The sequence below is a fragment of the Hemitrygon akajei genome, chromosome 1 (genome assembly GCF_048418815.1).
Source record: "Hemitrygon akajei chromosome 1, sHemAka1.3, whole genome shotgun sequence".
NCBI lineage: Eukaryota > Metazoa > Chordata > Chondrichthyes > Myliobatiformes > Dasyatidae > Hemitrygon > Hemitrygon akajei.
In genome coordinates, this window is record NC_133124.1 from 172,147,280 (window position 1) to 172,219,368 (window position 72,089).

Sequence of the window (72,089 nt, forward strand, 5' to 3'; positions counted from 1 at the left end):
CATTCCCCTAAGTATTTATTTATGACCAAATATATCCAACGACCCAGCCTTCCCACCAGCTGGGCCAAAGAATCTGTCTCAGAGATGGTACAGTTAAACATAAAACTCCAAAACTTTCCACGTCTCCACTTAAGATGAGCCTCACTTTACTTTGGAGCAATCACTTCCTGTCTGTAGTTCTCTCACTGATGAAGAGAGATACCATATCAGGATACCCAACAGCTGAACTATCAAACTTCCTTATGATTGTATGTGAATGTACTTTAAATTCAGGGGCTAACTGTCTCACCCCTGGTGGGAGATCATCCCAGAAATTTCCCTGGTGAACCTCCTCAGGACTGCTTCCAGTGTCATTCTTAACGCCTCTTTTAGCTCACAGACCAAACCCACGCACAAAATTCCAGATGTGGCCTCACCAACACCCTGTACAATGGTAACTACACCACCATTGCTAAACTCCCCTCCCTGTAGAGTAAAGGTCAAAGTTCCATCTGCCTTTTGAGCACCTGATGCAGAATCACAAGCACCTCACATCTTGTTCCCTGCTTCTGGTCAACAACTATGGCCAACAACCGATCCTTGGGTACTCCAGAAGTTACCTTCTTCCAGTCTGAAAATGACCCATTTATTCCAGCCACACATTGGCCTGTCAGCCTTAAACAAGAAAGCCAAATCACCTTATCTTGAGGTGCAATAGCATTGCTCACTGAGTTTACCACTGTCAAATGCCAGGAGTGGTACAATAGTCAGAAATTCTCCAGGAACAGCCGTGGAAGTACAATGTGCTCCTAGTAGGTCTGTGGGACATGCCCAGAATGTGAAGCTGTACTAACATAGAGAAAACCGTGCCAAGTCACAGATGATGAAGGGCAGATAAAAGACTTTCTGATACAAGCAGGAAGGCAGAGAATTTGATGTGTCCCAAAGGCTGAACTGTGTCCTGTTAGAAGATGAAGTGTTGTTCCTCCAAACTGTGTAGCCTCGATGTAACAGCGAGAAACCAGAGGTTACCATAGAGACTAACATTATCTTAGCTGAAGTGTGGTCCTTCACCCACTGATATCCTTTGCAAATATTTTTACAGAGTAGTAAAGACAAAGGGTTTTGTGTACGGGAATCTCAAACACAACAGCACGTCAGTTCTGCTGTGTCTGTCAGTCAACAGCAATTGAATGTCACTGATCCTTCAATGTCAATAAGTAGAGGCAACGCTTCTGACCTGTGTGAGCAGGAAGATTTTCTCAATCACCCCTCCTGCTGAAACACCAGCAACTTCACATCAGGGAGGAAATTCAATTAAGCTCTATGTTAAATTTTTAACCATCATGGTGGCTGAATCCAGTTGCAATTTGATGTGGGACTGTTAACATCAGATTCTGTAGGTCTTGTTGCTGGTTATCACACCCAGTTCTGCACTCTGATCACTGGGCACAGGAGGGTTTCTTCAGCTGATGTTCGCCTTTTATGGGACTGCAGTTTTATATTGAGGATCTGTGACAAATAATTCATTTCCATTTCAAATCACGTGTATCAGGTGTTTACAATGCCCAGTAAACAGTAGAGAGGCCAATCAGTCCAACTGGTTCTTCTATGTATTGGTGAGACCCGACGCAGACTGGGAGACCATTTCACTGAACACCTACGCTCGGTCCGCCAGAGAAAGCAGGATCTCCCAGTGGCCACACATTTTAATTCCACGTCCCATTCCCAATCTGATATGTCTATCCATGGCCTCCTCTACTGTCAAGATGAAGCCACACTCAGGTTGGAGGAACAACACCTTATATTCCGTCTGGGTAGCCTCCAACCTGATGGCATGAACATTGATTTCTCTAACTTCCATTAATGCCCCCCTCCCCTCCTTACCCCATCCCTTATCTATCTATCTATCTATTTATTTATCTATCTATCTATCTATCTATTTATTTATTTTTTTTCTTCTTTTCTCTCTCTGTCTGCACCTCTCACAATCACTCCTTGTCTGCTCTCCATCTCCCTCTGGTGCTCCCCTCCACTTTTCTTTCTCCCTAGGCCTCCCGTCCCATGATCCTTTCCCTTCTCCAGCTCTGTATCCCTTTTGCCAATCAACTTTCCAGCTCTTAGCTTCACCCCTCCCCATCCTGTCTTCTCCTATCATTTCAGATCTTCCACCTCCCCCTCCCACTTTCAAATCTCTTACTATCTCTTCTTTCAGTTAGTCCTGACGAAGGGTCTCGGCCTGAAACGTCGACTGTACTTCTTCCTATAGATGCCACCTGGCCTGCTGCATTCCACCAGCATTTTGTGTGTGCAACTAGTTCCTGTCTGTATTTCTGTTCCATACCTGTATTTTCAAATCCATCCCTGCTGTTTTCCTCTCACTCTCGCTGTGATGACAGGCTACAACTCGTCACTGATGCACCATCAATAACTCTAGGAGACTGGAAGTGAATGATAGGCTTTTGTTAACAGTGAAAAGGGAGCATGACATGACATGTCAAAGACTGAGGGAGGAGCAGTCCCTCCAATCGCCTTTATACAGGGGTCTGTGGGAGGAGCCACAGGAGCAGTCAGCAGAGGGCCGTGTCCAGACAGGTATACAGAGTTTACCACAGTCACCACACTGCGTGAATGAATTGAACTGACTTTATGAAGAGGTTTCCCTTCAATTTCATGCATGACTTTCTTCAGACTGAATAAGACAATGAGCAGTCGGCCAATGTTGTGGGTAATTAAACTCCTTCTTCCTTGCTCTTTTCAACAGTGTGAGTCATTTTCACTGATTTTGAAAGGCTCTGCCTCACACAGCACAGTTGTTGCAATGCACCGCTCTCCTCTGAAGTATGAGAGCAGAATGTGGGTAACAAGTGAACTTCCACATCACAAAAATATCACACTCAAATGAGGAAGACTACTGTACACCCATATTCATTAGCATTGCCATTGATGAGTTAATCTCTGTCAATCACCTGGGGTGGAGGAGGGGAGTCAGAGCTCTATGTAGAACAGTGGGACATGACCAGAACTTGATACAATACCAATGTTCCCTCTTGCTTTTTTCCCACAGCTGTGTTTGGCCAAGCATTGGTCTGAGCAAGAAAATTTTACATGGCTTGAAAACTGTGCAGCACTTTAAATTAATATATAAAGGGAAATTCCTGCTGCGCGGAAACCAAGTCTATGCGCACGGGAGCATTTCAGTTACCTTGCGCCTTAGAGGCAGCTTACTGAGCCAAGTCACAGACTGACGACGGACAGAGGGGGCCCAATCTGATACAGACAGGGAGACTGCCAGGGAATTTGATGGTCAGTCCGGATGCCTGATCTGTGCCCAGTTAAAAGGTGAGGAGTTGTTCCTCCAACTTGTGTTGAACCTCGCTGTAAAAGTGTGATGACAGCTGATCAACAGAAATAAATTAGATTAGTAGCCATCGTTTATAATATGATCATGAAAATACAGCCAGAAGTATCAGGAAAAATTAAGAAGGAATGGGAAAAATAACTTCATTGTCTTATACCCATTGAACAGTGGGAGAAAATTTTACAATTACGGTAGTCAATTCTTCTTCTATTTGTGCTAAACATGCCTTAATACAATTTAAGGTTGTACATAGGGCTCATATGTCTAAGGATAAACTTGCTTGATTTTATTCTTATGTTAATCCAACCTGTGACAGATGTCATTCTGAAGTTGCTTCATTGACCCACATGTTTTGGTCTTGACCCTGCTTGCAAAATTATTGGAAAGATATTTTTGGTATTATTTCAAAAGTTCTGAATATTAAATTGCAACCGCATCCTATTACTGCAATTTTTGGTTTACCAATGGTGGATAATAGTTGTTTATCCCCCTCAGCTCGGCGGATGATTGCATTTGTTACATTAATGGCTAGAAGATCTATCCTATTGAATTGGAAAGAAATTAATCCTCCAACCATATTTCAGTGGTTTTCTCAAACTATTTCTTGTTTGAGTTTAGAAAAAATTAGAAGTGATGTTTTTGACCCTTCAATTAAATTTGAAGAAACTTGGAGACCATTTATTCAACATTTTCATATGAGCTAAACTGACTTTTCCTAAACCTTACTTTTATTATCCTTAATTATTTGGATGGAGGTACGGAGTTATTGATGCTACTGTGTATATTTGACATAATGCAATGGCCCATGTTGGTTAGGTTTTTTTTTGGAGGGTTTTTTTTTCTTATTTACTCCTTTTTTCGTAATCGCTATGAGTTTGGGAGGTTATTATATATGGATTATCATCTATTTGTATTTATACTTTAACCTATTAATTATGTATTCTCAAACTCTCTGTATCTATGTTTCTCTTATGTTTGTTTAAAATTAATAAAAAGATATAAAAGAAATAAATTAGATTGACTGTTTACACACAAAGGCCTGTTGATGTTGAGTGTATTGCTTATGGAAGCTTGCTGTGTTAAACTAGCTACTGAGTTCTCACAAAAATATTAACTGGATTGGTTTACTATGCCTCTAATGGCCGTACAAATTAATTTTCTGGAACTTCTTTTGTACTTTCTGATTAGATTATCTATAGATTTGAGGATTCATAGTCAGCAGGATTTGGAGCTTGGACCAATCAAAGACAAGGAGTCTCTTTGGAGCACAAACAAAGGGCTTCTTTTATGTTCTTTTATGTTCCAAATTGTCTGAGAAGATTCTAAGTATATATTATAAAAATATGTATGCAGTAAACAAACCTGAGATTAGTGTCCCCACAGATAGTCACGAAACAAAGAATTATGGAACCAAACAACAAACACAAAATGTTGGTGGAACACAGCAGGCCAGGCAGCATCTATAAGGAGAAGCACTGTCAACGTTTCGGGCCGAGACCCTTCATCAGGACCCTTATGGAACTAACCTGATCAAAGGAAAACATCAGTCTCCCCATGCATAAAAATCACAGAAATGGAAACAAATATATGAATAGAAATACAACATATAAAACACAAAATCAAAAGGCACATTTCAGTACAGTTCAGTTCAGTGTTCATTATCTGCAGGCCACCCCAATCCAAAAATTGCACAGAAGTAGTACAAAAAAACCCACTCAGAACTGGAACTAGAACATATCCACAAACCCGAATTACATTCCAAACTACAAACTGCATCGATTAAACCTTGAATCAATTATAAGCATATCTTATTGAACTCTTCTGGTGGTTAGGATGGTGAGGGCTCCAGAAGCAATAATGACTGGATGTTAACGCTTCCATTGTGATCGGACAATTCTTTAGGAATCTGATGAACATTGATAATTGCCTCTACTTCACAAAGAATTGAGCATTAAGTGCTATTTTCCTGAAAAGTTGCTCCACAGTCAAACATAACATGAAGTTTCCTTTATCTGGAGAGATAAGCACCACGATGTGGAATATTTCAGACTTTACCCATCACTGCATTCCGGATCCTCTGCTGCCACTCTTTTGCATACCCTTTCGAGATGCCATCCTTCATGAAAGCTGCGTAGTCAGCATGAAATGACAAATCCTTCTGGAAACTCTTCCTTAGATTCAGAACACACTGTTTCCTTCAGCTTTAGAATGAATTTGTGACTTTGTTTGGTTCATACCTTTGCTTATTGTCAGTGATGTAGCATCCAGAGTATCCCCAGACACTGGATGTGCAGCAATCTTCACTTGCTTTTTGATAAACTCAACAAGGTTCATGAAATTAGCTTCGTGGTCATGATCATCTAGTAGATTACAGGTCACACAGCTTGGCAACTTCTTAGAACATAGAACATAGAATAGTACAGCACAGTATAGGCCCTTCGGCCCACAATGTTGTGCTAACCCTTAAACCCTGTCTTCCATATAACCCCCCACCTTAAATTCCTCTATATACTTGTCTAGTAGTCTCTTAAATTTCACTAGTGTAACTGCCTCCACCACTGACTCAGGCATTGCATTCCACACACCAACCACTCTCTGAGTAAAAAACCTTCCTCTAATATCCCCTTTGAACTTTCCACTCCTTACCTTAAAGCCTTGTCCTCTTGTATTGAACAGTGGTGCCGTGGGGAAGAGGTGCTGGCTGTCCACTCTAGCTATTCCTCTTTATATCTTGTATACCTCTATCATGTCTCTTCTCATCCTCCTTCTCTCCAGAGAGTAAAGTCCTAGCTCTCTTAATCTCTGATCATAATCCATACTCTCTAAACCAGGCAGCATCCTGGTAAATCTCCTTCATACCCTTTCCAATGCTTCCACATCCTTTCTATTGTGAGGTGACCAGAACTGGACGCAGTACTCCAAGTGTGGCCTAACCAGAGATTTATAGAGCTGCATCTTCTATAATATATTGATTCTTTACAACGATTAATATATTAATATGCATATCCAGCTCTCACAAACACCGAGCATCTCTCATTGCAGGACAACAGCCTCTAAGAAACAGCTGGTAGTCTTGAAGACTCCTTACATCTTCAGATTTGACATTGGTCAAAAAGAGCCTTTTCCACTTAGGCCACTGAAGTTTTCTGCTCATTACCAAAATGTTCATGGAGTAAAGCTTTGGCCATTAGATGTCCTTGCTCAGGGTTGGCTTGCCAGCAACTTTTGACAAGCTCTCTAGTGCGACCTCCAGTGACCGATAGAAACATCAAAACCCTGAAGCACCCCAACTCCCTCCTTTCACACAAGCAGCTGCGGAAAGTATCAACCCCCCCCCCTCCACCTGCACCCATGCCAACATGAGCACCGACAACACACCCCCCCACACACACACCACGCAAGGGACAGCAGAAGCATCAAGGATTCCATTGATCCAGAGTCCATCAAACTACAGCCCCCTAACAAGGGAGCGGTCACTCCTGCATCAGTAAGAGTGGAAAGCAGCAACTCCCTGTTCCAATGTTGCAATCTTCCCCGCTGCTTCTCCAAGACCCTTGTCTCAGGAACTGACAAGCTTTCACTATCCACTGAAAGAGAGAGTGGGCCTTCATCCGATGATTAGCAAACACAGCGCCTGCTGCCTTGTTGTTGCAGTATTGATGTTTCTGTCTCTCACAATAGCAAAATTGGCGAGGAACCGGGTCACCCCCTCAGGCCACTCCCCAACTTCCAAACTCCCGGCCCTGAGGATGCATGTCTTCCAGGAGGTAGTGAATTTCTAGGGCTCACTGTTGGACTGAAAACCCACTTGCGAAGAACTGTAGATCACGGACTCTGGCAAAACCACAACCACCTTGAAAAAAAAGCCATAAGAGAAAATAAATAATAACGTCCTCAAGAAGTTGCCTAGACCTGCAGAATCCATTGTTGCCATCTTTCCTCACTCCTCCTCTCAGTGATCGTAATCTGGTAGAATTCACCCTTCATTTCAGAAGAATGTATAGTGGAGTGAACAGAATTACAGAGGGATGAGAGAGGAAGTGGCAAAATTTGTCTGGAAGGGGACAATAGCAGGGATGATGGCAGAAGAGCCATAATTGGAGGTTCAGGGAGCAATTCGAGGGTGCAGCAGAAATACACCCCAAATATAAAGTGTTCTGTTGGAAGGATGAGGCAACTGTGGTTGATAAGGAAAGTCAAAGACAGCACTAAAAGAAACCTGCACCTAGATCATAGCCCTCCATATCCCTCCCATCCATGTACGAGTTACTGGACCAGCTACAGTAATGACTGTCTTTGTGGCTGTGAACTCACTTCCATTAACTTTAGTTCTGAACGTTAATTTTTTTGCATTTTTGCACGATTTGTTTTTTTTTAAATATTGAGTGTTTGTCTTCTTTTTTAATGTGTTCTATTGGGTTTCTTTGGTTTGTGGCGGCCTCCAAGGAGATGAATCCCAAAGTTGTGTATTATATACTTCCTTTGATGATAAATGTACTTTGAACTTATCCATATTTCAAAACAAAGCAAACCTGCATCCACCACAGCTTGTTCCACACTCTCACCACCCTTTGAGAGAAGTTCCCCTTAAACATTTCACCTTGATGTCTAGTTCTAGTCTCACCTACCCTCAGTGGAAAAGGCATTTACCCTATCTATATCCCTCATAATTCTGTATACCTCTCAAATTTTCGCAACGGTGGTGGAGGCGGAAACAATAGGGTCTTTTAAGAGACACCTGAACAGGTACATGGAGCTCAGAAAAATAGAGGGCTATGGGTAACCCTAGTAATTTCTAAGGTAGGGACATGTTTGGCACAGTTTTGTAGGCTGAAGGGCCTGTATTGTGCTGTAGGTTTTCTACATTCTATGACTCTACTATGCAAGTTGCATCATGTCTGGTTTATTATCCTTCTCAACCTCATGTGTCTGCCTTCTCCCCTATTCTTTAATTCCCTAACCAAGAAGATATCATCTCTGTTTTAAAAATACTCAATCACCTTGTCTCCACAGCCATCCGCATATTCACCATCCTCTGGCTGAAGAAAAGCATTCTAATCTCTCTTTAAATGGACCTTCATTCTGAGGCTGAGCCTTCTGTTTATAGACTCATCCCTAGAGGAAACATCCTCTCCTCATCCACTCTGTCTAGGCCTTTAATTATTCAATAGGTTTCAATGAAATTCCCCCTCTTTCTAAAAAGCTCCAGTGAGTACAGGCCCAAAGCCATCAAACGCTCCTCATACTGACACGTAAAGTCCACAAAGAACTGTCTCCAATTCACTCCATGCTTTGCAGATGTGTCTCAACAAGCCTCAGCTTTTTAAAACTGATATATAATCTTTTTAATTCATTATTGCTGAAGGTGCCTCCAGACTGTTGTATTAACCTCTGTTTGTCTTTAGACGGCCTATAGACTTTCTCAATCACTTCTGCCAACAACCGGAACATGAATATGAAGGAAGGGATTCCTACATTGATCCTCTGTTCCGTCCAGAGTTTCCCAGTGTCTAATCTAACGTGGAGACATCTTGGTGTCACACTGAACACAACAAGTTCCAGCAATGAACTGTGGCTGGAGTTTCCTCAGGTGACACCCCAGCAGGCTGGAGTCTATCAGTGTGTGGCGGAGAATGAACACGGGACAGGGGAGAGGGCCATCACTCTCAGTGTGGAGTGTAAGTGGACATTGCCCAGCACTCGTCTCTAAACACAGATGTATCATTGCACATGGCAGGAGCAGGTATTCACCGGCCCCACTCACACACGTGTGATCACACAAAGAAATGTGATGTATGTTTATACACACACAGATACATCACGTGTAAGTACACACTCAATTTACAGATGTGCCTCTGAGATGCAGACATGTGTTATCAGACACAGATTTACACTCACAGATTCCCCCTCTCTTTGTTCTCAGTCTAACCCTCACTAATTGTGCAGTTTAAGTATCGACCTCACTTATTGTGCATGGGTTGTAAGATCCAGATCACGAGCCCTTTCATAGTGACGTGCTCCCCCATCACTCACCCTTTCATAGTGACGTGTTCCCTCATCGGTGACTCTTTCATAGTGATGTGCTCCCCCATCACTCACCCTTTCATAGTGACGTGCTCCCCCATCACTCACCCTTTCATAGTGACGTGCTCCCCCATCACTCACCCTTTCATAGTGAGGTGCTCTTTCATCTGATCCCTTCATATAGATGTGCTCCCTCATCACTGACCATTTCATAATGAAGTGCTCCCTTGTCAATGACTCTTTCATAGTGACGTGCTCCCCCATCACTCACCCTTTCATAGTGAGGTGCTCTTTCATCTGATCCCTTCATATAGATGTGCTCCCTCATCACTGACCATTTCATAATGAAGTGCTCCCTTGTCAATGACTCTTTCATAGTGACGTGCTCCCCCATCACTCACCCTTTCATAGTGAGGTGCTCCCTCATCACTGACCATTTCATAATGAAGTGCTCCCTTGTCAATGACTCTTTCATAGTGACGTGCTCCCCCATCACTCACCCTTTCATAGTGAGGTGCTCTTTCATCTGATCCCTTCATATAGATGTGCTCCCTCATCACTGACCATTTCATAATGAAGTGCTCCCTTGTCAATGACTCTTTCATAGTGACGTGCTCCCCCATCACTCACCCTTTCATAGTGAGGTGCTCCCTCATCACTGACCATTTCATAATGAAGTGCTCCCTTGTCAATGACTCTTTCATAGTGACGTGCTCCCCCATCACTCACCCTTTCATAGTGAGGTGCTCCCTCATCACTGACCATTTCATAATGAAGTGCTCCCTTGTCAATGACTCTTTCATAGTGAGGTGCTCCTTCATCTGATCCCTTCATATAGGTGTGCTCCTCTTAGCTGAACCTTTCACAGTAAAGTGAGCCCTCTTCCCTGACCATTTAATAGTGCACTGCTTCCTCCTCATTGATCCTTTATAGTGAGGTACATGAGTCAGGTGACGTGAGATCCAGGGAAACGTGGCTGTTTGGATTCGGAATTGACTTGCTTCCAGAAGGTGGTTTTAGATTGAGTGTATTCTACCTGGAGGTCCATAACCAGAGTATTCTACACAATCTGTTCTGACCCCTGCTCTGGGTGATTTTTATATCTGTGTTGGATTAGAAAGTGGAAGGGTGGGTTAGTAAGTTTGCAGACAACACAAAGGAGTTCAACCCAGAAAAGTATAAAGGAGGAAGATTGCTGAGCCTCTGGCGATGATCTTTGCATCACCAATGGGGTGGGGTGGGGGGGGGGGGGCGCGGGAGAGGTTCTGGAGGATTGGAGTGTTGCGGATTTTGTTCCATTATTCAAGAAAGGGAGTAGAACTAGCCCAGGACATTATAGACCAGTGAGTCTTACTTCAGTGGTTGGTAAGTTGATGGAGAAGATCCTGAGAGGCAGGATTTATGAATATTTGGAGAGGTATAATATGATTAGGAGTAGTCAGCATGGCTTTGTAAAGGGCAGGTCGTGCCTTACGAGCCTGATTGAATTTTTTAAGGATATGACTAAACACATTGATGAAGGAAGAGCAGTAGATGTAGTGTATATGGATTTCAGCCAGGCATTTGATAAGGTACTCCATGCAAGGCTTATTGAGAAAGTAAAGAGGCATGGGATCCAAGGGGACATTGCTTTGTGGATCCAGAACTGGCTTGCCCACAGAAGGCAAAGAGTGGTTGTAGATGGGTCATATTCTGCATGGAGACTGGTGACCAGTGCTGTGCCTCAGGGATCTGTTCTGGGACCCCTACCCTTTGTGATTTTTATAAATGACCTAGATAAGGAAGTGGAGGGATGGGCTAGTAAGTTTGCTGATGACACAAAGGTTGGAGGTGTTGTGGATAGTGTGGAGGGCTGTCAGAGATTACAGTGGGACATTGATAGGATGCAAAACTGGGCTGAGAAGTGGCAGATGGAGTTCAACACAGATAAGTGTGAGATGGTTGATTTTGGTAGGTGAAATATGATGGCAGAATATAGTATTAATGGTAAGACTCTTGGTAGCCTGGAGGATCAAAGGGATCTTAGGGTACCAGTCCATAGGACGCTCAAAGCTGCTGCACAGGTTGACTCTGGTTGAGAAGGCATATGGCACATTGGCCTTCATCAATTGTGGGATTGAGTTTAGGAGCTAAGAGGTAATGCTGCAACTATATAGGACCTTGCTCAGACCCTACTTGGAGTACTGTGCTCAGTTCTGGTCGCCTCACTACAGAAAGGATGTGGAAAACATAGAAAGGGTGCAGAGGAGATTTACAAGGATGTTGCCTGGATTGGGGAGCATGTCGTATGAGAACAGGTTGTGTGAACTTGGCCTTTTCTCCTTGGAGTGACAGAGGATGAGAGGTGACCTCATGGAGGTGTATAAGATGATGAGAGGCATTGATCGTGTGGATAGTCAGAGGCTTTTTCCCAGGGCTGAAATGGCTATCATGAGAGGGCACAGTTTTATGGTGCTTGGAAGTAGGTACAGAGGTGATGTCAGGGGTAAGTTTTTTTTACACAGAGAGTAGTGAGAGATTGGAATGGGCTGCCGGTTACAGTGGTGGAGTTGGATATGATAGGGTCTTTTAAGAGACTCCTGGATGGATACATGGAACTTAGAAAAATAGAGGGCTATGGGTAACCCTGTGGAATTAAGTCAAGTCAGACACCGTATAATTTCAATCAACTGTTTCTTTTTTTATTGCAACTTCAGCTAGCGAGAGATCTGAGATATACAGTGGGCAAGAATCCCCTTTTGCCGACTGGACCTCTGTCCTAGGATCTCTATCGTACATGCAGATACTGTCCCTATTATACAGGTATTAACAATTATGGCAGCCTTTGTACTACTTCCCCTTAAGCAATCAGTACAGCAAGCAGCCTGTATTTGTCCATATGTCAGTCCCGCATGCAGATCTTGGTGCAAAACCCTGTTCAAGTCAGTTTTGACCACAGGTTAATTATAACGCAAGTTAATTATAAAGCAGGAACAATCTTAAACAGAAAGGGAACAATACAGTCTACCATGCTTCATGTACGTGCCTAACCAAAAATTGCTATTTTAGCAGAACAGCTAACAACCTTTTAGCCTTAAAAGGGGAGAATCATACATCAAAAATCCTTTAACCATGAAAGGGAATAAGACAGTAAAATGTACCTTCTTTACATTATCAACCCTAGGTAATATCTAAGGTAAGGACATGTTTGGCACAGCTTTGTGGGCTGAAGGGCCTGTATTGTGCTGTGGGTTTTCTATGTTTCTATGATTTACTTGAGAAGATTGAACCTGAAGGTGTATTATAGGGTTAATGGTCTGATGTTTGGCAGTGTAGAGAAAGACAGGGAGTTTGGGGTTCACCTCCATAGACCCTCACAGATGTTAAAGAGGCTACGAGAGCATATGTGATGTTGGACTCCGTCAGTTGGAGGACTGAGTTCAAGAGCTGACTCTCCAACCTGATGGTATGAATATTGATTTCTTGAATTTCTGGTAATTGTTTCCCCCCCCCCCATTTCTTCACCATTCCCTATTCCTTTTTCTCTCTCATACCTTATATTCTTATTTACCCATCACCTCCCCAGGTGCTCCTCCCATTTCCCTTTCTTCTATGGTCTTCAGTCTTCTCAAATCAGATATCCCTTCTCCAGCCCATTATCTCTTTCACCAACCAACCTCCCAGCTCTCTACCGTCCCTCCCCCCTTTCAGGTTTCACCTATTCACCTGTAACCTTGTACTTTCTCCCTCCCCCACCTTCTAATGCTGAATTCCCTTTCCAGTCCTGATGAAGGCCCAAAACATCAACTGTTTACTCTTTTCCATAGATGCTGCCTGACCTGCTGAGTTCCTCCAGCATTTTGTGTGTGTCGCTTTGTATTTGCAGCATCTACAGATTTTTTCATGTCTCATCTCAGGTTAGACCACAGTTGGAGTATTGTGTTCAATTCTGAGCACCGCAGATAGGAAAGATGTGGAACCTTTACGGGGGTTGCAGAGAAAATTTCCCAGGATGCTGCCGGATTAGAGAGCATTTCTCATGAAGGAAGATTGAGCAAGACAGGGCTTTTTCACTTTGGAGCTAAGAGAGATGACAGGTGACTTGATAGAGGTATATAAGATGACAAGAGGCATAGATAGCCAGTTCTTTTCTCCCGGTGCAGAAATGATTAATATGAGGTGACCTAATTTTAAGGTGGTTGGAGGAATATATAGGGCAAATGCTAGAGGTAAGTTGAGTGAGAATGGTGGGTATGTGGGACGTACTAATGGGAGTAGAGGTCGAGACAGAAACATGAGGGACATTTAAGAAACTCTTTGATAGGCAAATGGAGAAAAATATCGAGGGTTCTGTAGGGCAGAAAAGTTAGATTGATCCTGGAATGAGTTAAAGGGCCAACACGACATCATGGGTTGAAGGGCCTGGACTGTGTTGTGCTGCTCTATGTTCTTCACTGATTCCTTCATTGTGAGGGGCTCCCTCATCACTGACCCTTTCACCTTGAGCTAATCCCTCCCTGGTGGGGACCACTGCAAGAGGGTGAGGTAGATCGCCCACACAGCACTGGTTTCTATCGTGTTGGAAACCACTGCAGGAGGATGAAGTGGTTGTCTGCTCGGGACTGATGTCCATCAAGCACAAACCATCGCAGGAAGACAAAGTGGATCCCTCGCTCAGCCCTTCCAGCTGAATGCTGCAGCAAATACTTCAGTACTGATGTGAAAATCCCAGGCTGCAGCGCTGCCCTTTGTGGCACACCATTCATCACATCTTCCGAACCAAATTAGAAAGTCATCTCCTAGCTTCCCATCAGCCAGCCCACCTAATGATGTCATGTGTTATCTCCTGCAATAACCTTTGATGCATCATCTCTGGAAATCAAAGTTTTGGTGGGACAATTTGTGGCAAAAGTTGGGACAGAGTAGCTGTCCAACTGTGTGCAGAGATAATGACACTGAGCAGAGTGATGTGGAAAAGGACATTGCTCAAGATCCACTCCCTTGGAAGTGATCAGCCTGGCTTCTGAACCCACAGCCAGATCAATGCAACTCACCCACTTTTCCTCACCTATCCACCCACACCAACACCCCTTTGTATGGGCCTGGACAAGGTGTCCCTGGGCAACCTCAGACATTACCCATATGCCTGGTAGACACTTCTGATCACACAAGGGTGGTCTGTCCATCATGAAGCAATTGCAAACTCTCAGCAAGAGGCAACATCTCTCAATCACACACCAATGGGCACGTTTACATGGAGTGCTGCCAAAAGAAACCAGCATTCATCATCAAAGACCCCCCACCATGCAGGCCATGTGTGCTTTGATATAAAAAATACTTTGACTTTGACATTAGAGGCATCGTGCGGTGCCAAAAGCATCACATAAATTGGACCGGCTGTAGCTGAGGGAGAAAATGCATAGTTGTTGGAATGAAGCATGTGTTCTGCCTCACTGAGCACATTTCAACAGAAGTTGTCCCAGACAGGAACTGGACAGGCAGCGTGACATGTCGACATTAGAAACATGGACTTAATGAGCTGTATTGTATGAACTATAATGAGAGGAAGGAAATCCAATAGAATCCCACTCTTAATAAATGTAACATTAGACAACCCCCCATGGAACATGAACTCAGTGATTACCTTATTAGGTACATCCGATCATCTGCCAGCAACTTACTTAAAAGCATCCAGACATGGTCAAGAGGTTCATACCAAACATCAGAGTGGTGAAGAAATGTGAGCTAAGTGACTGACTGTGGAATAATTGTTGGTGCCAGACAGGGCGGTTTGAGTATCTCAGACCCTGCTGATCTCCTGGGATTTTCATGTACGACGGTCTCTAGAGTTTACAGTGTGTGGTGTGAAAACAAACAAACAAAAAATAAAAACTGGTGAGCTGCAATTTTGAGGGAAAATGCCTTGTTAATGAGAGACTCAGAGAAGAATGGGCAGACTGATTCAGCTGACAGGAAGGCAACAGTAGCTCAAATCACCACATGTTACAACAGTGATGTGCAGGAAAACATCTCTGAGTGGATAATAGGCTGAACCTTGAAGTGGATGAGCTACAGCAGCAGAAAACCACATAACCCATAATATCAGGACAAGACAGTCTCTCTTATTGACCTGATTGAAACTTCAACTCCCCTAACCCCATGCCCGCCGATTCCACTCATATCCAACAAATCAGTACTATCACTGAACACAGGCAGTGTCTGAGCCCCCACCACCCCGCACGTAGACTCCCCTTCACACGGAGCCCAGAGTTGACTACAATATTCCAACCATCCAGGCACCTTCTGTGCAAGGAGAAATAGATCAATGTTTGAGGACCACAGATGATTCTGGCAAGATATCTCTGCCCTTGAACTTGGATCCCCATACAATTAATGCCAATGCAGTGTTTCCCTTCACATGCCCAGCGTACCTGTGTTGTAACCATCAGCAACCTGTGCACAGTGAACTATGACAACTTCCATCGAGTCACAAGGTCGGAAACCGGCCCTTCCCCCCACCTGGTCCATGCCAACAAAGAGTACCATCCAAGTGACCTTTAGCCCATAGCCCTCTGTCCATGCACCTGTCCAGGCATCTTTGCCTCAACCACTTCCTCTGGAAGCTTGTTTCATATATAGATCAACCTCTAGGTGAAAAAGATGCCCCCCCTGAGTTCCCAATAAATTTCCACCCTTTCATCCTAAACTGTGCATTCACCCTACCTGTGCCCCTCATTCTTTTATACACCTCCATAAGGTCACACCTCGTTCTCCTGCTCTCCGGATCTCAGCCTGTTCATCCTCTCTCCATAACTCATTCCCCTGAGTCCTGACAACGTCCTCACAAACCTCACCTTCACTCTTTCCTACAGTAAGGAGACTAAAATTAAATATTAATTCCCTGGGTAAAGGTATGCCTGTATTCAAAACATCTCATTATTTTACGAAAAAAAATCTTTGTCTTCATTTTTTCTGACAAACAGGATTGTCCCAGATGATATTGGGGCTGTAGAGACTGGGCCCACTCACCTGGCCTGTCTCTGTACGTTGCACCCACTCCCCACACCCACGTGGTCTCTTTCCCCCTCACGTACCCATTTAATCTGCCTCCGTCTATGACACCAGCAGGAGGAGGTAACCTAGCAGAGATCAGTACAGAGATCCAGCAGCCTTCCTTCCTTCTTCTTGTTTTACGGCAGTTGGCACGCGGCTTAATGGTGCATTACCGCCACCTTCTGCTCCGGAGTGTGGATCAGACGATAGACTTACATTCTAAATCCCTTCACCCATTCTCATTCTCTCACCCACTCACTCACTCACTCACTCTCTCTCTCACACACACACACACACACACACACACACACACACACACACACACACACACACACACACACACACACACACACACACACACACACACACACACACACACACACACACACACACACACACACACTCTACACTTTATCCTGCCTTCTTTAGCCATCCTAGTACCCTATCCCTGCTTATCCATCATATCCTACAAAAAACCTGTGTACCTGATGCACCATCAATAACTCTCGGAGACGTGAGGCGAGATATAGGCTTTTATTAGCTGGAAGAAAGAACAAGCAGCAATTGACCACCACACTACATCCTGGAGACTGAGACCGGGGCTGTGTCTCCAATTGCCTTTATACCGGGGTCCGTGGGAGGAGCCACAGGAGCAGTCAGCAAGGGGGGCGTGTCCAGACAGGTATATGTAGTTCACCACAGTACCCCTTAAGAAAGCTATAAGTACCCTACCCTGTGCTCTCTCACTCATGCCCGTAGCCCTTTTAATGTGAATTCCTGCACCCCCAATTCCCTTAGATTAAATCTCATCATTTCTCTCTGTTTCCCATACTTCCTGCAACTCAGAATTGGATGTTCTACTGACTCCTCTGCCTGACATTCCTCACACAAACCTGTCTGGTGTTTCCCTATCATTTTCAATGTTTTGTTTAGTGCACAGTGCCCCAGCCTTAACCTAGTCCACACTGTTTCCTCTCCTCTGTATCCACTGCCTACCCTAGTACCTGCAACACTCTTTTGTATTTGATATAAATGCCTCCCTTTCCCATCTTTCTTGCCATATTTGGTTGATTTTTTCCCAGATTACACACTTAACCTCTGCTTTGCTGATACTAATGTGCATTTCTATATTTTCTTTTTTTAACACCTTCTTTGCCAACTCATCATTCCCCTTCACCCCTACATGAGCTGGAACCCATAGAAATTTAATCTGACGTCCCTGATTTACAACTCTTGTGACTGATTGAAGGACTTCATAAAGTACATCTTGCCAGCTGTTTGAGTGAAAAGACCTTAAACTTGCTAGAACTGAGCATATCAACACTTTGACTTGTCTAGCTTTCTCCACCCATCACAACACAACCAACAATGCCAACACCTCCACTGTATACACCCCTAACTTATTAGATGTTCTTCTGCTGATTCCAATTTCTTTTGCTGGTATTGCCACCCCAAACCCTGTCACTCCTGTTTCAGGTTCCTTAGCACCATCCATATAATCTGAGTATAACCACTATACTTTTCCATCACATGACAATTAAATGCACTTACCAAATCAGTTTTATATTTTCCTTTCCTTTTAACCTCTAACAAATGCCAGTCTACGTCAGGCCATACAATCTTCCATGGAGCTACAACTGGTTAAACTACTGAAGGACTTATCCTTAGATCAAATACTCCACATCCTTTAGCAATATCATTCCCTACTCGACTAAAGTTATCCCTCTGAAACCTCCCAATCTCCCAGCACTCCTGCAACACTCCTTTTGCACAGTGAGAATCATTGTGCCCCTGCAAATTAGCCCAGTAGTTTACCATCAATTGCTTCATTCTTAGTTCCAAAGGCATTACTCCCAATTCTACCTGTAGGGCTGATACTGGTGATGCTTTAAAAGCCCCACTGCACACTCTCAAAACCTGAGTCTGAATCACATCCAGTTTCCTTATAAGAGACCTAGCTGCTGATCCATATGCTACACTTCCATAATCCAACACAGATCTTACTAAAACCAGAAACATTCTCTTCAACGCTGAACAACTTGCTCCCCATTCCCTACCAGTCAAACATCTCATTGCATTTATTACTTTTTTACATTTCTCCTCAACTTTACTGATATGGTCTGCCTATGTTAACTGTGAATCAAATATAACTCCCAGAAATTTAAATGACCCAACCCATTCTAATTCTATCCCTTAACTTCTTCCCTACCTCAATTCCTTTCCTGGTGAATCATACAGTTTGAGTTTTTTCTACTGAAAATCTACATCCTCAATCATAACCCCACTCCACCACTTCATCAATTGCTCCTTGTAAGTTCCTGATTATAAGCTCCGTGTTCCTGCCTCTTTTCCACAAGGCCCCATCATCTGCAAACAGTGACCTACCTATATCCACTGGTACCTTTGTGAAGACATCATTAATCAGAATGATGAAAAGTAACGGGCTAATCACACTACCTTGAGGTGTGCCATTTCTCACTATGTACTGTTTTGATAATTCTGATCCAATCCGATCTTGAATTTTCCAACCAAACAAAAAATCTTTTATCCAATTAAAAACTCTCCCACCATCTTGTGCAATTTAATTAACAATACTTTCTTCCACATCATGTTATAGGCTTTTTCTGTGTCAAAAAAACACTGCAACTACTGACTCTTTATTTACCTGGGCCTTTCTTAATTCAGTCTCTAACCTTATCACTGAGTCCATGGAATTCCTTCCCTTCCTAAAACCACTCTGATAACTTGCCAGCATTCTCTTCTCAAGCTCATACGATAACCTTTCTGTTATCATCCTTTCCATTATATTGTATATATTTGATGTTAATGCTATTGGCCTGTAGCTAGTGGGTTTTGACTGATCCTTGCCAGGTTTCCTTATTGGAATTGCTACTGCTTCTTTCCATGCATTTGGTAATCTTTGCATCTCCCACACTCTGTTGTAAAGATGCAGCAACTTCAAGAGTGCTCCTTCTCCTAGATTTTTTAGCATAACATAGCACATCAGATCTTTTCCTGGGGAGGTTGGTCTTGATTTCTTTATTGCTCTCACCATCTCTGCCAACGTAAATGGTTTATCAATTATGTCGTCAGTTTCTTCCCTCCTGTTTAACACACCTGGGTATTGACTCATTGTTCTTTCCCTTCTCCTTCTCCCTTCTTCAGACACATTTTCTGAACTATGTATCTGTACAAATGACTTGGCCATGATCTCAACCTTATCCCTACTGGAGACTGCTGTTTCCTCTTCAGATATCCCACTGGATATTCCCATTCCCTTCTATTTCCTCCCATCCTCTTAATCATTCCCCATACCTCTCCCACAGGTGTTGTTCTTCCTATTTTGTTGCAAAAACTCCTCCAACTTACCCTTTTAGCTTGACGTATAGTTCTTCTCGCCACTGCCTGTGCCTTCTTATATTAAATCAAATGCTGCATATTATGGGTTCTTTTAACTAGTTTGAATGCTCTATTTCTGTTTTTTACTGCTTGACAACATTCCTCTGTCCACCATGGTACCAGTTTTCTATTCATCCTATTTTTACTCCTGGGTATAGATCCTTCTGCTGCCATAATAATTGCTGAAGTCACCTGACTGTTTAATTCATTTATATTTCCAGTAATCTCAATCCTTGTCAATGCTTCTTTACTCAACTTCTGGAACTTACCCCAATCTGTTTTTCCAAACACCCACTTTGGGATTCCACCACCTGATCTTACTTCAACTTTTTCACCCACCGAACATGAAACTGGGTAGTGATCGCTGTCTATTGTTGAAGCAATCCAAACTCCCCAGTTACTAACTCCAGCCAAAGTATTAGACACTAACGTAATATCTAATACTAACCCAGTTCCTGTTGTTGTGTTTATCCTTGTTCCTCTACCATCATTCATACACACCAAATCCTTTTCTTCCATCAAATCTTCAATTACCTTTTCATCTGAATCTGTAAACAAATCCCCCCATATTGTGCTGTGAGTATTGAAATCTGCACACCACACTACTTTATGTCTGTTTTATCCTTGTATCTTTAGTAGGCTGTCCAAATCCAACCTTTTACATGGATTATAGTAATTAATTATAACCACTTCATCCCCACTCTCCCACACTTCCACCACTATGTATTCCTGATAATCTCCCTTTTCCAGTACCCTATCTGGTATACATTGTTTGATTAATATAGCACAACACCCTCCTCCCCCTAGGTTTTTATCTCTCCTTATCATTGTATATCCATATATCACAAAGTCTAAAGTTGGTTTGAACCAAGTCTCCTGAATACACACTACATCCAGTTTTACAACCATTTCTTTATTAAACTGCTTGAATTCCTGGCTATTGGCCAGTAAGCTCCTTGCATTCCATTGCAAAATAATCACCATAATTAGTATTAGCCAACCCATGACACTTCCTGGTTTGACTGATTAGTGATGTTCTCCCTCACTTCTTCCCATGTCAATCCTAACACTAAATGGTTCACTGCTGCTTTGACAACCCGCTGAATTTTTTCACTTTTTGACTTTACCTCAGCCATACTATTAATCATTCCTGCAATGAATGTTACTAGAGCCTTTTCGTCTACATAAATCCTATTATTTGTTCTTTGTTGCATCTCTCTTGACATTCTTACCGCTTCTGCATGTGATCTTTCTTTTCACTCTTATTTCTTGAATTTTATTCTCCCGTCTCATAACCTCACACCCACTATATGCCACATTATGAGCTCCTCCACAATTACAGAATTTTGGTTGCACTCCTGTTCCACACTTTCCATATTCATGATCACCCCCACATCTAGCACATCTCCTCTGCCTATGACAGTGTTTAGCTATGTGTCCAAACCTTTGACAATTATAGCACCTCAATGGCTTTGGCACATACACCCTGACTGGGTAACTCATGAAACCCAGGAACACTTTCCCTGGCACTCTTCCTTCTTCAAATGCAATCAATATTGTTTCACTTTCCTTTTTCACCCCCTCCTTTGTTGCTTTCAGTCTTTGAACATTCATTACTTTTCCTCCTTTGATATTCCTCTTTAACTCCTCCATATTTACACTCATTGGTACCCCCGTGATCGGTCCTTTACATCCACCACCATTTCGGGCTCGCACCCTCCCTGTGTATTTCACCTTACATTTTCCTTCTCTCTCTTAAGTGCTTCCTCAAGCGGTTCCTCATTCGCACATCTTACCAATAGGTTGCCATCATTAAGGACTTTTGCAAATACTATTTCCCCTATTTTATTTGCCAGTGTTGTTGTTAGCACAAGCGGGTTAATTTTCTTCATGTTTCCTTGAGTCTTCTCATTAAACCTTATTATGACAACACCTCCTTTCTGAACTTGTTCATCTTCCTCACTTTCAGAACTCTCTCCACTATCATTTCTTATTCTTTTACTCCCTTTGTCTCGGTTTTTATTCATCCGTCCCCTCACTATCTCCTCATTCCCTTTACTTCTCCCTTCACAACCATCCATTCCTCCCCGGGCTGCCTCGCCGGAGTTGCTCAGCCTCGCTGCTAACCTGCACCGGAACCAGAAACACACTCCCGTTACAGCCCCGGAGAAGCTTCGCCACACCGACTTCCTAATGATAGCCGTAGCTTCAATAAACCCTTTATCGATCGAGACCTAGCAGCCATTTTGGACCTCCCCAGTTTATCTCTACATCCCCACCCCGCACTTTGCTGTTTTGATGTCCGCTCACTATTGCACATGGGGAGCGCGGTAGTCACGCCACAGCTCCCTGCCCACTGAGCGACGTGTCCTCCTCACCTGCCTTCCTACAGCGTAGCACTTCCCCTTCCACGGTGCCATGGGCTCTCCTCATCTTCCCTTTTTCATAATCAATAGCTTGACAAATTGTGTTGGATAAACGCCCATCTTTCATTGTTTGGTTACCAGTGCAATACCTCGTACTTTTGGGTATCCCTCAGTGCCAACACCGCGGCCTCTGCTATTATAACTTATTCAATCGGAAAATAGTCGAACCGGAAAGCAGTTTTCCATTTCAGCGTAAGGGATGTCGGAGAGGACCTCAAACCATTCATACTTGTCGACGTTATACTGCCTTGTGGTGAGACGGTGTCCTCCAGATTTTGATTCCATCGTGGCGAAGCTGAGAGAACTCAGATCCTGAGGAAATGTCACGCCTTCTTCCCTCGTCTGCAGCTGGATCGCTTATTTCGATGCTCCTACTGAGTAACTCCCCCCTCCTCACCCACAGCGTGGCACTCCTTCCTAACTGTCCCCTCCTTCAGAGCGGCGGACTCTGCTCACCACGAGCCCACTACATTCCCTCACTCCTCACAACCCTACCCACACCCCGGCACTCACTCCACACCACGCCCGCCACAGCTCTCCCTCCTGGATGCCCCACCCACATCGCGGCACTCCCTTCGAACTGCCCGACCCGCAGCATGGAGCTCTTTCTTTGCCTCCCCTCACACAAGGCGGTGCTCCCTCTTACTGCCTCTCCCACAGCGTGATGGTCCCTCCTCTCCACCCTTCCACAACATGGTGCAACCTCTTCACCGCCCCTCCCACTGTACCCCCTCATCACCAGCTCTACCCACCCATGAACAGCACCCCCGAGCGACGTCGTCTACTCTACGCACTCCCTACGGCCACCCCAGAACAGAAGCAATGCAATTTTATTCATCCGAGTCAGTTTCCCTTCATATGAATGCACATGATTAGAAAGTAGTTGGTAATCTGGGTCTATGGGATCCAGTGCTCTGTGGGATCTTACTGTGCTCCCTACACCATTGGCCATCTCCCCGGACTACCGGTAGGCTCTCTGTGCTGAGCTCCCAGTCACTCCCCCACCCCGCCCACCGGTGCTGCAACCCCTCAGGCTGGCCCGATTGATCGGAAGTGCAGCTCTGAGTATATGACCGTCTCCCCCCTGCGAACAGGGCCCCCACCACCGGGCAGCTCCCGCAGGTTGGCGTACACTGGGTCACACTCCGCCCCCTCTCCAACGGACGTTACTGGTGAAACTTCCTGTGGGATCTGTCTCGTCCTCTGCCTCTCCGTGTCCTGGGGCAGAAATAAAAGCAAATCTCAATTCTTCATCAAACACCATTGAACTGCTCACTCCCCATCACGAAACTAATTCCACAACCTCTGGATTTACTTCCAAGGACTCTACAACTCAGGTTCCCAATATATATTACTTATTTGTTTATTGTTAGTTTTTATTTTCTATTTGCAGAGTGTTGTCTTTTGCTCATTAGCTGTTTGCATCAATGATGTGTGGAGTTTTAATTGGATCTATTTTGTTTCTTAGCTTTTTATTGTGAATGCCCACAAGAAAATAAATCTCAGGATAGAATGTAGTGACATATATGCACTTTGATAATAAATCTACTTTGAACTTTGAACACCGGGGATGAGGGCATTTAAACGCTGCGTACACTGGCTAGTGAGCAGGGTGCAAATAACAGGTTAGAACCCTGTTGTTCTCTTGTACTCCCTCCCTCATTTCTTCTTTCATTTACGCTCTCTCCTCCCAGTTCTCTGCAAATCTCTCATCTTTGTCTATTTCACTCATCCACTCCCTTGTTCCTCCTTTCCCTCCCCGTCTCTTTATTTCCCTCCCTCCCATCTCCCCTATTTCTCTTGCTCTGTCCCCCGCTCTCTCACCCCCTCTCATTCACTCAAACCCCACTCCTCCTACACCATGGTAGTCTGTGAGCAGAACCCCTTCATAGTGCGACACTTTCCCCTCAATGTCTTCCCACAGCACCATGCTCCCTGCCCTTTACTGGACTGAGCTGTGACCCGTACCTGAGGTGTGGTCAAGCGTGCACTGGAGCTGACGGTGGTGTCCAAGATCTCCAAGTCCTTCTCCTTGGTCCGTCTATCCCATCTGGAACAAGTGAAGGTCGGCCCAGGGTTACAGCACATCACAGAATGACAGACAAATCCACACCCCAATCTCACATCATTGTGACGTCTAGACCATTTAGTACATCCTCACCACTGTGACCCTCCTCCTCCTCCTTCCTCTCCGTTCTCCTTTCCCATCCCCTCTCTCTCTATGAGAGAGAGAGAAATATCTGAAAGTTTAATAGTTTCCTTCTTGGTTTGGACGCCTCACCTGTGGTGCTGACAACTGACCACTGATCAAGGTATGACCACCCAAGCGCTGTGTGACCACGGGTTGACAAGGACCAGACTGGAAGGCAGGGAATTCCCAGTCTCCCTCATTGTGCTTTTGGATCTGGAGCTCTCTTTGTTTAGGTTGGTTTATTTTATCGTGTGTGATCTATAACATACAGACGCCAACTGTAAGGAGTTACTTCTTACTTCTGGATGCACTTGTAGACGAAGAGTCCAGCCAGTAGTGTACTGAGAATGACACTGCTCGTGAGTAACACTGTGATCCAGACAGCAGAGACCCCACCTGTAACATCAAGCAACAGGACAGCTTCAGAATAGTCCACTGTACAAGTCAAACCCTTTCTCATTTATGGACAGGCTACTACACAGGATCGGGAAAAAGCTGTGGAAAGTTGCACACTCAGCACCACCACGGGCACTAGCCTCCCCAGTATCCAAGACAGCTTCAAAAGGTGATACCTCAAAAGTTGGCATCATCATTAAGGACACCCCCACCCTCCAATCACCCCTGACATGCACTCTTCTCATTGTTACCATCAAGGAAGAAGCATAGGAGCCCGGAAACACTCTGCCTCACTATACTTTTCAGTTTTTTTGCTCTCTGTTGCACAACATACAATTTAATCTCTCTCTTTCTCTCTCTATCTCTCTATTACACATATATTTCTTATTGTGTATTGCAAAGTACTCCTGTCCCAAAACACAGGACGTTAATTCTGTGTCCTAGTGACGTTAATTCTGATTCTGATTCTAATGGAGAATCCAGAACATCTGGCTTTCCACTCCATTCACAGCATTGCCGACATTTTGTGGGAGAAAGAATCGTGTGTTCATTTTACTTGGGCTTTCTCCTCAGCACGTTGAGGGAAACGGCTAAGTCTCAGATAAGGGCAGTGGGGTCTTAAAGGAGAGCAGAGAGTGCGATTCCCATCTCACCAGCACATTTCACCATCCCAATGTGTTCCTCAGCTTGTGATGTATGGTTGTCATCTGGTTCTGAGGGAAGCAGGGCAGCCAGCCTATACACAGTAAGATCCAATTACTAGCAGTGCGACGATGACCATTATTGGGGTTGAGATGCTGGAGTGAGCTCCCCTCTGGCCTGCGATTGTCCCCATCCAGCTGGGAAGGAAGGCGGACTTTGTACAGATGGAGCTTGAGTGCAGGACAGAGGGAGTTGCTGATGTTGAGTTTGCACTCTACTGAATGGAGTATATTCCTCACAGGTATTCTCACCTTTGATCCACACGGACACCGCGAACATGACCTCTCCATGCTGGTTTTGGACAGTACAGAAGGCAGACACATCCTCCTCTTCCTCACTCACACCCAAGGTCAGCGAGCTAGTCACCAGTTGCCCGTCTGCTACCTGCCACGTCTGGAAACGACCGTGTGTCTGGTTCCCGCTGAGGTTGGCGAGGGGGAGGTGCCAGGTGAGCTCCCCGGGTGGGTTTGATCTGGCCGCACACACACATATGATGACCTCGGGAGTCCGAGTGCATCCTGAGTCCCGAGAAATCTCAGGCTTATCTGGGAAGAAACAGGCAGGAGATGTTGGTAGCACTGATAAATTGTAATGGTCCAGTGTTATTCTGAAGCATCAGCTGTCCTCTGTTAGACACCCTTTTCCATTCTCTGTAAACTGAGACTGTCTCCATTTTGATGCGTTGGATCCCCCTCCTCCACATTCAGAGATGCTCTTCTGCATATCACTGCTGTAACGTGTGATTGTTTGAGTTACTGTCGCCTTCCTGTCTGGCTATTCTCTGACCTCTCATTAACAAAGTGATTTTGCCTGTAGAACTGTAGCTCACTGGATTTTTTTTTTCTGTTTGGTTTTCACACCATTCTCTGTAAACTTTAAAGTCTTTTATGAATGAAAATTTCACAAGATCAGCAATTTCTGAAATACTGAACACACTCTGTCTGACAGCAACAACCATTCTGCACTTAGAGTCATTTCGATCATATTTCTCCCCCATTCCAATGTTTGATCTGAACCTGTTAACCATGCTTTTATGCACTGAGTTGCCGCCACATGATTTGCTGATTAGATGTGCTTGTACTTAATAAAGTGGTCACTGAGTGTGTATTGTGTATCGAAGGATAAATAGTCCACTGACTTTGCATTTGTACTTAGAGATGTAGCAATGCATCCACTTACACTCCACACTGAGGGTGATGGCCCTCTCCGCTGTCCCGTGTTCATTCTCCGCCACACACTGATAGACTCCAGCCTGCTGGGGTGTCACCTGAGGAAACTCCAGCCACAGTTCGTTGCTGGAACTTGTTGTGTTCAGTCTGACACCGAGATGTCTCCATGTCAGGTTCGATGCTGGGAAACTCTGGACAGAGCAGAGGATCGATGTAGCAATCCCTTCCTTCATAATCTCCCACAAATTATTCCTGTTTTCAGGAGAAGTGATGGAGAGATTCTTTGGAGCGTCTAACAAAGACAAACACAGATTTAAGCATGAGAACACAATTCCAAATGTCAACCATTTGAATGATTTTTGCAAACAATTCCATTTCACCTTTGCAATGCATTCCAATGTACATAGAATGTAGAATAGTATGACCCAGGAACAGCCCCTGCACCCCATGACATTATGCTGAACTACTTATACTAGAAACTGGAAACAGATGGAAGTTATTTACTTGGATTTCCAGAAAACTTTCAATAAGGTGCCACATAAAAGACTTATCCATAAGATAAGGAATCATAGAATTGGTAGTGACGTATTAGCATGGATAGAAGATTGCTTAACTGATAGAAAGCAGGGAGTTGGAATACGTGGGTGTTACTCTGGTTGGCAATCAGTGGTGAGCAGGGGTCGGTGCTGGGCCCACAACTGTTCATGATATACATTAACGATCTGGAAGAGGGGACCGAGTGTAGTGTATCTAATTGTGCTGATGTTACTAAATTGAGTGGAAAAGCAAATTGTGCAGAAGATACAGAGAGTCTGCGGAAACATACAATTAGAGCAAGGGCTGGCAGATAGAATACGATGTTGGTAAATGTGAGGTCATCCACTTTGGAAGGCAAGTGGAGAGCAGAATATTATTTAAATTGTTAAAATTGCAGCATGTTGCTGTGCAGAAAGACTTTCAGAGTGGTTGTGCATTAAACACAAAGGGTTGGTTTGCAGGTGCAGCAGGCTATCAAGAAGACAAATGGGATGTTGGCCTTCATTGCTAGAGAGATTAAATTTAAGATCAGGGAGATTATGCTGCAACTGTACAGGGTACTGGTGAGGCCGCATCTGGAGTACTGCGGACAGTTCTGGTTCCTTTACTTGAGGAAGGATATACCGGCTTTGAAGGCTGTGCTGAGGAGGCTCACCAGGTTGATTCCAGAGATGAGGGGATTAGACATGAGGGGAGATTATTACCTGGGACTTTACTCACTGGGATTCACAAGAATGAGATCTTATAGAAACATACAAAGTTATGAAACAGGTAGGTAAGATAGAGGCAAAGCATTTGCTCCCACTGATAGGTGAGACTAGAACTAGGGCATGTAGCCTCAAGATTCTGGGGAGTAGATTCAGGGCAGAGATGAGGAGGAACTGCTTTTCCCAGAGGGTGGTGAATCTGTGGAATTCTCTGCCCAGTGACGCAGTGGAGGCTATCTCAGTAACTATAACTAAGACAAAATTGGATAGAGTTTTGCATAGTAGGACATTAAAGGTTTTGGAGAAAAGACAGGTAGGTGGAGATGAGTCCATGGTCAGATCAGTCATGATCTGATTGAATGGCGGAGCAGGCTCGACGGGCCAGATGGTCAACACCTGTTCCTATTTCTCATGTTCTTATGTAAACCAAATCCTGAACTAAGCTAAGCTGTTCTGTCTACACAATGTTCATATCCCTGCATTCCCTGCACATTCATAAGTCTCTCAGTGTATTTGAAACATCTCTATCTTCACCACCACCCCCAGCAGAACATACCAGTCACCCGCTGCTCTCTGCATTTATACCTTCTCACCTTCAGTTCATGGCCTCTAATATTCAACATTACAAATCCCGGTAAAAGATACCGACTCCCTATTTCTGCTCTGAGATCTCCACTCAGTCTCAAGACAGAACAATTCAATCATCCAACCAGGCAGCATTTTCTTCTTCACCCTCTCTAAAGCCTCTACACCCTTCCAGTAATGCAGTGAATGGAAATGAATGCAAAACTGCACGTGTGGTCAAACCAAAACTGTATACCCCTGCAAGGCAAATGCTGTTAATAAACGTAATCACGCCTTACACTCTCTTTACCACCCTATTAAACTAAATGAACGGATCCAAAGTTTCCTCTGCTAATCAACGTTGATAAGTGTCCTGTCTCTTGATAAGCAGCTCACACTTGCTTCGATTAATCTCCACCTGCACTTCTCCGACCAGATCTGCAACTGATCAATATCCTATTGCCTATGGGCAAACTTACAAACTATTGACAACAACAACAATCGTTTGCCAACTTACTAATCTATGTTTTCAGCAAGTTAATTACTGTGTGCTGCTTCCGGACTCCGCATTCCCTCCCACCCCCACCATTATCTCTCATTCTTTCTTCAGGGAAGTATATGTGGGGGGTGGGGTGTGTGTGTGTGTCTGTCTGAATGAGTCATGTGCAATTATTTGCCTGCTTCTTCCCTCTCTCTCTCTCTCTCTCTCTCTCTCTCACTCTCTCTCTCTCTCTAGGTAGAGTGTGTAGCTGTGTTGCTGCGTTCATACCCTCGGGCATGTATGCTTGAACCACATGAGGACACACTTACGTGAATATGTAGTGCCATTTTTGTGTGCCTTTTTAACTCCTATAAGAGGTTCGACACCTTATTTCCACAGTCAAGTATTCCTGAACCCGCCCTAAGATGATGTTAAATCAGATTTCCCTTCGCCCATGCATTGTTATGTCTTGTTTAATTTTATTGTATAAATTCACGTTAATTTGAGGCTATGTTAATTTATATTCATGGTGTCTGTATTGAAACTCAGCTCTTGCTGCGAAAAGCTCGTTTTCACGGATGGACTCTTTGCTTCGAAGTCCAGTCCTGATGCCACAACAACATCGGCCTGTTTCAGTCTAAATGGTCATTGTAAGTTGTCCCGTGATTAGGCTAGGATTAAATCTGGGGACTGTTGCATGGGGAGGCTCAAAGGACGGGAAGGGCGTATTCCGCGCTGTATCTCAATAGATAAATAAATACACACATACATTTAGAGACAAGTGTTGGGCAATGTCCACTCACATTCCACAGCGAGGGTCACTGCCCTCTCCGCTGTCCCGTGTTCATTCTCCGCCACACACTGATAGACTCCAGCCTGCTGGGGGGTCACCTGAGGGAACTCCAGCCACAGTTCATTGCTGGAACTTGTTGCGTTCAGTGTGACACCAAGATGTCGCCACGTTAGATTAGACACTGGGAAACTCAGGACGGAGCAGAGGATCGATGTAGGAATCCCTTCCTTCATACTCAGCCAGAAATTATCCACATTTTTGGGAGAAGTGATTGAGAGATTCTGTGGAGCGTCTAATATAGACAAATGAAAAATAAAGCTTGAGACACAAGGTTCCACATGTCAACCACCTGAATGATTTCTACAATTAATTCCATTCCATCTTTGCAATGCATTCAAATGTACATAGAACGTGGAAGAGTACAGCACAGGAACAGTCCCTGTGCCCCATGACATTATGCTGAACTACTTACACTGGAAACAGATGGACATCATTTACTTGGATTTCCAGAAGGTGTTCGATAAGTTGCCACATGAAAGACCTATCCATCAGATCAGGATGCAAAGACTTGGTAGTGATGTATTAGTATGCATAGAAGATTGCTTAGTTAATAGAAAGCAGGGAGTTGGAATACATGGGTGTTACTCTGGTTGGAAATCAGTGGTGAGCAGGGGTTGGTGCTGGGTCCGCAACTGTTCACGGTATACATTAAAAATCTGGAAGAGGGGACCAAGTGTACTGAATCTAATTTTGCTGATGATACTAAATTGAGTGGAAAAGCAAATTGTGCAGAAGATACGGAGAGTCTGCAGAGAGATACAGATAGGGCAAGGGCTGGCAGATGGAATACAATGTTGTTAAATTGCGGTCATCCACTTTGGAAGAAAAATGAAGAGCGGAATATTACTTAAATGGTTAAAAAATGTAGCATGCTGCTGAGAAGAAAGTCTTTCAGATTGTTTGAGTATGAATCACAAAGGGTTGGTTTGCAGGGGCAGCAGGCTATCAAGAAGACAAATGGGATAATGGCCTTCATTGGTAAATGGATTAAATTTAAATCAGGGAGATTATTCCGCAACTCTACAGGGTACTGGTGGAACCCTACCTGGAGTACTGCATGCAGTTCTGGTCTCTTTACTTGAGGAAGGATAAACTGGTTTTGAAGGCTGTGTTGAGGAGGTTCACCAGGTTGATTCCAGAGGTGAGGGGGTTGGACTGTGATTTGAGATTGAGTGGCCTGGGACTGGAGTGGACTCACTGGAATTCCAAAGAATTCCACATCTTCAACATTAACTTATGGCATGACAAATTAAATGCGCCCAGCATCTGGGACTCGGGGCTCCTGGACAACAAGAAGGAACTTTCCCCAACCTCAAACTGCTCCAATCTGTTGGACGCTTCAAACGATGTGTAAACCAGCCATTTTGCGGCAGATGTGGGACACTGCGGATAAAGGAGGAGTGAGTGTGGTTGGGGTTGTGGGATATCAGATTCATTTTTTTCTTCCGGTGGGTCAGCCCTGCTCGCCCCCATGTCAGGTAAAGTGGGGAGTGATGGGTTACATGGTAATGTACTGAAGGTCTCTGGAGAGGGCAGAGCAACTCACCAGGGTCCCGTGGATCTGGTGTTTGTGGGACCTGATACTCCATGAAAATCTGAGCCGAGCCAAGAAGGTCAGACAGAGGGAGGGAGGGCAGGAATGCAGGCAGGAGTGAGTGTGTGTGTGTGTGTGTGTGTGTGTGTGTGTGTGTGTGTGTGTGTGTGTGTGTGTGTGTGTGTGTGTGTGTGTGTGTGTGTCCTGTGTAATTACTTCTGTGCTTTCTCTCTCTCTTTCTCTGAGTGCGTGGGTGACTGTGTTGGTGTGTTCACGTCTACGAGCATGTATGTTTGAACCACGTGAGGACACATGGATATGTAATGCCATGTCTGTGCGCCTTTTTAACACCTAAAAGAGGTTCGACACCTTATTTCCACGATCAGAGGTTCCTAAACCCACCTGAAAAACCCTAACACTATGTTAAATCAGATTTCCCTTCGCCTACACCCTACCGGAGGGCTTGGGACACCACAGACCTCCTCTACTTGGGAATCAACCTGGGCGGGATAGAGGAGGCCTGGCCGGCGAACCGGCGCGAGTTGGAGACGAGGATCTCGGCCGAGCTTCCGAGATCAGGCAGCTGGTCGCCTCCATGGTGTCACACCGGTTGGCTGCATTGGTCCCAGTCCAGGACCCAGAAGGGGCTGGTGGACTTCTTCTGGAGAATAGGAAGCATTTTATCTCTGGAGCCTTCCTGAGTCTGGCGATCTCAGAGGATCTCCCGGTGGGCTTGGTCCTGGGCCTGGCCAAGATGGCCATCCACGGGTCTAGACGGTGGAAAGTGGAGGTCGCTGCCCGGGCCGACTACTTGCCCCTTTACCGAGGATGCGTCCGTGCCCGGCTGTCCTTGGAGAGGCAGCGCGCGGTCGTAGCGGACACATTGGGTGATTTCTGTGTACGGTGGTCCCACCGCAGCACAGACTGTTTTATAGACGGTAGTAACCGTACTACGGTAGTAGTTAGAGTGTAACTACTGTCTTATAAATTGATTGTATTGTGTCTATAAATAAACCACTATAATTTTGATACAAACAGGCTCTCTCTCCTAAAGTTGGAAATTGCAGAAAAATTGGAGAGTGGACTGCGATTCTTTCCTGCAAAAAGTTTTTAAAGTTTTCAGTCCGTGTTTCTCCAGCTCTTAGCAGCGGCTGCGGCTGACGGATTGCTAAAGTTCGAGCATTAGATGTTGTCGGGAGCGGGAACATATTAATTCCATGTTGAAAAAGTAGCCCCCCCCCCCCCCCCACGCGTTTGGAGAGCCTAGCTCAGATCGACTGGGTGAGTGAACTTTGGGACTTCGGAGCGGCCGGAGGAAGAGCCGATTGAACTGGGAGGCAGCTGCATTTTCGCAGCGACACGGATAGCGCTGACGCTTTTCCACCGCACGGACCTCCCAGCCTACCCACGCATGATCCCCAATTTCCATCCCCCCCCCCTCTGAACTATTTCTTTTAGAGAGATTATTTGCTGGCGCCCCGCTGGGTTTAGAGTCGTGTAGCTGTCGAATTACGGACAGAGTAGCGACCGTCATGGCAGGCTTCAGCTCCAAGATGTCGGCAACGCAGTCATATGCAGAGGGTGCGGGCTCTGGAGTTACATCTCGCCAAGTGGGTCCCCCTTTCAAATTAATAGCCCTGAAAAATGCTGTGCCGACTTCAGTCAGTAGGAATGACGCTTTAAAAGTCATGGCTAAGGCTGTTGGGGGTCGTGAAAGCGTTGTTGCATCTGGGAAATGGAGCTGGAAGACCGTTTTCTATCTGCGGTCTGTGTTTCTGGTCCTGAGTTGGGTGTTAAAGGTGGGGAGGGTTTCCATAACGGTGGAGCCGGTGTTGGTCCCCGTGCAGATGGTTATAATTTCTAGCGTCCACTGTCGCTGATGTGGCCCTCCTCCCCGCCAGAGCTCTCTGGGTGAAGTGCGGTCAAATATAACTCAATGAGGGACGGCACCTCCGCGGGGATTTAACCACCTTTTCGCCTTTCCGCGCCGTCTGCTTATGCAGCTGAAGCGGGGTGGGGATGTCGAGGGATGCTTTCAGGTACAATTTCAGGGGCATTGTTGCACTATTCCGTGGGCTACTGGCCGCCCACGATGCGATGCCTGCAAAGAATTTGAACATATTAGAAGAATTGCCCGAACCACCAGGCTGCTAACTCCATCACAAAGGCACAAACCGACATCATCGGGCCTTCCCCCGCTGCACCCCTCTTGCCGTTCCTCCTCCTGCCGCCGACCCCACTCCCCGCGCCAGTGACGACGGAGGTTGAGGATGGCTCTGCCATAGAGCAGCCTGCCTCTGGGGTGGCATCTCCTGAGCACGCGTCCTCCGGGCTGGTGAGCGACGCCGTAGTACAGGGGCCGTGAGAGGACACAGTCTCGCCTTCCGTCGAGGCTGCGCGCCCAGAGCGAGTATCCTCTGGGAAGGGGAAAAGCCCTGAAGAACAGTGGATGCCTGTGGGTGGAAGGCTACCAGTGGGTTTAGTTTCCCAAATTGCTCTCTCAATCGAGGCGGAGTGCCCTACTGAAGTGCATCATCCCGCGCAGTTATTCGGAAGGAGGGTGTTGCGGTCGGTGAGGAAGGAGGGGACTCTCCTAGTGCTGTTTCCAGAAGGATGACAAGGGGATGCAGGTGGGCTTGTGTCCTCCACTCAAACTCCAAGAAGGCAGTAGGCTGCCTACTCCCAGTTCGCTGTTTACGATAACGCATGGTGGCAGTGAGCGGGTGAACCAACCCTGCCCCGAAGTGGGGGGGGGGGGGGGCGCAATGCATTCAGAAAGCTGCATTGCTAGGACAGCGATGCTGCAGGACGCTACGGAAACTGTTTCAGATGAGTTGGTAAATCTACAGCCCAGCGGCCCTCAGCATCCGAGAAAAGATGAAAATCCTTCAAGTGGGATTTCTCTGTGATATTCAGGGCAACGTTTATCACTATTTCGTTTTCCTCATACTGAAATTTGCAGACTATTTCTGTGTACTCTGCGGAGTATTGCTGTACCTGTATGATAACTGATCCCCATACTTACACTGCACAGTTAGTGTGAGGCTCTGCTCCGATGAAACAGATGGGTATCTGACTCTGCAGGTGAGATTTTGCCCGTGGTGTTTGAGCGCTGGGGTCATGGTCAGGACAGAAGTATATGTCAGAGTGTTGTGCCATCGAGTTACACTGCTTGAGACTGATGGTGGTATATCCGTGGGGGTGACCCAGGTTAAGGTGGGTGAAGTTCCATCACACGTGGTGTTGAAGATGCAGGTTATGTTCACAGACTTTCCTTCAACAAGTTCTGCAGCGAATATCATGGGTTTATCTGTAAAATCTAACACAGAGAAATGGATCCTTTTAGTTCAATATCACCAGATGCATCAGTTCAGATAGAAATCCCAGCCCCACAACAGGAAAGGTGTTTACAGGATGATCCCTGAACAATGAGGGTAGAGTGTGAGGGAAAGTTGAACAGTGTGGGGTTCATTAATGTTCTGAAAGCTGTTGAGAGGGGAAATGGGAATCAGAGTCCTCCACTGAGAACCTCAATATCACACAGTCACTGATACATCCAGTGGGGTACGTCCTTCCCCAAACAGTGAGACATGGGCCAAGTGGACTTGGTCATGGGGGAGATGAGTTCAAGAAGTCTGAAGTAAATTTAGACACAAAGTACATAAACAGGTTGTTAACATATACTATCATGAGATTCTTTTTCTTGAAGGCATTTACAGGGAGAAAATAGAATAGAATTTACAATAATCTACAGATAAGCAGACAAAGACTGACAACAACCAACGTGCAGAAGAAAAAGTGATAATAAAGAAAAATCAGTATTGAGAACATAAGTTGTGGAGAGTCCTTAAAAGTGAGTCTGTCAGTGATAGAATCAGCTCAGCGTAGGGGTGTTTGAGGTTATCCACACCATTCCAGGAGACTGGTGTTTGAAAGGTAATAACTGTTCTGGAACTGGGTGGTGTGGGTCACAAGGCTTCTGCACCTCCTGCCCGATGTTAGTAGTCAGACCAGGGCGTGGTCTGGATGGTGGATAAAAGACAGATGACGATAGAATGGAAGGATGTACGGATGGTCTGGATGGAGAAGGAGAAGGAGTGGAGGGTCGGTGGGAAGCTGAACTCTGCCACGTGCAAAGGTGCCTAATTCGGCAAGAAACTGCACGTAACTCTGAGAAGTTTCCTGACGATGTGAATATGGACTGAGTAAAGGTTTATATTATTTCCCACTGATTGGTGAATGTCTGTTATTTAGTGACCGCACAGAACACCTACCAGAAACACGGAGCCGCGTGACAGGGAGATAGTTGTAACGCTTCTTTCCTTTAAATTCAATCCTGAAAAAGTATGGCCCTTCATCTTCCTGTGTGATGTTGTCGATAACCAGGGAACAGTCATCATCATTCAAGTCTCCAGACAGACGGGTCCGATGCTGAAACTTCTGCATCTCCCGACTGTGATCGCTGGAGTGAAAGACTATATGACGATTTTTCGGGTTTTCACTGTTATACCAGATACCAGTCCTTGACTTCTTATCCAGACGTGATGGATAACGGTAGTGGCATGGAATCCGAGCACACAAACCTCTCTGTGATGTCACATGTGATGGTTTGTCAGCTGTCCACTCATTCGACACTGCGGCTGAGGAGAGAATGAACAATGTTTGGTAATGGACGGCTTGTGAACACATCGGACTTGATAACCATCCCCTTTATATCTCCTGCACTGTGGACATGGTGTGTACTAAGCGTGGGAGACACAAGGAAACCCACCAGGGCTCCTCACGGATGGTGGGGACATGTCAGTCGGGGTGTGGGTGCAGGGAGCTGATTAATTCTGTATTGGCTCATTGGTCTCAGGACCAAAGGAGTTGGTCTAGCACTGTCAGGAAGAATTGGCGACGGGGTTGGCGTCTGAAACGACAGGAAGAAATGGAGTGCCCAAAATCTCTCTCCTATCCTCCTTTGGGAATCACTTCCCGTGTGCAATTCAATGTGTCACTTCTCCTTCCTTCCATCTGCTACATTAGATCTATCAGATCTTACAGATCTATTGGGATCCAGGAATGAATGTGGATCAGTATGACTCCCACAGGGACAAAGATGCAATCTCTCGTGCCGACATGCTTATGATCCAGAACCACAGATGCCGGTGACAGATAGACTGGAACAAGGATTAACACTGGCTTTACCCAATACTAAACCCCAACCAAATCACAGAACACACGAACCATTCTGGAGTGAGCTATTCCATCTGTACTGCCCAACCTTAATTGCCCTCTGCTTTCGTCCAGTAACGCCGTTCACAGCGTGTAGCTCATCGCTCCACAAACCCCTCCAACAGGTCAGTATACCCTCAGTACTGTCCCCTGACCGTATGTCGCTGTCTCTACCACAGTGCAGCATTCTCACAAACCGTCCCTTTCAACAATACAGTACAGCTATCCCACTGCAAAGTCCCGCTGATACTGCAGCCCAGTCAATGTGTAACTTTACGGTACATCATGGCCATTTGAATGTTTTTCTTCTAAATGGTGTCTATCTGATGTGAAGTGCCGGTGCTGCTACTGTAAATAAGTTTTTCATCGCGCCTGTCCATACATGGACTTCTGCATCTGACAAAAAAATCGCCTTTAACAATGCATGATTCTGAATGTGTGACTCACAAATACTTCTCTGTCCTGTGTAGTGTTCATTCTGCACCACCCCGTTTTCTTTTACAAAACTACAAAAACTTATTCACACAAAAATACATGAAATACAAACATAAAGTAGTTCCAAGACAGCGAACAAGTTCAAATTAAAATATTATTATTACTGTCTGTAAATCGGCCAGTTCCCTAGGGGGTACCGTTCCCGGAAATCTCCCACTGTACTCTGGTAACTGCATGCTCCCTCACCGATGACAGTTGGACATGAACGTGCCCCCACAGAGGGGCAGGAAGCTTGTCCCGGGCAGAGCCCTCAGATGCCACTGCATGGATCCCTGAATGGGCACCTTGGCCAAGTCCAGGAGCAAGCCCACCACTAAATCCTCTCAGCGACCCCCACCTGCGCTACTGGGTGCCTGTATATCAGGAGCGCGGGGCTGAAGTGCACGCAAAAGCTGGAGGAGCCCCTTCAGAGTTTCAGATCGGGGCTGCAACCTCTCACCTTCCACACAAGCGTGATGCCTTGACTCCTGGTCACAGAATGGACAGGCGTCATTGAACCGACTTGAAAACCTTTTACACGGTACTGCCCGATGCGGGACCTTCCACCCCAGTTCCCCACTGTACAGGGAAAGGGACCCTACATTAAGAGATTTCCGCTGGGGGCCTCCGCCGCCGCCGAATGGTAAAACAGATCACCACCGCGAGTCTGGTCCGCAGACGAAGACAAGGAAGTGAAAAGGGGCCCTTACAACAGCCGCCTCGGCGCATCACGGAGTGCATGGTGGGCATTGCCGCAGGACGGTCGCAATATTTGGGCCCCTCTCAAAAGGCGAATCTCCAGCTGACCAAGTGTGAGCACGGCCGGGATCCTCCGCACACCAGAGCCTCCATGACAACCATTATAATGGGGTTGGGGCAGGTCCCACTCCCATGGAGAGTTCCATCCCCCGTTGGGGCGGGAGCACCCTGACTTCACCCCTTTCTCACAACAGCCCTCGATAAAACTGGGGTAGTTCCCACAGATGCTTGCCTTTTGACACCGCATTGTCCCCAGCGGAGAAAGTGCGTCGCCACACCATGCTGTCTCGGAGGGTACTCGGTGTGGAGATATCGCTGCAGGATCCTGAAGCAGAGAGCTGCTAGCAGCGCAGGTACGTGCACCAAAGACTGACCGCCCTCCGCAACTGGAAGACTCAGGACCCCAGTGCCTCTTATTGACCCACACGTCCACCAGCCTCGTCTGGAAACAAAAGCAATGGGTGGGACGAAAGTGATCATGGAGGCTAGTGCCCTTCACCGGTATGAAATTGCATGAAGTATGCTCGACCAGCTGGGCAGAGATCTTTGTCTAAAAGTCCTGCCAGTTCGCCAGACTTCTTCAGCTAGCCCAGGTAGACCCCCAGAAGCAGCATTAGCAGTATCACACTCCCCAGAAGCAGCATTAGCAGAGTCCCCTCCCTACTCACCTGTTGAGACACCCTTTCTCATAACTGCGCGGGATGGTGATCCAGGGCTACTCCGGTTCCCCTCATACACCGGGACCGGACCCCCTCAGCAGGGCACGGCCTCGATTGAGGCAACAGTTTGAGAGACTAACCCCACCGGTGACTCTCCACTCACAGGCGATCCCTGTTCTCCAGGGCTTTCCTCCTCCCCAGAGGATGGGTGCTCTGGGTACACAGTCTCAATCAAAGGCATTCACAAGTTCCTTCTAATATGAGGCCGCTCACCAGCCTGAAGGACGTAAGCTCCAGAGAGACCAAGCCGCCAGAGGACCTTGTATGGCAGGGCTATCCTCCAGGTCTGGGCAGACATACTCTTAGCATAAGGCAAATCCTTCCCTTCGATGGGGGCCCTGGTCTGCAAATCTAGTGGACACATCTCTCCATATCTTCAGACCATGAGGCTCCTGAGGCCCGTTAAATTCCATTTTGGAGGCGCTCTCAGACTCAGATATCACTTCCGACTTCCCCAGGCCTTTGTTGGCTCTCAGACACCATCGGGTCCTCCGAGTCTGGTTCAGCAGTAACCTCCCGCTCTATCTCTGGCGTAAAGGCCTCGGGATGTTTCTTCCTTTGCTTTGCCTTCCTGCCCGCTACCTGAACCCAACCTCAGCGTCTTCCACGTCGACCCCTTACCGCCAGTGGCACGGGGTTGGGGAGCGGGCGGAAATCGGCAAGGGGAGGAGGATCACCCCGGGAAGGCCCAGCAGTGCCACCTTGTGCCTCCGAGGTGGTCTTAGCAGCCTGGCAGTTCGGGCAATTCTTTCTAATATGCCCAAACTTTTTTTCAGGTATGGGATCGCAGTCGGCCCATGGCCCAAGGAATGCTAAAATAATGCCCCTAAAATTGCACCTGAATGCCCCCATCTGCATCCTCACCCCGCTCTGGTTGCATAAGCAACCGGCTCAGAAAGGAGAAAAGCGGAGGTGTCCTGTACAACACTGGGGGTATTTCTGACCGCAGCGCACGCAGTGAACGCAGGCAAGGGAGGAGGGCCGCATCGGGGATGTAAAGGTGGGAATCGGAAAATATAACCACCTTCACGGGGGCCAACACTGGCTCTACCATAAAGAAAACCCTACTCAAGGACAGAAACACATCTCTGTCAGGTCTAAAATAGAATATGATCTTCCCGTTCAATTTCGCAGCCGTAACAAAACCATCACGGCCACCAAAAGTCTCAGCCGTGTGGCTTTTAAAGCGCCATTCCTACTGCTGAAGTTGATACAGTGCATTGTGCGGCATTTTTCAAGGCCAAGTATTTGAAAGGGTGACACTCTTCGCAAGATATAACTCCAGAAGCCACAGCCTCCGCGTACGACTTCGATGCCGATTTCCTAGAGCTGCGGCGCGCCATGACCATCACTGCGCAGTCCGAAATTAGACACGGCCGCTGGGAGTATTCACAGTTATACAACCAGTGGAAGGCCAGATCAGAGAGGGGAGGGAGAACATGCGATATCTTTGTGGTGTATAAATAAACACTTCGGTGCTGTACGTGCCACTGGGAAAAACTAAACCTAAAGTCCTCTTCACTCAGAAGTTGCCCTGGGCTCGGCACTCCTAACGGGAAGGATTTTCCCTGTTACAAAATGGGATAAATCCATCCCCGTTGCCGACAAACTTTAAGAAACGAACCCGTCAGATGCAGCACCTCCTCAGCCCTTGAGACACAAGGACCGAAAACATCAGAATCAGAATCCTTCCAGGAAGAGAAACTGCACACTCCACACTCCCAAAACCCTCTGGTGGTTCTGAACCTGTTCTTTTGGATTTTCCGCAGTTTTCCAACTTTAGGAGAGAGAGCCGGTACAGTGTGACCCTCCCTCAGTACCACCCCTTCGGTTTAAGATAGCGCTGGTGACGCACAGCGACGACACTCTAGTAGCAAGCAAAACTTTAAATAACTGTGTTTGTAGTGTTCTCACTCAGGTGTAAGGGAACGCTGAACTAAACACCGAGGTAAACCGTAGTCGATGAAAACAGGATCGCAGTAAGATTAACCGTTTACTGTTCACTCTTACACATTAACGATGGTGAAAACTGTTGATAAAACAATACAAGATTTGTACAGTATTTGTTTCCTTCTTGATATCACACTTACATCGTAAATACTTGCAAAAGTAAAACTACAACTACATTACATTAAAATGCAGCATACAGTCAGAATCTACATACGCCATTGACTGCTTTAAATACACTTCAACACAACTATCCGCAACTCTTTAACTAACGAAAACGTAATCCTTATCAACCATCATTACTTTTAACGGAATCAGCGTTAACATTTTAATTCAACATATCGATTATCTCATGAACTTACGGCGTTGCTTCACTGTGTTTCTAATGCATAGAAAGACAACTTTTCTTGCGCTGATCCTGCACATGTGAGCCCCCTCCTTCCCGTTTCTCCAAACCGGTATTTTCCCACAAGACGCGGCGAAACCGGATGTGACGTCATCGCATGCCGCGATATATCACAGACAACGAATTTACTTTAAACAATCCTAACTTTAACTAGAAAATGCTAACAAACGAATTACTAAAGTGAAAATATTATAAACTAAATGAATGCCATAAAGGCAACACAGTGTTAATCACACTTTTCTTCTCTGATACGAGAACTGGAAGCAATAGCCTTTCGCAGCTGAAGTTTTGAATAGACTGTAAGTGCTGGCATTTTTGTGGTGTGAATTGAAGTCTGGAAAGTGCAGAGCAGTTGCGGCGTGAGATTCTGGCCCCGGGAGCAGTGAATGAACTAATGTTTGTCCATTGCTGGAGTGGATTTGGAGGCAATTCCATATGGTAGAACAGAGGCGATGCGAGCCGAGGTGAGACAGAGTTGGAGGTGGGGTCCGGGCCCGAGAGTGAGAAAAGACCCGAGGTTTCAATATGTCGTGCCCACAAGGTCGGGCACAGGCTGAATCGGGGTGTGGAGCTCGGGCTTGAGAGCGTATCGAAGCGACACACAGCAGGCCAGGTAGCATCCATGGAAAATAAATACACTCGACGTTTCGGGTCGAGACACTTCGGCAGGACTGGTGAAAAAAAACGAGGAGTGGATTTAACAGGTGGGGGTGGTGGGGCGGAGAGAAACACCAGTCGATAGGTGAAACCGGGAGGGATAAAGAGCTGAAAATTTCATTGTATCGATGCGATAGGGTTCGGGTCGGAGAGCGAGGAAGTTTGGACAATTTAAGTGCCAGAACTGATTGAAAGGGTCAGGGTGTCAGAGCCAAAGGTGAGAGGTGAGCCGGTTCGGCTTGTTGCTCCACAAAGTCTATTCGCCTCTGCAGTGATCTGAAACTGTGACCAACAACTGTTGGACTTCGGCTGCATTGATGACTGGCGTCGTGGCTGTGGGCTCACTTTCCAGAACTTCAGTTCTTTCTTTCTTTTTACAATATTTTTATTCAGAAAAAAAAGATTTACAGAGTGCAACACATAGATACATCTCAACATAACTTGTGTACATTCATATATTGTAATAAAATTGATCAGAATGTTATAGCATATCACATAAAGGTATACCACTCTGTAATCAAAAATTTAAAGATAGGTCATACATCATAAAAGAAATCTTTTTATATTATTAAAAAAAGTCAACCCCCTACCAACTACCAAAGAAAAAAGCTGATGGATGACAATGGATAATTAGAAAAAAAATTCACTTAAGAAGAGAAGATAAAAATATACATAAAAGTCTGTGCACTGTTTGTTAAACTTTATAAATTGGAAAAGTAATTTAGGAAAGGTCCCCAAATATCATAAAAAGATTGTTTCGAATTTAAGACTGAGCAGTGGATCTTTTCTAAATTTAAATACAACATAATATCACGTAACCATTGAAGATGTGTAGGAGGAGTAGACTCCTTCCATTTAAGCAAGATTGCTCTTCTTGCTAAAAGAGAGGTAAAAACTAAAACCTGTAGGTTAGGAGTATTTAAAGTTATATCTTCATTTGCAATAATACCAAACAAGGCAGTAAGGGGATTTGGGTCAAATTGGACCCTAAAAAGTTGAGAGAAGGTATGAAATACTTCCCGCCAAAACTTTTCAATTGTAGGGCAAAACCAAAACATATGAATTAAAGAGGCATCAGCAGAGTTGCATTTTTTACAATGTGGAGAAACATTCGGGTAAAAAGTGGAGAGCTTCTGTTTAGAAATGTAAGCTCTATGAACCACTTTAAATTGTAGAAGAGAATGACGAGCACAGAAAGATGATTTATTAACCCGTTTAAGAATTTTATTCCATCTATCATCAGAAATCTGACAAATTAGGTCATCCTCCCAAGCTTTTTTTTATTTTATCTAAAAAGTCTTGTCTAGATTCAATCAACAAGTTATAGATACTGGTAATAGAACCATCAACAAAAGGTTTTAAATTTAAAAGATCGTCCAGTAAATTTTTATCAGGACCTATAGGAAAAGTAGCTAATTGGAAACGTAGAAAATCTCTAATTTGAAGGTATCTGTAAAAATGTGATTTTGGGAGTGCAAATTTATTTGACAGTTGGTCAAATGAAGCAAGAGATCCTGAGATAAACAGGTCCCAAAAACACTTAATACCTAATTCATCCCAATCTTTAAAGACTTTATCAGTCATGGAAGGGATAAAAAAAATAATTAAGGAGAATGGGAGATGATAATGAAAATTTCGCTAAACCAAAAAATTTTCTAAATTGAGACCAAATCCTTAAAGTTTGCTTAACAATTATGTTATCTGTAGTTTTATTTGCTGAAAAAGAAGAGTATGATCCAAGAAGAGAGACAATAGAGGAATTTTTTTACAGAATTAACTTCTAAGGAGAGCCATGATGGGCAATCTTTATGATAAATATAATAGGACCAGAAAGTAATATTCCTTATATTGGCAGCCCAATAGTAAAACCTAAAATTGGGTAGGGCTAGTCCACCCATCTCTTTATTTCTTTGTAAGTAAACTTTACTTAAACGAGCTTGTTTATTATTCCAAATATAAGATGTTAAAATTGAATCTAAAGAATCAAATTACGTCTTAGAAATAAAAATAGGTAAGGCCTGAAAAAGATATAAAAATTTAGGAAGAATCTTCATTTTAATCGAATTAATTCGGCCAATTAGGGATAAAGAAAGAGGGGACCATTTAGAAAGCATCTTTTTCACATAATTCAATAAGGGGTTTAAGTTTTCTTTAAATAAATTCTTGAAGATTTTAGTAATTGTTACACCTAGATATGTAAATTGACTTGTAACAACTTTGAACGGAAATTTGGCATTTGATGACATTAGGTCATTTAAAGGAAATAGCTCACTTTTATGTAGGTTCAGCTTATATCCTGAAAAAGAACTAAACTGGGAGATTAAAGAACGAACCAAAGGTAGAGAAGTTTCAGTGTTAGAGATAAAAAGTAAAATATCATCAGCGTATAATGAAATTTTATGAGACATACCTTCCCTTAATATACCAGAAATGTCCTTAGATTCTCGAAGTGCTATTGCTAAGGGTTCTATAGCTAAAGCAAAAAGTAAAGGACTAAGAGGACAACCTTATCTAGTTCCCCGCTGTAATTTAAAGGGCTCAGAAATTTGGGAGTTAGTAATAACCTGAGCGGTAGGAGACAAGTAGATTAATTTAACCCAACGAATAAAATTAGGCCCAAAATTAAACTATTCTAAGGTCTTAAAAAGATAATTCCACTCAATCCTATCAAAGGCTTTTTCTGTATCTAAGGATAATATACAGTCTGATATTTTTTTGGATGGTGAATATATCACATTCAATAACTGACATATATTAAAATGTGAGTAACGATTTTTAATAAATCCTGTCTGGTCATGTGATATAATAGATGGTAGAATATTTTCAAGCCTTTGAGCTAAGATTTTGGCTAAAATTTTTGCATCAACATTTAATAAAGAAATCGGTCTGTATGAAGAACATTCAGCTGGATTTTTATTTTTTTTAAGAATAAGAGAAATAAAAGCTTCATAAAAAGATTGAAGGAGTTTACCTGATTTAAAGGACTCTGATAAAAACAGAGAATAAATAAGGTGTAAGTAACGTAGTGAAAGTTTTATAAAACTCCCCAGGAAAGCCATCAGGTCCTGGGGTCTTACCAGAATGTAGAGCACGTATAGCCTCAGCCACTTCTTCATTGGAAATAGGCTGATCTAACTGTGTTAGACTATCAGCAGACAATGTAGGAATGTTGATATTACTGAAAAAAGCATTCATATAGGTATCATCTGAAGAAGAGTCAGACTGATACAACTTAAGGTAAAAGTCTTTAAATACATTGTTAATTTCAGAGTGGTCGGATGTCTTAGTTCCATTATCTTAAAAAAATTCTGTGATTTGACGATTAACTGTAAAAGATTTTAAGCGATTGGCTAATAAACTACCAGTTCTATCCCCGTGAATGTAAAATTGAGTTTTATCTCTCTCAACAGCTGTCGTTCAATTGGGTAAGTCAGCAGGAGATTATACTTGGATTGGATTTCAATATGCTTATTATCTATACTTGGATCTAGAGATAGGGCATACTTTCGATCAAGATCTTTTAATATCGCTGCTAGGTCAGACCTTTCTTTGTCAGCTTTTTTCTTTATATAGGTAGAGTAAGAGATAATTTCTCCACGAATATATGCTTTAAAAGTATCCCAGACTATAGTACCATCAGTATCTCCTTTAAAATTTTCTTTAAAGAAAAAAGTAATATGGTTTTCCAAAAACTTCAGAAAATTTTTATCAGATAACAATAAGTTAAAACGCCAACTTCTATTTGGTACAGAGTAAACAGGTAATCTTAAAGCCAGAAGCACAGGTGCATGATCAGACAAAGCAATCTCCTTATAATCACAGGATCATACCAGTGGAAGCAAGTTTCTATCTATAAAAAAAATAATCAATCCGAGAGTACATATGATGAACCTGAAAGAAATATGAATATTCCTTTTGTTGGGGATGTAAAAAATGCCACATGTCAAGAATACCACATTGAGATAAAAAAATATTTAAAAAGTAAGACTGATTTATTAGTGACAGGGGGTTTTACTTGAAGAGCGGTCTAACATAGGGTCAAGCCAAAAATTAAAATTTCCACCCATCACTAAGGAATACCGATTCAAATCAGGCAGAAAAGAGAAAAGACGTTCAAAGAACAAGGAGTCATCTGTATTTGGAGCGTATACATTCACAAATACGATTAGTTTATTCCCAAGACTACCCAAAACAATAACAAAGTGTCCATTTGTATCAGAAATTACATTATGTTGAATAAAGGATAAATTCTGATCAAACAGGATAGAGACGCCTCTCGATCTACATTGAGAGGGTGAGTGAAAATGTATACCCTTCCATCCTTTGAAAGAACGTGAAATATCATCTTTGCAAATATAGGTTTCTTGGAGAAAGATTATATGAGTTTTAAGTTTCCGGATATAAGAGAAAATCTTATTTCGTTTAACAGGGTTATTTAGACCTTTCACATTGAAACTGAGTATATTAATAAAAGAATCCATCAAATATCCCTTAATAATGTATAAAAGGTAATCACAGACATGTAGATAGTGAATAAGTAAAACAGTAAAAACATCCAATCAGCTTTCTGGAAGAACTCATTTCCCCCCTCCCTCCCTCCCCCCAAAGAGAGAAATCAGCCAAGGGAGGCAGAAGACTAATTCTAACGTTCCCAACCCAAAACTCTGGTGGCTCCAGAAAATATATATGTATAGCTGCGCTGAATAAACAATTGTAAATATATGTTTATACAAAAAAAATCAAAGTAAATAAGTTTGCTAATTACGATAAAAAAACATGGGATAATATAAGTATTAGTCTCGGTAAAAAAGGAAAGACAGATAAGGAAAATCAAATATGGAAAATCAATAAGTAAAACAACATATACTCGTGGGTGCAAAAAAAGAGTAAAGAAACAAATAGAAGATAATTAAAAAGGGAAGCGGTTTAGATAGCTTCCTACATAACACTGAGAGAATATAATGTATTGTTTAAAAAGAGCTGCGAAAAACAGCAAAAGAGAAAATGGATGCAGTCTGCCTGCATATTTTGCATAGTTTGAAATATAACAAGGCGCCAGTTACTTAGTCAAACAAATGATTAAAACTTCGTAAAACCAAGAAACATTGTTATCAACAAAACGCCAATTACTTGATTGAACACCTGAAATTAAAACATTTAACATAAAACAACTCAAAGTTGTTTTAAGGATGGAGACATTGTAAAAGTTTCTTTTCTTCAGGCTTCGTAAACCAAGAAACCTTATTATCAGAAGTATTAATCTTGAGTTTACACAGATCTCTGAGAGAAAGGCGACAGCTAAGCTTAAAAAGATCAGACATTACCTCTTTGAAAGCCTGTCTAGCTCTTAAAACTTCCGGTGGATAATCTTGAACGATCCGAAACTGTTGATCACGAAATTGTAATATACGTTTCTTCCATGATTCACGAAGGATCTGTTCTTTAATCTGATAGTCATAAAAGCGAATGATAATAGAGCGAGGTTTGGCAGGATCCCAATTAGGCGGGGTAACTCAGTGAACGCGCTCAAATTTTGGTAGTTCCGATAGTATATCAGGGAATAAATCTTTCAGCATTTGAGCACAAAAATCGATAGGTTGATTACCCTCCAGTTTTTCAGGAAGTCCAAGAATTCTGATATTGTACCTTCGGTTCCTGGTCTCCAAATCTGTCAGTTTCTTCAGTAACGCGTCGTATTTTTTAAATTGTTCCTTAGAAATTCTCTCGAAACCTTCGATATCCTTCTGCAACACCAGCAGAGATTCTTCGTGTAGCTTAATACGAATTTCATGGTCATTCACAGTCTATTGTATACTTCCAAGTTTCCGATTAAGCGTTTTCAGTTCAGATTTAACCTGGTCGAAGGAATTCTATAACAAATCAAACTTGGATTCCAAGTCATCCAGTCTATCCAATTTTTTGAGTTTCTCTGACATTTGTTGAATCATTTCAGTCAAAGTCTCTAAAGTAGTCTCTTTTTTTGACAACTTTCTACTCATGGTGCTCTCACCGAGATAGGTTTAAACAGCAAAGCAAGCAAATAATTTCGGAGCACGTAGCTAGTGCAACCTACTCCATTACAGCCACCGGAAGTCTCCATCAATTCTGAATATGATTTCCTTACTTTTATTGTTTGCACGATGTGTTCCCACCCACCCGCGGATCGGCTGTTTGTCAGTCTTTTTTAATGGGTTCCTTTGGGCTTCTTTGTTTTGTAGCTGCTGGTAGGAGATGCATCTCAAGATTGTATATAGTGTACTGTACATGCTTTGATAATAAACGCACTTTGAACCTTGAATCATGGGGGCTGACATGTGATACCAAGCACCAAATCAGTCTAGTTCTGAGAATGCTCAGCACTTGTGGTTTCACACATTTCCACTGTGAACCAACACTGCTGAGTTGTCACTAACTCCTCTTATTGAGCCACACTCTCGCCCCACTGCTCCGCACTGATCCAATTCCCACCAGTTAAACTTCTTAAAGCTGCTTCCACTGGCCTTATGAGAGGCTGAGTTACAGAGAGAGGTTGAACTGGTCGAGACATTCTTCACTGGAGTACCTGAGACTGAGGTGAATCATACAGAGGTGTATGAAATTATAACGTACATAGTGTGAATAGGGTCAATGGACAATTATTTTCCCAGGGTTGGGAAATCAAGACCACAGATATTGGAGATTTAATAGGGGCCTGAGGGGTGAATTCTTCACCCAGAAACTGGTCCATATGTAAGAACATAAGACATAGGAGCAGAATTAGGCCGTTCAGCCCATCGAGTTTGCACCACCATTCTATCACGACTAACTTATTATACTTCTCAACCCCATTCTCCTGTTTCTCCCTGTAAGCTTTGAGGTCCTTACTAATCAATAACATATCAACCTGCTTTAAAAACACCTAATGAATTAGCCTCCACAGCTGTCTGTGGCAATTAATTGTCCAGATTCACCACACTCTGGCTAAAGAATTCCCTCCTCCGTTCTAAAGGATCGATTCTGTTCCGAGGTAATGCCCTCTGGTCCGTGACTCCACCACTATAGGAAAAGTCCTGTCCACATCCACTCCATTAGAAACAAGGCACCAGAGGAAGTTGTTGAGGCAGGTAGATTAACAACATATGGACAGGAACAGGGAGAGGAGATGTTTAGGACAATATGGGGCAGGTGTGGCCAAATGGTTAGATGTAGGTTCTCTGTCAAAAGTGTTTATTCCTCTCCGGAGATTCTTTGCTAATCTGCTGAGTTCTTTCAACATTTTATGCTCAAGATTTCCAGCATCTGCAGAAGCTCTTGTATTAGTGACTAATTCAGATGGGAATCTTGGTCAGCAGGAACAATTTGGGCTGAAGGGCCTGTTTATGTGTTGTACGACTCTGGCTCTTTCAGCTAACCAGCCGGACACACAGCCCAGCCCCCTACTCAGCCCTGAGTAGTGTCACACCAGCCAGACTAGACCCACTGGGTCTGTGCTGAAATCCCAGACCCATCACAGCTCACTGCCATTAGCCCTGTGCACAGACTGTCCCCTGTAAACATGACTAAGCTGCTGCTGATTTACCTTGAAGAAGTGGCAGGAGGAAGTACACCTTTCCGATTGTTCTCAGATCCAGCATATTCTGTCAGTTTTCTGCCCTTAGACTGAAAAAGAAAGTAGTTACAATGAATCTCCAGCAAACTGCCATGGTTCCAACATCAGTGTGAGGGACAAGAAGATTCTCAGACTGTGCTATGCTATTCCCATCAGTAATCCCACACACTTCTAATTCATTCCTTTTTAATTTTATACAGAACATCTTGAAGGGAGCTTTGAAAACAAGGACACATGAAAGGGGAACTAGGCCCCAGTGAACCAGAAGGGAACAGGAAACTGACACAAAGTGGTGAAGGAGGTGTTTGACACAATGGACGTATTGGTCAGGACAGCGAGAACTAAAGTCAGAACGTTACCTTAAAACTGTTCAATGTGTTGGTTGGTGCACTTGGAGCATTTTGTGCTGTTCTGGTCACCCAGCTACAGGAGGATGTCATTAAGCTGAAGAGAATGCAGGAAAGATTCACAAGGATGTCACTGGATTAGAGGGTTTGAGATATAAAGAGAGACTGAACAGGATGGGATGGTTTTCCCTGAAAGGGGTGACGTTATTAATAATTATCAAACAAGAGGAGAAAGATTGCATACTCAACTGAGGATCTTGGCTCAAGTTTTTGTTGAGAGCATTATAGAACTGATACTGAGATATTCCATTATTATTTGTATGACACTCCCTCAGTACTGTCCCTCTGACAGTGTCACACTCCCTCAGTACTGTCCCTTTGACAGTGTGACACTCCCTCAGTACTGTCCCTCTGACAGTGTGACCCTCCCTCAGTACTGTCCCTCAGACAGTGTGACACTCCCTCAGTACTGTCCCTCAGACAGTGTGACACTCCCTCAGTACAGTCCCTCAGACAGTGTGACACTCCCTCAGTACTGTCCCTCTGACAGTGTGACACTCCCACAGTACTGTCCCTCTGACAGTGTGACACTCCCTCAGTACTGTCCCTCAGACAGTGTGACACTCCCTCAGTACTGTCCCTCTGACAGTGTGACACTCTCTCAGTACTGTCCCTCAGACAGTGTGACACTCCCTCAGTACTGTCCCTCAGACAGTGTGACACTCCCTCAGTACTGTCCCTCAGACAGTGTCACACTCCCTCAGTACTGTCCCTCTGACAGTGTGACAATCCCTCAGTACTGTCCCTCAGACAGTGTGACTCTCCCTCAGTACTGTCCCTCTGACAGTGTGACACTCCCTCAGTACTTTCCCTCTGACAGTGTGACACTCCCTCAGTACTGTCCCTCAGACAGTGTGACACTCCCTCAGTACTGTCCCTCTGACAGTGTGACACTCTCTCAGTACGGTCCCTCAGACAGTGTGACACTCCCTCAGTACTGTCCCTCAGACAGTGTGACACTCCCTCAGTACTGTCCCTCAGACAGTGTCACACTCCCTCAGTACTGTCCCTCTGACAGTGTGACAATCCCTCAGTACTGTCCCTCAGACAGTGTGACTCTCCCTCAGTACTGTCCCTCTGACAGTGTGACTCTCCCTCAGTACTGTCCCTCAGACAGTGTGACTCTCCCTCAGTACTGTCCCTCTGACAGTGTGACTCTCCCTCAGTACTGTCCCTCTGACAGTGTGACACTCCCTCAGTACCGTCCCTCTGACAGTGTGACACTCCCTCAGTACTGTCCCTCTGACCGTGTGACACTCCCTCAGTACTGTCCCTCTGACAGTGTGACACTCCCTCAGTACTGTCCCTCTCACAGTGTGACACTCCCTCAGTACTGTCCCTCAGACAGTGTGACACTCCCTCAGTACTGCCCCTCTGACAGTGTGACACTCCCTCAGTACTGACTCTCAGACAGTGTCACACTCCCTCAGTACTGTCCCTCTGACAGTGTGACACTCCCTCAGTACTGTCCCTCCGACAGTGTGACACTCCCTCAGTACTGCCCCTCTGACAGTGTGACACTCCCTCAGTACTGTCCCTCAGACAGTGTGACACTCCCTCAGTACTGTCCCTCTGACAGTGTGACACTCCCTCAGTACTGTCCCTCAGACAGTGTGACAATCCCTCAGTTCTGTCCCTCTGACAGTGTGACACTCCCTCAGTACTGTCCCTCAGACAGTGTGACAATCCCTCAGTACTGTCCCTCTGACAGTGTTTGCACTCCATCAGTAATGTCCCTCTCACAGTGTGACACTCCCTCAGTACTGCCCCTCTGACCGTGTGATAGACCCTCAGTACTATACCTCTGACAGTGTGACACTCCATCAGTACTGTCCCTTTGACAGTGTGACACTCCATCAGTGCTGTCCCTCTGACAGTGTGACACTCCATCAGTACTGTCCCTCAGAAAGTGTGACGCTCCCTCAGTACTGTCCCTAAGACAGTGTGACACTCACTCAGTACTGTCCCTCTGACAGAGACAATCCCTCAGTACTGTCCATCTGACAGTGTGACATTCCCTCAGTACTGTCCCTCTGACAGTGTGTCACTCCCACAGTACTGTCCCTCAGACAGTGTGACACTCCCTCAGTACTATACCTCTGACAGTGTGACACTCCCTCAGTACTGCCCCTCTGACCATGTGATAGACCCTCAGTACTATACCTCTGACAGTGTGACACTCCATCAGTACTGACCCTTTGACAGTGTGACACTCCATCAGTGCTGTCCCTCTGATAGTGTGACACTCCATCAGTACTGTCCCTCAGTAAGTGTGACGCTCCCTCAGTACTGTCCCTAAGACAGTGTGACACTCCCTCAGTACTGTCCCTCTGACAGTGTGACACTCCCTCAGTACTGTCCATCTGACAGTGTGACACTCCCTCAGTACTGTCCCTCAGACAGTGTGACACTCCCTCAGTACTGTCCCTCTTACAGTGTGACACTCCCACAGTACTGTCCCTCAGACAGTGTGACACTCCCTCAGTACTGTCCCTCTGACAGTGTGAGACTCCCTCAGTACTGTCCCTATGACAGTGTGACGCTCCCTCAGTACTGTCCCTCTGACAGCGTGATACTCACTCAGTACTGTCCCTCAGAAAGTGTGACATTCCCTCAGTACTGTCCCTCAGACAGTGTGACACTCCCTCAGTACTGTCGCTCAGACAGTGTGACACTCCCTCTGTACTGTCCCTCTGACAGTGTGGCCCTCCCTCAGTACAGTACCTCTGACAGTGTGACATTCCCTCAGTACTGTCCCCCTGACAGTGTGACACTCCCTCAGTACTGTCCCTCTGACAGCATGACACTCCCTCAGTACTGTCCCTCTGACAGTGTTTCACTCTCTCAGTACTGTCCCTCAGACAGTGTGACACTCCCTCTGTACTGTCCCTCTGACACTGTGGTCCTCCCTCAGTACTGTCCCTCTGACAGCGTGACACTCACTCAGTACTGTCCCTCAGACAGTGTGACACTCCCTCAGTACTGTCGCTCAGACAGTGTGACACTCCCTCTGTACTGTACCTCTGACAGTGTGGCCCTCCCTCAGTACTGTCCCTCTGACAGTGTGACATTCCCTCAGTACTGTCCCCCTGACAGTGTGGCACTCCCTCAGTTCTGTCCCTCTGACAGTGTGACACTCCCTCAGTACTGTACCTCTGACAGTGTGGCCCTCCCTCAGAACTGTCCTTCTGACAGTGTGACATTCCCTCAGTACTGTCCCCCTGACAGTGTGACACTCCCTCAGTTCTGTCCCTCTGAGAGTTTGACATTCCATCAGAATGGTCACTCTGACAGTGTGACACTCCATCAGTACTGTCCCTCTGACAGTGTGACACTTCCTCAGTACTGTCCCTCTTACAGTGTGACACTCCCTCAGTACTGACCCTCTTACAGTGTGATACTCCCTCAGTACTGTCCCTCTTACAGTGTGACACTCCCTCAGTACTGTCCCTCAGACAGTGTGACACTCCTTCAGTGCTGTCCCTCAGACAGTGTGAGACTCCCTCAGATAGTGTGGCACTCCCTCAGTTCTGTCCCTCTGAGAGTTTGACATTCCATCAGAATGGTCACTCTGACAGTGTGACACTCCATCAGTACTGTCCCTCTGACAGTGTGACACTCCCTCAGTACTGTCCTTCTGACAGTGTGACACGCCCTCAGTACTGTCCATCTGACAGTGCAACACTCCCTCAGTACTGTCCCTCTGACAGTGTGACACTTCCTCAGTACTGTCCCTCTTACAGTGTGACACTCCCTCAGTACTGTCCCTCTGACAGCTTGACACTCCCTCAGTACTGTCCCTCTGACCATGTGACATTCCCTCAGTACTGTCCCTCTGACAGTGTGACGCTCCCTCAGTTCTGTCCCTCTGACAGAGTGACACTCCCTCAGTACTGTCCCTCTGACAGTGTGACACTCCCTCAGTACTGTACCTCTGACAGTGTGACATTCCCTCAGTACTGTACCTCCGACAGTGTGACACTCCATCGGTACTGTCCCTCTGACAGTGTGACACTCCCTCAGTACTGTCCCTCTGACAGTGTGACACTCCCTCAGTACTGTCCCTCTGACAGTGTGACACTCCCTCAGTACTGTCCCCCTGACAGTGTGACACTCCCTCAGTACTGCCCTCTGACAGTGTGACACTCCCTTAGTGCCAATCTGCCACCCACACTAGACCCCCTGTAGTTCACCTACCATCACAACCGATCGACAGATGATGCAATCGCCACAGCTCATCACAGCCCATCCTTCTGCAAATGCAGCAGAGGGATTCTTGTGTGAGAATGCTGTTCTTGGACTACAGCTCAGAATTCAACACCGTAATTCCCTCCAGGCTCGACAAGAAACTCAAAGACCTTGGCTTTCACCCTGCCTTGGGTAGCTTAACTTTGCTGACGACACAACAGTGATTGACCTAATCTCAAATAATATTCAAGAAGCCTACAGAGAAGAAGTCATCACCCTGACACAGTGGTGTCAAGAAAACAACATCTCCTCCAGTGTAGCAGGAACAAAGGAGCTGTTCATACTGTTGAAGTTTGGTATGGGCCCCCAAATCCCAAGAACTGTCTACAGGGGCAGTATTGAAAGCATCCTGACTGGCTGCACCACTGCCTGGTATGGGAACTGTACCTCCCTCAATCACAGGACTCTGTAGAGAGTGGAGTGGACAGCACATCACCTGCATAGTTGTGAACTTCCCACTACTCATGACATTTACAAAGACAGGTTTGTAAAAAGGGCCTGAAGGATCACTGGGGACCCGTCACCCCAACTACAAACTGTTCCAGCTGCTACCATCTGGGAAAGAGTACCATAGCATAAAAGCCAGGACTAACAGGATCTGGGACTGTTTCTTCCACCAGGCCATCAGACTGATTAATTCATGCTGAAACAATTGTATTTCCATGTTGCATTACCTGTCCTGTTGTACGTAATATTTATTATAAATTAGTAGAAATTGCACATTGAACATTTAGACAGAGATGTATCGTAAAGACTTTTACTCCTGATGCATATGAAGGATGTAAGAAATCAAGTCAATTCAATTCAATTCAGTCCTGTCCCTCTGACAGTTAGGCTCTTCCTCAGTACTGACATTCTGACAGTGCGGCATTCCCTGAGTACTGTCCCTCTGATGGTGATGCACTCCCTCACTACTGTCCCTTGGATAATCTGCTCCTTCACAGTGCAATGCTTCTACGGAGCCCTCCTTCTTACTGAAATGGTTTGTTGTCCCAGATTCCCGTATCTTCCATTATTTGTGTCTTTAGAGCTTGGAGATTAGTAAGAATGCAGATGGAATTGAAAGTGCCACTGTTGTGATTAGCAAGGAAGTGTGTTGAATGTTGCCACAGGACAAGATTCAGGTTAAAGGTTCGGTGATGCAATGGCAGGTGGAAATTAACCCTAACAGTGTGAGGTGATGCTTTTTGGAAATTCAACCCCTATACTAAATGGCAGGGCCCCAAGGAAAGTTGATGAGTGGAGGACTTTCTAAAATGCTGGAGGAACTCAGCAAATCCCATACAATGTCTGACTCATTGAGTTTCTATAGCATTTTCATTTCCTATGTTGCAATGGTGTGCTATGTTGCAATGTTACAAGCAACTGGACAGTCTGCACCTTGAGAACCGCGTGCAGTTACAGACATTGCACTATGAAAAGGAAGTTATTGTGCTGGAGAGAACTCAACGGAGATTTACCAGAATGCTGCCTGGATTGCAGAACATCTGTTTTAATGAGATATAGAGCTTGTTTTTTCTCTCTCCCCTTCCCTCTCTCTCTGGAGTGAAGGATGCCAAGAGGTGACTGATAGGAATAGAATATTATGAGAGGTGCAGAGAGGGCTGATCACTTTAATGTATTTTGTCATGGGTGAGGTGTCAGCAACAAGAGGATGCAGGGCGAAGGTGCCAACGAGGGGTTTCAAAGGGGGTCTGAGGGGAAATTATTTTCTGCTGGTTTAATTTTGAATGTGTTGCCAAAGGTGCCCCAGGCTGGCACAATCAATATGTTTAAGAGGCATTGGGACAGGTACTAGAATGGGCAGAGTGCAGACCTGATGTGGGCAAATGGGATTAGTGCAGATGGGCAGACTAGATGGCAGGAGTGTGGTGGGCTGGTGATCCCATTGCTCTGCTGGATAAAGCTGAGAACCTAGAACCACACAAAGCACATCAGTGATCAGACCTCTGTATAGTGTTTGATAGTATATAAAACAGGACTCCAGAACCCCAAAACTTGCATCAATGGTCAGATACTGTATATCGTCTTAAAACATCAGTTCTTGCCAGAGTTGGCTATAAGCGGGAAATTACATACCCAGAATCAGTCCGCTGCTCGTCTCCGGAGTAATCAACGGCAGGCACTTCAATGATCGTCTCCAGAATTAATCACTGACAGACACTTCAGTGATCAGTGTCATCTGACCCCCGCCCCCATCCCTAACAGCTGCACGGTGTGGACAACAGTGAGGAGATTACTTAAATCAGGAAGGGGAAACAAAATGAGGAAGTTTTCACAAATGGTTAACCCTTTTCAACCCAACAATTATGTTATTTTTGTACAGCTGAGAGAATGCTCCACTGTGGAATGGCCCTCAGGCAGAGCCCTCAACCCCTCTTTGTAACCACCCTCTAGACCCTACACCCCACCCTGACTCTGCACATCCACCCCTGTGTCCGTAACCTCCCCCCCGTCTCTGTAACACCTCTGTCCTCTGGCACATCCACCCCTGTGTCCGTAACCTCCCCCCCTGTCTCTGTAACACCTCTGTCCTCTGGCACGTCCACCCCTGTGTCCGTAACCCCCCACCCTGTCTCTGTAACACCTCTATCCTCTGGCACGTCCACCCCTGTGTCCGTAACCTCCCCCCCTGTCTCTGTAACACATCTGTCCTCTGGCACGTCCACCCCTGTGTCCGTAACCCCCCCAGACCCTCCACCCCACCCTGACTCTGCAATACCTCTGTCCTCTGGCATGTCCACCCCTGTGTCCGTAACCCCCCACCCTGTCTCTGTAACACCTCTGTCCTCTGGCACATCCACCCCTGTGTCCGTAACCTCCCCCCCCCAAGACCCTCCACAGTTTCTGGCTTCTATACGTCTCCCATAGTTTGTACCCCCCCCCACCTACAATCTTCCCTGTTTTTTTTATCCCCCTGTGGACTCTACACTCTTCCCTGTCTCTGCAACACCTCTGTCCTCTGGCACGCCCACTCCTGTGTCCGTAATCCCCCACCCTGTCTCTGTAACACCTCTGTCCTCTGGCACGTTCACCCCCGTGTCCGTAACCTCCCCCCCCCCCCCAGACCCTCCACCCCACCCTGTCTCTGCAACACCTCCGTCCTCTGGCACGTTCACCCCCGTGTCCGTAACCTCCCCCCCCCCCCAGACCCTCCACACTTTCTGGCTTCTATACGTCTCCCATAGTTTGTAACCCCCCCCTCCTCCACCTACACCCTTCCCTTTTTTTTATCCCCCTGTGGACTCTCCACTCTTCCTTGTCTCTGTAACACCTCCAGCCCCTTAATCCTTCCTCCTCTGTAACGCTATGCAATACACCGCTCCCATCTCTGAGATTCCTTCTCCCTCTGGTCCCTACACCACTCCGTGACATTGTAAACCCCTCCACCTCTTGCAACCCTCCCTCTGTGAACCCCTCCCTCCCATCTCTGTAAATCTCTGTGGCCCATACTGTGTACTGTGTTCATTTCTGTAACCACCCCCCTCCCCGGCTCTTACACCTCACAGTGTCTCTGCAACACTCCACCTGCCCCACCCACCCACCCACAACCCACTCCGTCTTTGTGACCTCCTCTGATCCTGCTGTTAGTGGGCCAATAATCCAACCGTACTAAAAAAACGAGGTCTTGACATCACAATCTACCCCATCAGAATCTAGCACATTATCATTCACCAACACCACACTTTCTCTGTAGGTGCTGTACTTTTGCATTCTGTTACTCTTTACCGTGTTCTATCTCAATGATCTGATAGCTATCGTTCACTGATTGTAATGATTGTACATAAAGCAAGCCTTCAACTGTACCTCACATGATGGTAAACCAACACCAATCTCAAAAAAGAAATGTCAGTGGTTTCCATAACTAGCCAAAGGTCTGGTGATGAGCAAGTGAAGCAGGGGTGGGTATGATGCCTTCCTCCTCACACAGCCCAATGCTGGCAGAACGTAGTCATGGCAACATTCATCTATACAATGCCTCAGTCCCCCACACAAAAAAAATCATCCTGTGGTATTAACTGCAGAGTAAATCAAACAGAAATCAGACAACCTCACTTTGTTAGGAGATACTGGGAGAGGGGATTGAAAGAGATTACGAGGAGCGTGTTATCGGAGAGGAGCAGAGAGTTTTGTGGAGGAGATTCCATTGCCTAGGGCCCAGGCAGTTGATGACAAGATGGATAATGGTGTAGCAAGGGGAACACGGAATAAGAGAAGCTAAGGGCAACAGTTCTAGGGGCAGGAGTGATGTCACAGTGATGGGGAGTAGTGTAGGGGCTGGAGGGTGACTCAGAGCTGGGGAGCTGCATAGGGGCCAGAGAGGGTCACAGAGATGGGGTAGTGTGTCCAGAGGGGTTTAAAGAGGCAGGGTGAGATGTTGTGGTCAAAGGGTGTTCACAGGGACAGGAAGGGGCTGGAGGGAGCCAAAATGTCAGTAAGGACTACAAGGGATTACAGAGACATCCAGAGTTCGAGGCCTGGACTTCAGGGTACCATCATTGACGAAAGTTGGGGTTGATACCAAACATCCAAGTCTGTAGGTTGAATCCAAAGTCATTGAGTCTGGAAGTCAAGGGCCGATGGCTGAAGCCCTGACTCTACGAGTTGACAGGCAGCCTGAAGGCATTTCATTATTCCTGTAAATGCCTGCAACGGAATTGAGAAGCAGGACCTCAAAGGTAACAATCTCAGGATTACTGCCTGTGGCACGTGACAGTGAGTATAGGAATAGAGTGAGATGGAGGATATGTGTGTGGTTGGGGGATTGGAGCAGGGGGCAGGGATTCAGATTTCTGGATCATTGGGACCTCTCTTGGGGCAGGTGTGATCTGTACAAACAGGATGGGTTGCATTTGAATCCGAGGGGGACAAATATCCTGGCGGAGAGGTTTGCTACAGCTATTGGGGAAAATGTAAACTGGAATTGCTGGGGGGATGGGAACAGAACTGAAGAGATGGAGGAAAAGCCGGACCTCCAGAGTAATAATCTCAGGATTACTGCCTGAGCCACGTGCTAATGAAGGTAAGAATAGCAGAATTAAGCAGATGAACGTGTGCCTAAGTAACTGGTGCAGGGGGCAGAGCTTCAAATTCTTGGATCATTGGGATCTATTTTGGGGGAGGTATGACTTATACAAAAACGATGGGTTACACCTGAACTCAAAGGGTACTAATATCCTGGTGGGATTGTTTAATGTAGCTGTTAGGGAGGGTTTAAACTAAGTTGGCAGGGGAAGGAAACCAGGGTGTTAGGGTCAAGGAAGAGGAAAATAGTGATAAGTCAAGGATACTGTGCAGCAAAGATGGCAAGAAGGACAGGCAGGTGAATAGACAGGATAATTTGCTGTGCGATAGAAATATAGCAATATCGGTAACAGATACTGATCTAAATGTACTGTACTTAAATGCACACAGCGTTAGAAATAAAGTGGATAGCCTTGTTGTACAGCTACAGGTTAAAAGATATGACATTGTGGCATTCACCAAGTCATGGCGAAGTGATGGATGTGACTGGGAGACGAATGTCCAAGGACACACAATCTATAAGAAAGATAGGAAGGTAGGTAAAGGGGGTGGTGTGGCCCTGACGGTAAGCAACGATATCAAATCACTAGAAAGAAAGGACATTGGATCAGAGAGGTAGAATCCTTATGGGTCGAGTTAAAAAATGGCAAGGGTAAAAAGACACTAATAGCATTTATATACAGGCCTCCAAACAGCAGCCGGGATGTGGACTACAAGTTACAGCTGGAAATAGAAAAAGCATGTCAGAAGGAAAATGTCAAGATAATTATGGGGGATTTTAATATGAAAGTGGATTGGGAAAGTCAGGAATGTACTGGGTCTCAGGAGAGGTAGTTTGTAGAATGCCTATGGGATGGCTTTTTGGAGCAGCTTGTCCATAAGCCCACCAGGGGATCGGCTGTTTTGGATTGGGTGCTGTGTAATGAACCTGAGGCGATTGGGGAGCTCGAGGTAATGGAACCCCTTGGAAGTACTGATCATAATATGATTGAGTTCAGTTTCAAATTTGAAAAGGAGAAGCTGGTATCAGGTGTATCGATATTTCAGTGGAACAAAGGAAATTACAGTGGTATGAGAGAGGAACTGGCCCAAGTTGATTGGAAAAGTAAGCTAGATGGAGGGATGGTAGAGCAGAATTGGATAAAATTCCTACAAGAAATAAGGAAAGTGCAGGAAAAATATATTCCAAGAACAAGGAAAATCATGAATGGAAAAATGGCACAAATGTGGCTAACGAGAGAGGTTAAGGCTAAAATAAAAGTAAAAGAGATGACAAGGGAGAGGCAGTGGATGTTGTGTATTTGGATTTTCAAAAGGCCTTCAATAAGGTGCCACATAAGAGGCTGCTTAATAAGATGAGAGCCCATGGAATTACAGGAAAGATATTGGAATGGGTGGAGCATTGGCTGATAAGCAGAAAGCGAAGGGTGGGAATAAAGGGATCCTATTCTGGTTGGTTGCCAGTTACTAGTGGTGTTCCGCAGGGGTTGGTGTTGGGGCCGCTTCTTTTTACACTGTAGACCGATGATTTAGATTATGGACTAAATGGTTTTGTAGCTAAGATTGTGGATGACACCAAGGTAGGTGGACGAGCAGGAATTGTTGAAGAAACGGAAAGGTTGCAGAGAGACTTGGTCAGTTTAGGAGAGTGGGCAAAGAAATGACAGATGAGATACAATGTTGAGAAATGTACGGTTGTACATTTTGGAAGAAGAAATAACTGGGCAGATTATTATTTAGATGGGGAGAAAATTCAAAAATCGAAGTCCAAAGGGACTTGGGGGTCCTCGTGCAGGATGCCCTAAAGGTTAACCACCAGGTTGGATCGGAAGTAAGGAAAGCAAATGCTATGTTGGCATTTATTTTGAGAGGAATAGTGTATAAGAGTAAGGAGGTGTTGATGAGGCTCTATGGGGCACTGGTGAGACCTCAGTTGGAATACTGTGTGCAGTTTTGGGCCCCCTATCTTAGAAGGGATGTACTGATGTTGGAGAGAGTTCAGAGAAGATTCATGAGGATGATTCCTGGAATGCAAGGGCTAAGATACAAAGAGCGTTTGTCGACTCTTGGACTGTATTCATTACAGTATAGAAGAATGAGAGGGGATCTCATAGAGACATTTTGGATGTTGAAAGGGTTGGACAGAGTAGATGTGGAAAGGCTGTTTACCTTAGTGGGTAAGTCCAGGACAAGAGGCCACAGTCTTAGAATTAGAGGGTACCCATTTAAAACAGAGATGAGGAGAATTTTTTTTTAGCCAGAGGGTCGTGGATTTATGGAATTTGTTGCCACATACAGCTGTGGAGGCCCAATCATTGAGGGTGTTTAAGGAAGAGATTGATAGGTATCTAATTAGTCAGGGCATCAAGGGATATGGGGGAAAATCCAGAAATTGGAACTAGATGGGAGGATCGTTTAGCACATGGTGGAGTGGCAGAGTAGACACGATGGGCCAAATGGCCTACTTCTGCTCCTTTGTCTTGTGTGACGAGGCGGTTGGCTCACAAATAGAGAAAGCTTGTAGACAGTGCGAGAGGGAGGATAGGCAGGTGATAGAGAAGGGACAAGCTATGACCCATGGTCTGGGATGTGTCTATTTTAATGCAAGGAGTATTCTGAACAAAGAGGATGAGCTTAGAGTGTGGATCAGTTCTTGGAACTGTGATGTTGTGGACATTACAGAGACTTGGATGGCTCAGGGGAAGGAATACTTACTTCAAGTGCCAGGCCTCAGATGTTTCAGAAAGGACAGGGTGGGAGGCAAAAGATGTGGGATCGTGGGACTGCTGATCAGAGGTAGTGTCACGGCTGCAGAAAAGGAGGAAGTCATGGAGGGATTGTCTACGGAGTCTCTGTGTGTGGAGGTTAGGAGCAGGAAGGGGTCAATAACTCTACTGGGTGTTTTTTATAGACCACCCAATAATAACAGGGACATCGAGGAGCAGATAAGGAGACATATTCTGGAAAAGGTTGTTGTGGTGGGAGATGTTAATTTCCGAAATATTGATTGGCATCTCTTGAGAGCAAGGGGCTTAGATGGCGTGGAGTTTGTTAGGTGTGTTCAGGAAGGTTTCTTGACACAACATGTAGATAAGCCTACAAAAGGAGAGGCTGTGCTTGATCTGGTATTGGGAAATGAACTTGGTCAGGTGTCAAATCTCTCAGTGGGAGTGCATTTTGGAGATGGTGATCACAATTCTATCTCCTTTATTGGAGAGGGATAGGAACAGACAAGTTAGGAAAGTGCTTAATTGGAGTAGGGTAAATATGAGGCTATCAGGCAGGAACTTGGAAGCATAAGTTGGGAAAAGATGTTCTCAGGGAAATGTAGGCAGCAATATAGCAAATGTTCAGGGGATATTTGCATGGAGTTCTGCACAGGTACATTCCAGTGAGACAGGGAAAGGATGGTACAGTACAGGAACCATGGTGTACAAAGGCTGTTGTACATCTAGTCAAGAAGAAAAGTTTACAAAATGTTCATGTATGGTGACATATGGACCAGCTGGTGGCACAGTGACATCAGCACCAGACTCCGAAGTGAAGGTTCCTGAGTTCGAATCCAGTTTGGGCCGCTGCCGGGCATGCTTTCCACCAGTGCCATGTTGAGAGTCAAGCTCGCAACTCGGCCTCGTAAAAAAAATAACTGCGCTGTGAGAAGGACGTGGGGGACCACTCACAGAATCTTTCCTCCAAGGCAACCACTTGGAAAAGAAAAGTGATCGCCGAGGCTCTGGCAGAGTATGGCACACAAAAAAAAATGATGACATATATATACTTCAATAATAAATTTACTTTAGCTTTGAACTTTTGAAGTGCATTCCCTTTATGAATGTATGTTAATTACTGGAAATTGTGCACTGGACAGAGCTGCTGAGCTGTCAGATGAAGCAAACTTGGAGAAGGAGTGAGTCAAGAGGAGGATCATGGGAGACTTCAAGGAGATAAATATAGGACGGGGAGGTAGCAGAGAAGGGACAGGTGTAGGTTTTCACTGAGAAAGGGGAAGTGCTAAATGCAGGGAGGAAGAAAGAAAAGAGGATGCAATTCTGCAAGCCGTACTAGAAAGGAGGAAGACTCAGGGAAACTGTGCTTAGTTCATCACAGGGGCAAGGCAGGGTGAAGAAGTGGTTAGAGAAACATTTTAAATAGACGCAGAAATGACAGATCACTTTAACAGAGGGCAGTGAATCTGTGCCATTCATTGCCCTAGGTGGCTGTGGAGGCCAAGTCATAGGATATATTTAAAGCAGAGGTTGATAAGTTCTTCCACAATCTGCAGATGTTGGAAATCCAAGTAACACACACAACGTGCTGGAGGAACTCAGCAGCCCAGGCAGCATCTATGGAAAAGAGAAAACAGTCGACATTTTGGCCTGAGACCCTTCATAAATGAAACATTCTGAAAGGCCAAGTGCAGGGGTTCCAAACTTTTTTATGTCATGGACCCCTACATTTAACTAGGGTCTGCAGACCCCAGGTTGGGAACTGCTAGTCTAATGTTCAGTCTGGTCATCACATTTTAGGAAATGGTCGGTGTGTGTGGTAGAGATAAAGTGAAATTATTCCAGGTTCAGGGAGTTCAGTTCTGTGGGTTGAATGGAGAACGATTCTGAGGGTCTCGAGTGATGAGGGTGGAGGAGTAATAAAAAATCCAAGGCTCAGCTACCCTCAGTGGATAACTGTACACCCTCCAGCACACTCATACATCAAACCACTGGTTACACGTCCGCAGGGACAAGCAATAACTTTAACCTTCACAGTTTTGGGTTCAGTTTCATCATGAACTTCCTTCTCTATTTGAATCATAGAAAGCCTGTTGACTGGATGCATCATGACTTGGTACAGTAACTGCTCCGTCTGTGACCGCAAGAAACTTCACATCACAGAAACTAGCCTCCCCTCCATGACCTCTGCCTACACTTCCTGTTGCCTGAGTAAAGTAGCCAGCATTGTCAAAAACCCCACACACCCCGGACACTCTCACCTCTCCCCTCTCCCATCAAGTCAAATTTATTGTCATTTAACTATATAGATGTATACCATCAAATGATACCATATTTCTCTGGACAAAGGTGTAAAGCACAGTAGTACACATATGTTCTGTACATGCACAATAACTTAGGAAAGTAAGGATAAAATCTACAGATGAATTTTGCCTAAATAAAGTACATAAATTAATACAGTAGGCACAGAATTATTTGCCAGTGACACTTTGGAGACACTGCTGTGCCTTCTTGTTCAGGAAGGAGATATTGAAAGAGCAGGTGTGGTCATCCATGATGTGTATTTCCAGGAAATTGGTGCACTTATCTGACTCTATATCGAGGAACAATATATTTGCAGAGGGGCATGGTTCATATGCACCTTCATGAAGTCCACGATGATTTTCACATTCACATTCAGACAGAATATATAAATCTACAGAACATTGCAAGCCATTCAGCCCACAATGTTATGCCAACCATGTAGCCTACTCTAGAAACTGCCTAGAATTTCATTACAGCATAGCCCTCTATTTTTCTAAACTGCATGTGACTAACTAAGATTCTTTTTAAAGACCCTATTCTATCCGACTCTACCACCTTAGCTGGCAGTGCATTCCAGAATCCACCATGCTCTGTGTGTAAAACCTACCTCCGATATCCCCCCCTTGTGCCTATTTCCAAACACCTTAAATCTGTGTCCCCTCATGTTAGCCATGTCAGCCCTGGGAAAAGCCTCCATCTATCCACAAGATCAATGCCTCTCATCATCTTCTACACCTCTATCAGGTCACACCTCATGCTTCGTTGCTCCAAGGAGAAAAGGACAAGTTCACTCAATTTATTTGTCATGGTCCGGATTGGGTTCCCTTTAAATTTCCTTTGCTTGTGTTATGATCAGGACCTTTGACTCCTTGTTTCCCTTTAATTCCATGTCCCTCAGGCTTGGTGATTAAAGGCAATTTACTCTCGACTGAACTGGCAGTTTATAAGTCTCCGGCTTTCAGCCATTCGGTGTGAGAGCATTATGGAGTGCTAACGAAGTCACCGAGGCCCGTGCGAGCCAAAGCCATCTTACCAGAGCCGACTAAGTTTCTTGCCGGAGCATGCCAAGTCTCCTCCCCGAAGCAAGTGCCAGCAAGCCGCCTTCCCTCGCCAGAGCAGGTCCTTCAAAGTTAACTCGCTGGGGTGAGTCAAGAGCTCACCGCTGCTCGGAGCAAACTTGTGTCCAGACAAAGAACTGTCTATCGTTGTGTGGTCTCCATCTCCATGTCTGGTGTCAAAAAGGGGTCCCAGCCCTGTGCCCTAGAAGGGTCCTGACCCTGTGTCAAAAACAGTCCCAACTCCGTCTGGTGTTGAAGGAGGAGCCCTGGCTCAGTGTTTCTTGTCCTCGCCTCCACAGGGTAGGCCCAGCCATTTGTCGTCTCCTCCGCAGGGTAGGTCCGGCCCTGTATTGGGAACTGTCTCTTTGTGTCCAAGTCCAAGTCCAGGTTTCGTGGTTCAAGGCCAAGCGCCGAGGTTCGAGTATCCAGTCCAAGCTCCGAAGTTCAAGTACCAGGTCCATGGCTGGGTCCCGAGTTCCAGGTTCCGGTTCCAAGTCCAAGTCTAAGTCATAGCTTTGTGTTCTCATCCTGTGCAGGAATTCTTTGCCACACTAAACTATAGACTCCAAGTCTTTATGTATATTTAAGACAGCCATTGATACATTCTTCATCAGTCAGGGCCTGAAGTGATATAGGTTGAAGCCAGGAGATTGGGGCTGACAGGAAATTTGGTTTAGCAATAATGAAATGATGATGCAGACTCAATGGACCAAATGGCCTAATTCTGCTCCTACAACTTATGGTCTATGGTCTTCTGGAATTCAAAGGATTACAAACTGCAAGACCACCCTTTGTGTCTGTGACCAGGATGCCTCACTCCCCAATAGGCTGAATATCTTTTACACCCTGGTTGATGCAGAACAAACTGTAGGGTGAGGAAGGCACCCCTCCCCCAGGGGACCAGACACTCCATCTTGCTGAAGATGCGGTGAGGAAGACCCTGGCCAGAGGTCAACCCACGCAAAGCTGTGGAGCCCAATAATAGACCAAGTTGGGTCCCAAACGACAGTGCAGCCCAGATTACTGAGGTGCTGATGGATATATTCAGCATCTCTCTGGAAATGCTCATTGTCCCCTCAGTTTTAAAGGGATGATCCTTCAGTCCAGTGCCAAGGGAGCTGACTGTAAACTGTCTGAGTGACTTTTGTCCAGTGCCATTAACATCAACCATTATGAAATGCAATTGATAAAGCTTATTGACAGAATATTAGATGTAATGTAAATTTACAGACACAAAGCAAAGTTGCTGAATGAGCCTGTATCTCAGTTTATGATTTGGATACCATAGAGAGAGTGCAGAGAAGATTTACAAGGATGCTGCCTGGATTTGAGACATGCCTTCCGAGAATAGAGTCACAAGTGCGGAGCAAGGGTGGACCCAAATGCAGGACACAAACACGTTTTGTAGGGTTAACAAAATAGGGTTTATTAATAATTACAATCAACGCCAACATTTTCCAAATCACTGAGGTCTGTCTTCCTTCTGCCTCTCTTCCTTCTTGAAGAGTAGAGTAACACTTGCAATTTTCCAGTCTCTGGAACCATTCTAGAATCTAGGCATTAACATAGAAATATAGAAACATAGAAAACCGACAGCACAATACAGGCCCTTCGGCCCACAAAGTTGTGTCGAACATGTCCCTACCTTAGAAATTACTATACTTACCCATAACCCTTTATTTTCCTAAGCTCCATGTACCTATCTAAAAGCCTCTTAAAAGATCCTATCATATCCGCCTCCACCATCATTACCTGCAGCCTATTCCAGACACTCACCACTTTCTGAGTAAAAGACATACCCCTTACATCTCCTCTGTACCTACTCCACAGCACCTTAAACCTGTGTCCTCTTGTGGCAACCATTTCAGCCCAGTGAAAAAGCCTCTGACTATCCACACATTCTTGAGCAATCAATATTAATTCCTTCACAATCTCTTCCTACACCATCTGGTCCAGGTGACTTACCTACTTTTAGACTTTTCAGCTTCCCAAGAACCATCTCTCTAGTAATAACTTCACACACTTCATGACCCCTGAATTAATATAATACCATCGTTTCCCTACACTGCACTTTTTCAGGAGCTGTTACACTTTATTCTGCATTCTGTTATTTTACCTCAATATACTGTGTAATGATTTCATCTGTATCAGCAGTATGTAGTGTAAGCTTTATGAGACAATAATAAAGTCACTGATCACATTTCTTCCTCATTCTGTTTGCTCTTGGCAATAACAAAATCTCCTGACTGTGCCTGAATACTAAAATGCACTGGAAACTGCACCATACATTCTCTGAGAATGCTCCCATTTTGCCTTCCTGATGCAATGGGACAGCACAGTTCTAGTGTCCCTGAGAGCTGCCATTTCCCCTGGCATGAAGGCAACATCGTGATCCCTCAGCCATGCATGGATATGTGCAGTAACCCATGGTTTCTGAGTTGCCCTCACCCAAATGCGTTTCGTAATGGTAACATCCTCACTATAACCATGTGACTTCAACCATGTGACCTTGGACAAGACACTACCTGCTTTCTCCCAGTACGTGGATTGCTACACCAGGGGTAATAGGACTATTGACCTACTGTATGCAAATGTAGAGGAGGCATATAGTGCATCCCCACTGCCTTCATTGGGGAAAGCTGATCACAACCTGGTTTTGTTACAGCCCAGATATAAATCAATTGTGATGAGGCATCCCACTACCACACGCTCTTTTAGAAAGTGGACTCCTGAAGCTGAACAGGCCCTGAGAAACTGCTTCGGTACTACTAACTGGGATGTACTGCAAGGGGGGCTCTGTGGGGGCGTTGAGGAGGTCACTGAATGCACAACGGACTATATTAACTTTTGTGTGGATGCAGTTGTCCCTGTTAGAACTGTTCGCTGCTATCCCAATAATAAGCCCTGGATCACTAGTCACATCAAAGGCCTCCTAAACCAGAAGAAGAGGGCCTTTAAAGATGGTGATTGGTTGGAGCTTAAAAGAGTTCAGAAGGAACTCAGAGTACAGATAAGGGGGGCAAAGGAGCAGTATAGGAGGAAGCTAGAACAAAAGCTGTAGAAAAAAAGCATGAAGGAGGTGTGGGATGGGATGAAGATCATCACCGGATGCGGTGCAAAGCGGGGGGCGAACATAAGTGGAGATGTGGAGAAAGCGAACCAGCTGAACAACTTCTTCAACAGGTTCGACAGCTCAATCTCATCCTCACCGCAGAAATCCACACCAGGCTTACTTCCCTCACAGGAAAATAGCCACTCACAGGAGAACTTGCCCACGCCCAGGATTACGGCTGCACAGGTGGAAGGTCAACTGAGGAAGATCTGTACCAGCAAGGCGGCTGGACCGGATGGAGTTTCCCCACGATTACTGAGGGCCTGTGCGACTGAGCTGGCAGAACCACTACAGCGCATCTTCAACATGAGCCTGGAGCAGAGAAGAGTACCCAGACAGTGGAAAACATCCTGTATTGTCCCGGTACCGAAGAAACCACAATCAAAGGAGTTGAATGACTTCAGACCTGTTGCCTTGACGTCGCACGTGATGAAGACCATGGAGCGGCTGATAATACAGAATCTGAGGCCACGAACCAGGCACGCCCAGGATCCTCTTCAGTTTGCGTATAAGGAGAAGGTGGGAGTGGAGGATGCTATCACGTATTTGCTGCACAAATCACTCTCTCACCTAGAGGGGGTCAGTTGTGCTGTGAGGATTACATTCCTTGACTTCTCTAGTGCCTTTAACACCATCCAGCCCAAGATCTTAAGGCACAAACTAACGGAGATGGGAGTAGACTCTCACATGGTGGATTGGATAGTGGACTACTTGACAGATAGGCCTCAGTATGTGCGGTTGGGAGACTGTAGGTCTGACACGGTGGTCAGCAGCACAGGGGCGCCGCAGGGAACCGTACTCTCTCCGGTCCTGTTCACCCTGTACACATCAGACTTCCAATATAACTCGGAGTCCTGCCATGTGCAGAAGTTCGCTGATGACACGGCCATAGTGGGGTGTGTCAGGAATGGACAGGAGGAGGAGTATAGGAAACTGATACAGGACTTTGTGATATGGTGCAACTCAAACTACCTGCATCTCAATATCACCAAGACCAAGGAGATGGTGGTGGACTTTAGGAGATCTAGGCCTCATATGGAGCCAGTGATCATTAATGGAGAATGTGTGGAGCAGGTTAAGACCTACAAGTATCTGGGAGTACAGTTAGACGAGAAGCTAGACTGGACTGCCAACACAGATGCCTTGTGCAGGAAGGCACAGAGTCGACTGTACTTCCTTAGAAGGTTGGCGTCATTCAATGTCTGTAGTGAGATGCTGAAGATGTTCTATAGGTCAGTTGTGGAGAGCGCCCTCTTCTTTGTGGTGGCGTGTTGGGGAGGAAGCATTAAGAAGAGGGACGCCTCACGTCTTAATAAGCTGGTAAGGAAGGCGGGCTCTGTCGTGGGCAAAGTACTGGAGAGTTTAACATCGGTAGCTGAGCGAAGGGCGCTGAGTAGGCTACGGTCAATTATGGATAACTCTGAACATCCTCTACATAGCACCATCCAGAGACAGAGAAGCAGTTTCAGCGACAGGTTACTATCGATGCAATGCTCCTCAGACAGGATGAAGAGGTCAATACTCCCCAATGCCATTAGGCTTTACAATTCTACCGCCAGGACTTAAGAACTTTTTAAAAGCTATTATTAATGCTTTTTGTGATAGTGATTTAGATGCATATCATATTCTTTACTGAGTTAAGTATTGTATGTAATTAGTTTTGCTACAACAAGTGTATGGGACATTGGAAAAAAGTTGAATTTCCCCATGGGGATGAATAAAGTATCTATCTATCTATCTATCTATCTATCTATACATCTCTATGCTGTTGGTCACGGAATCCACACTTTCCTCAATGTTAACATGGATGCCATGGGCAGCAGCCTCTCTGAACATCCTCCAGTTCATGTTTTCAAAGCATATAAAAACTCACATTGCCTCCTCAGTCCAGCTTTTCACCACCTTGAACTAGCTTGGCCCATTTGATCATGGCTTGTAATTAGCATAGCAGGTAAGTGATCTGAGATTCCAATATGGGGTAAGGAACTGTTTTATATTCACCTGCTATGTTAATATAAACAAAGTGTAGTGCATTTTCACCACTGGGTGCAAAATCCACATGCTTGTGGAATTTAGGCAGGACTATGTTTGGGCTCGCTTGGTTAAAATCACCAGCAACAATGAAGGTAGCATCAGTCTGTTTGGTTTTATCAGGAAGAAGTTACAAAAGCCTGAAAGCACGCACCATCATGCTTAAGGACAGCTTCTATCCCGCTGTTATCAGACGCTCAAACATACCTGTTCTAGGATAAGATGGACTTACAAACTACCCTGTTGTGATCTTGCATCATCGTTTCCCTACACTGCACTTTTTCAGGAGCTGTTACACTTCATTCTGCATTCTGTTATTTTACCTCAATGTACTGTGTAATGATTTCATCTGTATCAGCAGTATGTAGTGTAAGCTTTATGAGACAATAATAAAGTCACTGATCACATTTCTTCCTCATTCTGATGTTTGCTCTTGGCAATAACGAAATCTCCTGAATGTGCCTGAATACTAAAATGCACTGAGTTGCTGCCACAGGATTAGCTGGTTAGATATCTTCATTAAACAGCAGTGTACAGATGTACATAAGTTATTGCCACCAAATGTAGTTTACAACTAGAAAGCTGTGATCTCACAGACTCCATTCTTTACTGTGATCTCACAGACTGTATTCTTTACTGTGATCTCACAGACTCCATTCTTTACTGTGATCTCACAGACTGTATTCTTTACTGCGATCTCACGGACTGTATTCTTTACTGTGATATCACAGTCTGTATTCTTTACTGTGATCTCAGACTCCATTCTTTACTGTGATCTCACGGACTGTATTCTTTACTGTGATCTCACAGTCTGTATTCTTTATTGTGATCTCACAGACTGTATTCTTTACTGTGTCCTCACAGACTGTATTCTTTACTGTGATCTCACAGTCTGTATTCTTTACTGTGATCTCACAGACTGTATTCTTTACTGTGATTTCACAGACTGTGTTCTTTACTGTGATCTCACAGACTGTATTCTTTACTGTGATCTCACGGACTGTATTCTTTACTGTGACCTCACAGACTGTATTCTTTACTGCGATCTCACAGTCTGTATTCTTTACTGCGATGTCACAGACTGTATTCTTTACTGTGATCTCACAGACTGTATTCTTTACTCTGTGGTCAAGCATTCTAAAAGCTGGACACACTGTTTCAGATTTGGACAAAGTACGAAAGTTAGCAAGTCCCAGTCAACCCTTACAAAATTCTAATGGAACACATCACGGCTTGGAACGGCATCTTCTCAGCCCATGACCAGAAGAATCTGCTGACAGTTGTTGACAGAGCTCAGGACATCACTTAAACTAGTTTCCCCTTGGTAAAGTGCCCAGCATAATAAAGGTCCCCACCCTCACTGGACATTCTCTCTTATACCCCCTTCCATCAGGCAGTGTCTAAAGCAGGTATCACCAGGTTTGTAAGAAGAGAAAGGGTTAAGGTTAGACTGTGCTAAGATCTAAGCTTACAAAACATATGCTGACACATTGCTAAATAAGGATATAAGATTCTTGCAAAACTGTATAGGTACAATCTGTACCTTGTGGTAATCATGAAGAACTAAAAAGGAGTCATTAAGCTAGGAGCTGAGAGCGGAGGTGGATGAAACAGATGGAGATAAGCTGTACTCTTGTGGCTAACTCCAAGGCCGATAAGTGTTTGAAAACTTGGCAGACATGGCTCTGCGGATGGCTAACTCCAAGGACAGAGGATATGAGAAAATGTGTATGTGACCCCCGAAATGTACAAGCCTGTGGGGAGGGGAAGAGTGGAGCTGACTATGAATAATTGTAGGAATGATACAGCAACTGAGGGACACGTGATAACCTACTTGAAACTGTATAAAAGGAAATGAAATGTAATGCTCTGGGCTCAATACTGCTGGAGCAGTTTTGGGTCCGACTCTGCAGACTCGTGAAAAATAAAGCTTTGCCGCTTTGCAGTTTGCTGAGACTCAGAGTGTAAGATTATTTCTGACAGCTGGGGGCTCGTCCGGGATCCCCACTCCGGTCGTGGAGGGCGAGAGGAAGGACATCGGAGAAGGTGCACCCTG

At 45.1% G+C, this 72,089-nt stretch overlaps 1 protein-coding gene across 2 annotated transcripts; it reads right to left on the minus strand.

The window, feature by feature from the left end:
* Positions 1 to 16,925: 16,925 nt before the first annotated feature.
* LOC140732370 (myelin-associated glycoprotein-like) lies at positions 16,926 to 55,949 on the minus strand. 2 transcript variants are annotated; one of them, XM_073054909.1, is made up of 10 exons: positions 55,857 to 55,949; positions 49,093 to 49,172; positions 35,630 to 35,995; positions 34,381 to 34,674; positions 29,772 to 30,053; positions 26,690 to 26,971; positions 25,762 to 26,055; positions 24,712 to 24,808; positions 24,190 to 24,271; positions 16,926 to 23,439 (listed from the first exon to the last, which is right to left on the minus strand). In XM_073054909.1, exons 2-10 carry the CDS (start codon positions 49,145 to 49,147, stop codon positions 23,251 to 23,253), a joined length of 1,941 nt encoding a protein of 646 aa, XP_072911010.1. In that variant the 5' UTR covers positions 49,148 to 49,172; positions 55,857 to 55,949; the 3' UTR covers positions 16,926 to 23,250. The 2 variants fall into 2 exon arrangements, with proteins under 2 accessions (XP_072911010.1, XP_072911020.1); XM_073054919.1 differs by lacking the exon at positions 25,762 to 26,055.
* Between the last annotated feature and the right edge of the window lie 16,140 nt (positions 55,950 to 72,089).

What these genes read in the sequence shown, in the direction of transcription:
- LOC140732370 (XM_073054909.1), bottom strand. Translation starts at nt 49,147, where the DNA reads ATGCTGGATCTGAGAACAATCGGAAAGGTGTACTTCCTCCTGCCACTT. An exon ending in CACGCGGCTCCGTGTTTCTG is followed by an intron (nt 34,675 to 35,629) that starts GTAGGTGTTCTG and finishes TCTCTGTGTTAG; the next exon opens with ATTTTACAGATAAACCCATG. An exon ending in CCTCACACTAACTGTGCAGT is followed by an intron (nt 30,054 to 34,380) that starts GTAAGTATGGGG and finishes TGTCTATATTAG; the next exon opens with ACGCTCCACAGAATCTCTCA.